The sequence below is a fragment of the Lactuca virosa genome, chromosome 6 (genome assembly GCF_052849685.1).
Source record: "Lactuca virosa cultivar CGN04683 chromosome 6, Lactuca_virosa_CGN04683_v6, whole genome shotgun sequence".
Lineage (NCBI taxonomy): Eukaryota > Viridiplantae > Streptophyta > Magnoliopsida > Asterales > Asteraceae > Lactuca > Lactuca virosa.
Window position 1 is genome coordinate 227378398 of NC_136431.1, and position 72089 is coordinate 227450486.

Sequence of the window (72089 nt, forward strand, 5' to 3'; positions counted from 1 at the left end):
GAAATTGGCGGGTACTACCAATACGAGGGTTATGATAATTTGAAATTATGAACTTCCATGAAATGATCCTTACTAGGTCTCTCTATAATCGCTTGGTGTATACAAGTCATGTATAATTAAGATTGGTAAGACCTTTGAATGAGCAACCCTGCCCTAAATCCACAACCAAACAAGGAACAGGAAATAAGGCGGGATTACTCACTCTAAGTCTACAAATCTTAATTATAAATGACCCTTATGTATACACTAAGCCATCATAGCTTACCTGTTAGGGTTTCAAATTTTATATGAATGTTGTGATTTAATTTGAACGGGAGAGTAATCATAATTATAGATAATTATTGGGGTTTGGAAGCGTACCAAAAATATAGCAGGGTTCTTTGATGCCTTCCCATGCATTGGGGTCAAACTCCTCCTGCTGCCCCGTCGTTCTTCTCTGTTGGACAGCCCCTCTTGTAATGTCCTATTTCACCACAAAGGTGACATATTGGAATGGTTCCAACATTGGTATTTGAAGTGATGAACTCAACCGGAGTTCCACAGATGCGGGCGGTATGCCCCTTCATGTTGCATCTATTGCAATGCAACTCTCGGCAAACTCCATGATGATGGTAGTTACACTTCCTGCAGTGTGGGAGGTTTCTTAAGTACGGCATGGTCGGTGCTGGAATAACAAGGCTGATGGGGGTATTGATTGCCCCAGTTCGTTGCCCTCTGTTATGTTCTTGAGTTGAGCAACTCCCTTTCTCGTTCTCAAACTTTCATTTCAGGATATTAGATTTGAGGTTCGAAGTGTTCTCCCAAATAGGTACTCGTTGCTATACTTGGTTATCACCTTTATCAGGATTGCCGATAGCATTACCACTAACATTTGCGTTGTTAGCATTAAGGTGTGCCATGACAGCTGCTACAATTGTTGTGACTGCAGCTTGAAACGTAGCCGAATCTATTTGAAGAATTGGTGTTTTGCCGGTGGGTTGGTTTTGTTTCTAAGAAAGCATGATCCTGTTACACGATAAGAAAATGAGCTCGTGAGCGACTATCGTTGGCTCTAGATGTATTCTAATCATTTGTATCTACATATAAATCTTTCGTTTTGTTATACTGTTCTCAATGATTCGACCTGCATCCCTATGATGCAGTCCTGGTAAGGAGCAGAAATAAGTTTCTAGAATGGTTATGAACCGAGTGTCATCCGAACTAAGTTACCTTCGATTGGTGGATATCGTTTTCCAACTTTCGAAATGATTTGAAAACAATTCATAATAAAGTCTACATAAAATAGACTTATGAATTTGAGAAGTAATCACTATCAATTGAGATTTCGTGATCCGAAATTTCCGTTATTAATCATGACGGGAAAAGATGATCAACTTAATACCTAATGTGAGTAATGTAAACACTAACTCACTAGGTTGTATTATTTATTAGTTATTACTTAGATGAAAAGGCGCTCAAACACTTCACATGAATCATGCATGGTTTTCCTCTGTTCTCAGTTGTATTCTGGGCGGTAATGATTTGTTCTCTCCTTATATCTATAGGGTGTCCTTCTCCTCCGTAGGTATATTGAATTCCTGAGCTGTCTTACTTCTGATTCTGACACTGATCCCTATTACTTCGTAATGAAGATTTTGAATCTCAGAAGTTCATGTGAATCTCCCATTGCTTTCCTTATTAGGGTAAGGGCACTAAATGATTTCTATAGTTTCTTTATTTCTCATCAGTTTCTTTCTCATAATTTTCCTAATGAAATTCTGTTGGATCCTCCTTGACTCTTATATTGATTGCTGGAGTGACTACATATATCTAAGGGGCTTATACGAGAATGGGAATGTCTAAAGAATCTAGAAGAAAATTTAAATTTTTACGAAGGTGATCCTTTCTGGTCCTTCTATAATCACATAGTATGTACCGTTTATATATAATCCAGATCAAATAAACCTTCGAAAAAGTAATCCTACCCTAAAACCACATCCAAACAAGGAAAAGGAAGTAGAGTGAAAATCACATATTCTAAGTCCATAAAATCTCAACTATATATAACCTTAACGTATCCACTTAGTAATTATAGACTTATCAGAAAAGATCTTTTTAACATTTCCCCAAAGTTATTTATGGTATCTAAACTACTTCCATGGTATTTTAATTATAAGTTTGATTCTTGGACTTCTAGATATAAGAAGTCGATAAGTTTTCAGTTTCCTTGTTATAGCATCCTAAAATACTCCTATAGTATTTTAACCTTTATGTTTGGTTCTAGAATTCTTCTGGTACCTAGGTAAGTTTTAGACTTGTTGCAACACTACAATCACTCCCAAACAGATGTTGGTCATATCTCAAATGAATATAGTTGATCAGGCTATATTGATCCCAAATATGATTACATAACTATCCAGGTTTAACTGTAATGTCCAATATCCAAATACTTTTGTCTTGTTCTTCTTGTGATACTCATTCTAGTATATATATTATGCATGTACTTATACTTTTATAAAATATTGTTATATTTTTTAAGTATAACTCTTGGTCGGAGTGTTTTTATCCCAATGGGTTTATAGTTGTATATCTTTTATGACTGATATACTGAGTTCACTATAAACAATGCTCTGATACCAATCTCTCACACCCCCAAACCAGAACGGCGGAAACGTTCGGGGGCGGAGGACTTCATGTAAGTATCACAACACATGCAATATAGTAATAAAAGTACAAGAAAACATTGCATTAATAAGTATAAGTTTTACATAAGTGTTTAAACATTACATATTCAAACATCAAAGTAGATACAGTAGAAGACAAGAGTCACAGTACGGTACTAGGTAGTCTTCTCAAAAGCTTCGGGAGTGTACATGTCTACTGGATTCCTGAGAATACAAGTTATTTTGAAAGAGTAGACCAGCATTTAAGCTGGTGAGTTCATAAGTATTTTAGTTCTATAAAATATACTCTAAGTTCTTTGGAAAAGTTCGCTGGTTCCTCCAGAAAATCCTATATGTCCTGATGTGATAAAATGATAACCTCAATAGTTCCCTCTGCAATTAGTTAGTTGATACTAGTTATACATAAGCTAATATCGAATAGACAGTTAAATGGGTGAATCTGCCCTTAGCCCACAACGAAACAAGGAACAGGAAGTAAGGCGGAAGTCACACATTTCACTATCAATCTGGTATTACTTATATATAACTCTGATGTATAAACTAAGGAATTATAGAATTAGCCACTAAAGGTCCTTTATGTTATATTAGTTTAAAGAGAGTGAATGACTAAGTTCAATCTGATAAGTAGTTTTAAATCCCCATAAAACCGTTTCTTAATAGTAGTTTTAAATCCCCATAAAACCGTTTCTGAATAGTAGTTTTAAATCCCCATAAAAGCGATCCATTTGTAAAAGTAGTTTAATCCCATAAACCGTTTCATTTGTAAAAGTATTCTTAGTTATATCCGTTCTACAATAAAACATTGACATTAATCCGGGAAAATATTATATTATCCATAATACTGATTTGTGGTTTTAAACGTTCCAAAACCAAAAGTACAAGTATATTTGCCATACTTGATTTCATGATACGTAGTTTTTACTATAAGTAAAACTAACAAAAGCTATATTTGGTTAGTAAAATAGATAGGATGTAATTATCTTTTCTTACTGTTTTAAAAGAAGTCTATTACTAAGTAATTTAATCATTGTTTTCTCCATGTGAGTTCTATTAACCATAATAATATGACTGATATGCCTGATGCGACGTTCTTCAGGTGTCAGAACGATATGACATTTGTCACCCCAGGCCTGCCGTCCAAACTGTAGCGAACAGTTAAGGTGAGTGATTGTCAGTCCCATATAGATCTATACACAAATTCACGCTCTCCCTCCAGGAGATTCTGGTTAATAAGTCAGGACTTAAGGTCGTACTTAGATAAGTACACCATGAAGTGTCTCACAAATTTATTGTTTCAACGAGATTACGAGTAATACAGTGGGAAAAGCCTTTTAACAGTAATGATGAAACTTTTCCATATATAAGTTTAAAATGATTGATATTGAGAATTGACCCATAAATTATACCTATTATAATTTATATGTTCTATCTGATTAGCATGATTTCTCATGGATGAACACATTTGTTCAGCATGATACAAAGGTAACGATACCGAATGAAGTAACCTTTTATATTCATATATGTATTATATATATATATATATATATATATATATATATATATATATATATATATATATATATATATATATTAAGAACGAAACGACCTTCAGACAAATAACACCACCTTAATTCCACATCCAAAAAAGGAAAAGGAAATAAGATAATTCATTAGTCCTAAGCCCTTCAAATCTTATTTATACATTTCTACATATATAAACATGATTTTGGCAATTATAAGTTTAAAGAGTTATAAAAACATTTAAAAGAGTTTAACGTTATTCTAGAATAATTCTTATATGACTTTAATTTATTCTGGAAACAATTGGTAATCCTTTATTTTAAAGTCCATATTTAAAAGCATAAGAAGAACCTTTTATGTGATTGATATCACATGAATTATTAACACAATATGATTGTGTTCAACTTGTATCCCCCCCCCCCTATAAAGCATTTAAAACCATTTAAAAAGGTATATTATAAGGGTATGAGCTCACCTGATAAGTGGTGATTTGGGCAACGTTTCGTTTCTATAAATGATCTTTCTCGAAGAAACCGCGAGTTTTTGATTAAAAATCGAGCTTTACGCGGGCAGCACTTCGACTGGAAAGAGGTTAGCTTCTCATGAATTCTGGGGCTTCGGGGCTTTCTTCGGGTTTTAGATATGATATCGGGGCTTTGGGGGTTGTAAGAAAGTTTAAAGGGGTGAAATATATGAAAAAGCGTCAAATTTGGGGTAAAAATGGTGAAAGAACCGGAGAGTCTTGCACCCTTTATATAGGTGCGAGGGTTCGGCCGAAGGGATGAGTCACCGGACACGCGGCAACAGCAGCAAAGGCCACGAGCTGAAGCTCGAATATGAGACAGGGAGGCGAGGAGCGTCGGACGCGCACTGGATCGCGACTTCGGTCGAATCAGAAGGCGACACGGGGCGGACACGAGGAAGCCTCGCATGCGAGGTCACGTGGCCGAATGGTGACCATGCGAAATTTCCCGATTTTCAATATTTTTCGATTTTTGAGCCCGAAACTTGCAAAATTCATAACTTTCGCATACGAGCTCCATTTTCGACGTTCTTTATATGCACGCGTAGGTACAATTATAATCTACGACTTTCGTTTAGACTTCGTCAGCTAGTTTTGAATTTATTTTTAATATTATTATTTTTAACAGACCGGGACAGGAAAATCCGTTAAAAATTCATAACTTCTTCATCTGATGTTCGTTTTCGTCTGTCTTTTTACCGTTGTACTACTTTTGACGAGACCTTCGAGTCTCGTTTAAGTTGTGTCGGCTAAATATCGATCGATTTTTATTTCGAATTCGTAGCTGTCTACTGCTAAACCGAAACTTAGAAAAATCATAACTTCCTCATACGAAGTCAGATTTTGACGTTCTTTTTAAGAAAGTGCTCGGTTTAATATATTCTACAACTTTCATTTAGATTGTAATGGCAAAAAATCCTTTTATTGAAAATTCACTTTTTACACTGAACAGTGTTTTGCCGGTTTTGTCGTGGATCTTCGATTGGTGATAACTTCTTCGTTATAAATCGGATTTCAGTGTTCTTTATATTTTTGGAAACCTTGTTACAATCTCTACCACTTTGTTCATCCCAATTACAATTATTGATCAATTTATTTTTGACCTAAATTTGACTGGTGTTACATGTACCTTGAGTAACAAATTCTAAGAAGGTTTATAACACCTCATGAAATGTGGAGTAGAAAAGTTTTGTAACTCTTGCGCATTTAAAATTGGTAGTTGTGATGTTTTGGATAAAACAAAGACCAACTAAGACCAATCATATGAAGTGTTGTTCTTTATAAGAATCGTCACTAACTCTTGAATGTTTGTTTTGTCAAGTAATGTTCCTTGAAAAGAGAATCTTATATGTCAAGAGGTCAGTGGGAGTCTTAAAGATCTTGAATAGTTTCAAGAACTAATCAAGAATAAACCTTTAATTAATCACTAGCACACGACCCGAGGTTGATAACCTATCTGTTGAAATATTCTTGTTTCTGTGCCCGTTCCATTTAAGTTGACTATGCATGTGAGTTCTATGAGTTCTCATTTGATTGCATAAGGCAAAGCACCCAGATCAGTGAAAGTTCTTTAATTAGCATGGGTGAGATGCTCCACAACTTGGAAGCACTGGTAGGCCCTTGTGCTGCCAGATGACGAGAAATTAAGATTAAGCAAGTTCAGTCCATATAAGTTTGAATTGTCATAAACCTTGTCTTTTGATAGTGGTTGGAATGACAAATTCACATTAATTGGAACACATACATCACAAAATCTAAGTGGCAAGAGGTTTCTATCCATCATAAAAATGATTGTGAGGAAACGTTTTCACTGGTAGATTTTAAAGAGTTAGCGGTTGTTTTAATTTCATTCTCAAATTAGAGTATGATTACGGCATCCCTTTTCATAGTTCGAATTGTGAGAATTGGCAGATAGTTTGAACACTCGGGACTTATTACTATAAGTTCTGGATGAGTTTAGACACACACGTGAGCTATCTAATAAGAGGTGTATGACCTTGAGAAGTCTAGATAAAGATTTATCAAAGCACCACGTATCACAAATTTGAACTTTGGTAAGAAATTCAATAAGTATTTACTTCTAGAAGTCCTGCTGATTTTTTGGATACATGTTAAAGCTAGTTGGACCATAATCGTTATGCTGGTAAGAAGATAATTATTATGATAGTGGGAGCATAATCAATATAATAAGTGTTGCAAGGTAGCAATGTTATTTATAGGAAACAAAGTTTTAAAATTTGCAAAGTTGCATTATTTGGAAATCTTTTCGCTATAGTAAGGGAGAGGGTACTAATACTTCATTTCTAATCTAAAAGTATAGATTGAAATTTTAATGGAACTTAGTCATAAATATATATGGATATCATGTTGATATGATTCAACATAGGAAATTCCATATATGGAAATATTATAGCAAGAGACTGGTCAAGTATCATGTCTTTATGTGAGACGTTATGAATTGTATCCCATATTCTTCGGGTATAGGATCGATTGCATATGCTATACTATTCACTCGTTCTAATTTTCCAAATGCCGAAGGCATTAAGAGCGAAAAAGGACTAGAACAAGGTGTTACTAAAAGTTGTTAAACACTGTAAAGGACAATCTGAACTTCGCTAAAGATTGGTTGCTTATGGACAGTTGGAAGTATAATATAATTAATGGACCATATTGACGTGATTATGAATAGACAGGATTCTGTTAAGAATGGGTAGTCATATGGAAATATGGAAATGTTTCCATTATGGGAGTTCAAAGGAATTGTTTTAGTGACAATCTCCAGTAGAATGCTTGGTAATATCATTGGCAAAGTCTTTGTGACTTCGGTGCCTTGACATTACAAAAGGATCATTGTATGAAAGTTTAGACTCTAACACATTCTAAGTGACAAGAATTTTGTATTCTTACACTTGAAGTAAGGATTTGGAATTACAAAATGAGCATCATTGGAAATGTTTCCAATTGATCTGTTTCACAAAGAAAGGACCATAGGTAAACAAAGTGTGCATCCTTGGAGGATGGGATAACAAAGTGCGCATGCTTGTGTTTCACTTCGCATGTTTTACTTCCCGAATAACTAGGTTATTCAAACATCCACAGTCGATCATACTTTGGAAGTAAGTAATGAGGAAAGATTGCCATGAATCTGACTATAGATTGTCTAAAAGCTTAGGCATAGCACAAGTTTGTTGTAGTGTTCATGAGTACTCCTGAAATAAGATTTGAGTATTGGATTAATCCCACGCTCATTTGAATTACTTCATTGATATTATCACGAGTGACTGTGAGACGATAATATGTTATACTCTTGAAACAGAGACATATAGTTGTTGTTTACGAGTCGGTTGCACATTGATAATGCATAAACGCATCAGCAGCTTGATGTTATAAAACGTATTGTTGTTTGTGATTTAATAAATAAATAGTACAAACATTGATAATGCGTAAACGCATCAGCAGGTTGATGTTATACAATCTCTACCACTTTGTTCATCCCAATTACAATTATTGATCAGTTTATTTTTGACCTAAATTTGACTAGTGTTACATGTACCTTGAGTAACAAGTTCTAAGAAGGTTTATAACACCTCATGAAATATGGAGTAGAAAAGTTTTGTAACTCTTGCGTATTTAAAATTGGTAGTTGTGATGTTTTGGATAAATCAAAGACCAACTAAGACCAATCATATGAAGTGTTGTTCTTGATAAGAATCGTCACTAACTCTTGAATATTTGTTTTGTCAAGTAATGTTCCTTGAAATGAGAATCTTATATGTCAAGAGGTCAGTGGGAGTCTTGAAGATCTTGAATAGTTTCAAGAACTAATCAAGAATAAACCTTTAATTAATCACTAGCACACGACCCGAGGTTGATAACCTATCGTGTTGAAATATTCTTGTTTCTGTGCCCGTTCCATTTAAGTTGACTATGCATGTGAGTTCTATGAGTTCTCATTTGATTGCATAAGGCAAAGCACCCAGATCAGTGAAAGTTCTTTAATCAGCATGGGTGAGATGCTCAGCAACTTGGAAGCACTGGTAGGCCCTTGTGCTGCCAGATGATGAGAAATTAAGATTAAGCAAGTTCAGTCCATATAAGTTTGAATTTGTCATAAACCTTGTCTTTTGATAGTGGTTGGAATGACAAATTCACATGAATTGGAACACATACATCACAAAATCTAAGTGGCAAGAGGTTTCTATCCATAATAAAAATGATTGTGAGGAAACGTTTTCACTGGTAGATTTTAAAGAGTTAGCGGTTGTGTTAATTTCATTCTCAAATTAGAGTATGATTACGGCATCCCTTTTCATAGTTCGAATTGTGAGAATTGGCAGAGAGTTTGAACACTCGGGACTTATTACTATAAGTTCTGGAAGAGTTTAGACACACACGTGAGCTATCTAATAAGAGGTGTATGACCTTGAGAAGTCTAGATAAAGACTTATCAAAGCACCACGTATCACAAATTTGAACTTTGGTAAGAAATTCAATAAGTATTTACTTCTAGAAGTCCTGCTGATTTTTTGGATACATGTCAAAGCTAGTTGGACCACAATCGTTATGCTGGTAAGAAGATAATTATTATGATAGTGGGAGCATAATCATTATAATAAGTGTTGCAAGGTAGCAATGTTATTTATAGGAAACAAAGTTTTAAAATTTGCAAAGTTGCATAATTTGGAAATCTTTTCGCTATAGTAAGGGAGAGGGTACTAATACTTCATTTCTAATCTAAAAGTATAGATTGAAATTTTAATGGAACTTAGTCATAAACATATATGGATATCATGTTGATATCCATATACATAGGAAATTCCATATATGGAAATATTATAGCAAGAGACTGGTCAAGTATCATGTCTTTATGTGAGACGTTATGAATTGTATCCCATATTCTTCGGGTATAGGATCGATTGTATATGCTATAATATTCACTCGTTCTAATTTTCCAAATGTCGAAGGCATTAAGAGGGAAAAAGGACTAGAACAAGGTGTTACTAAAAGTTGTTAAACACTGTAAAGGACAATCTGAACTTCGCTAAAGATTGGTTGCTTATAGACAGTTGGAAGTATAATATAATTAATGGACCATATTGACGTGATTATGAATAGACAGGATTCTGTTAAGAATGGGTAGTCATATGGAAATATGGAAATGTTTCCATTATGGGAGTTCAAAGGAATTGTTTTAGTGACAATCTCCAGTAGAATGCTTGGTAATATCATTGGCAAAGTCTTTGTGACTTTGGTGCCTTGACATTACAAAAGGATCATTGCATGAAAGTTTAGACTCTAACACATTCTAAGTGACAAGAATTTTGTATTCTTACACTTGAAGTAATGATTTGGAATTGCGAAATGAACATCATTGGAAATGTTTCCAATTGATCTGTTTCACAAAGAAAGGACCATAGGTAAACAAAGTGTGCATGCTTGGAGCATGGGATAACAAAGTCTGCATGCTTGTGTTTCACTTCGCAAGTTTTTACTTCCCGAATAACTAGGTTATTCAAACATCCACAGTCGATCATACTTTGGAAGTAAGTAATGAGGAAAGATTGCCATGAATCTGACTATAGATTGTCTAAAAGCTTAGGCATAGCACAAGTTTGTTGTAGTGTTCATGAGTACTCCTGAAATAAGATTTGAGTATTGGATTAAACCCACGCTCATTTGAACCACTTAATGGATTTTATCACGAGTGACTGTGAGACGATAATATCTTATACTCTTGAAACAGAGACATATAGTTGTTGTTTACGAGTCGGTTGCACATTGATAATGCGTAAACGCATCAGCAGCTTGATGTTATAAAACGTATTGTTGTTTGTGATTTAATAAATAAATAGTACAAGCATATGAGTTGAAGTTTATCCGTTCCTTTTACCCTTAATGGGATAAAATCAATATATGTAGGCCCCTCGATGATTTAGTGATGACACCCTAAGCGCTTGGCCAAGCCTGGACTGATTTGATTTGTTCAATTAGTCAGTCGTCATAAATCGGAAACGGGAAACAGAGAGAATGATTATAATCCATATCACATGTCCATAGGATATCTTGTAGAACGGAGGAATATTTGATCCCTTATCTAAAGGACGCGTTACTGATAAGATCAGAGTTCGACAACTGCTTTTGAGAAATACGAGTGTTGATCCGATTCTGAAGTCATACTTGCAATAATATTATTAGACTTATCCAAGTGGGAGACTGTTGAATTTGGTGTCTAAGCCCATAACTATATTTGGTATGTACTTTATTTGATTATGAGCATGGTCCTTTTGGGTTGCCTTCACCGTAGCAATTTGATTGGATGAATTATGGAGAAAGAGGTTAATCATAATTTATTAAAATATTATAAAAATAATATATTAATTGTGAAATAATATTATTTAATTAGTATTGATCAGAAATTAATTTGGAATTAATTTAATGATCAAAAGAGACTGATTAAATTTACGGAGACTGATTTTTTAAATCAGTAATAGTTGTAGTTTGGGCTAATGGACCCTATTGGAATAGGGTGGACGAAAACTATATGAAAGTCCATATAGATTTCCTCCATAGGCTTACCATAAGGGATCTATGTGTTGCTTAAGGCCTAAGCAAGGGAATTAGGGTTTCCAAGTGGAAATACCCTAGAAGCCTCAACTATAAAAGGAAACCATTGGCTCCCAAAATCGGCCCCCTATGCATGAAAAAGAAACCCTAGCCAATTTTGAGCCTCTCTAACCTCTCTCTCTCATAATTGTCCATTTCTACTTGGTGTTTGTGTTTCATTAGAGGTGCAACAATTGAGGCACTAAGCTCTTGAAGGTCAATATCAACTAGCTACAAGGAAAAGGTATTCATCTAACTTGGTTTTAGTTATCAATTTAGATATTATGTATGATAGAATTAGGGTTTATGCTTTGGATGATTTCTTGCATGTATAACTTGAGAAAAACCTAGATCCAAAGTATTAGGGTTGCATGTACACTATAGGAATGATGTAGTGCTCAAAACCCATCAGTTCGTGTGGTGGACCGTGTTGTTAAGAGTAGTGAGTTTGCACTTGGGATTTGTCGCATGAAGGCCGCGTGTGTGGTTGCTGGTGTAGAGAAGGGAAAGCAGGCGGCACGCACGTGGTCAGCTGGTAATAGCCATGGCTCGTTTGATCCGGGCGCTGTGGCACAAGCTTTTGATAAAATGCATGCTGCCATTAGGGCTTTTGCCGAGACGGACTTCACGTCCTACCTTCTTTTGGGTGAGGTCGGCCTTGCTGATCTTCTCTAGTTCTGCCCTGAGGAGGAGGAACATGTGTCAGAAGGTGGCATTGGGGCAATGGTTCAACTCAACCTCTCCGGGGTTAATTCTCATTTTTGTTTGTATGTTTGTTGTTTTATTTCTCATTTTTTGTACTATGTAGAATGTTGCTGGTTCTTCATCACTAATGTTCGGCCTTTCTTACGAGCTTCTTCTTTCATTTTCTTATATATATATATATATATATATATATATATATATATATATATATATGTGTGTGTGTGTGTGTGTGTGTGTGTGTTTGTATGTGTGTGTGTGTTTGGGGAGTGGTCTCCCCACATAGTATTTTGTAGGCCTTGCTTTTGGCTCTTAACTCAGCGGCCAATTGCCTCTCTTTTGTGGTCGCTTAAGGTGAGCCGAGGTCGTCACCTCGAGGCTCCGTGGACTAATATGTGCTAAATTCTCAGGGGAAGGTTATGACCCTTCGGACCCCTTGGGCATGTTTGGTTTAAAAGCTTGGAGGCTTTATTGCTTGTCTAAACCGATGTATGCGTAGGGGGTCATATCTTTCTGAGATTTGTGGTTGCATGTTGGTTGGTCATTTTGCTCAGACAATGTGAGTGATCAGCCCGTGTTTTTGTTTGGCAAGTACGTGCCCCCCCCCCCCTTTGTTCATTGCGTTCGTATTTATGCTTTACATACACGTGTGTATATATTGACTAGTGAGGTTAGTCTACTATCTCGTGAAACTTTATTAATCGGAAAGTTATAAGGACAACATAAACTTATTCATGTAAACCGTTTGACCAAAGTGTGGCTTTTAGGCCGGAGGTCCGAGCGTCATTACCCTGTGACAACCGTCAATTTTGGTCAATAAAAGTCAACTAGGTCAACTCGAGTCATATTTGAATTTTAGGAGAAATATCATATTCTGTAATGCTTCTAATGTACCATTGACAAGTTATAATACAAAGTACCTCTCTGGTTGCCATTTATCAAATATAAACCCTAAATAAGGTTAGTATCGTAATAATTCGGTAACTCAATTTTATATTATTTTAGTATAAATAATATTCATAACTCAATGTGGTGGAGTTCATAAACCTTATACTACGTCGCAAATTCATAACAAATGCTACAAACACAATTTTTTGGTGAATTCGTTACCAAATGTGACAAATCCTATATCCGGTTAAAACATCCAATTTTTTAAGGCAAGAACATGAGAATTCAACCTAACTTTCATATAACGTATTACTATTTTAAATAATAATGATTTTTATAATAATTTAAATTTATATAATTCAAAATTAATATTTATACATTCATTTATACCATAATTCTTTATAAAATACCACTATTGTTATAAAAGAAGCCAAGATTTTATAAATGCTTGACTTTTTTTTTATAAAAATCACTAGTTACTAGGATGTCCCCCCCCCCCCAATTAAGCTTACATCTCATGTATAAAAACACTAACCACAAGGTACTACTCAACTAGTCAAGTCCATGTCCCCCCTAACCCCTACCCACCCCACGACCACCTTCCCCCTCCCCCTTAAGAGTTGCGCCCCCCCCCCCCCCCCCCTTCACCCTCTCACTTCATCTTCTTCAACACTTTTCCTCCATAAGTTGGTTCGTAAGTTTTTGGTAAGCTTTTTCACATAAATCTAATGATTCTACACATAAAAATACTAGTTTTGTTACATTTACACACATTTATATGTGTTATTGTCCATAGGGTAATTCGACATTCAAGTGTTCTTCAAGAATCTTCAAGTGTTCTAAACTTGAAAACTTTCATCTTCATCTCTTTATCCACTAAGAAATCCACTGAAGGTGAGCTCATACCTATTCATTTTCGATTTTTCCAAGTTTAGGGGGAATACAAGTAAACTTGTATAATAACACAAGTTGTTATGCATGCTTCTCTTTATGTTGTTTAAAAGTATTATATGCATGAAAAGATGTTACTTCCTAGTTACTTAAACATTTCTATGTGGTTTGTTGTCAAAAATAAAAAACTATGAAAATGAGTATAAATACGCTACATAAAAAGGGTCATAAAAGAAAACAAAACTACAAATATTGTGGTTTTTATGAACACTATATGGTTTTTTCTAACAAAAATGGTCATGACTAGGTTATGTCACCATTTTTGTGAGATTTGACCTAGAATATGTTATTTTAAACATATAAGGTTAGTTTGAATTAATGTCCACAAAAAGGTAAAAATAAATCTTACAAGGTTTACAACCAAATTTTTAGTGGTTAATGTCGTTAAAAAGGCCAAAAACTAGAAAAATGGCCTTATCATACTAAATGTTCTTATACTTGTGCTAGTTGTAAATTATATGATATAATCTCTTTAAAACATCTAACATGTTAACTTATGTATATATATATATATATATATATATATATATATATATATATATATATATATATATATATATATATATATATATACGGACACAACAAAACATATAAAAAACTATAATGGGTGTTGTTTATGGGTTATTAACACTACTTTATCATTTTGGAACGAAAAAATAATTATTTAAAGGTATAATTATTTTATACTATGAAATTACTATGGAAAGGTAATATTTCCACTCACAAAAGGGTTTTCATTACACTATACGTAAACCTATTGATATAATTTTGTGAGACATAGTCTTCACCGTACCTACCAGAGTACACACTAAAGTCCTGAATTATAACCAGAATCTCGGTAAGAGAGCATGACACTTGTGTATAGATCTATACGGGGCTGGCAATCTCACACCTAAGATGTTAGCTACAGCTAGACCGGCAGGTCTGGGGTGACAATTGTCTAACATTTCCGACGCCTGAAGAACGTCGCAGCAGTCCAACTACCGTTTTAGCATGGTTGTAATAACTCACATGGGGTATTAACAATACATTTGGTTTACGGGGCTAACATACGTTCAAATGGTTTTATATAATAATAAAACTACATAATATTATTTTCAAGTACAAATATAGTCATACATTTTTTGTCTTAGGGTTTTAAGACTACAACTCATTTTTAAGAAAATATTGGATTTTCTGGAAACGTACGCTATCATTTTACAAGGAAAAGTTACAGATTTTTCGCATACAAAACTCTTATGAACTCACCTATTTAATTGTTGACACTTTTTCAAAACTACTTGTATTCTCAGGGAATCGTTAAGCAGGGTAATTACAAGGTTGTGAGGATGGACGTTACAGCGTGACACAATTCATTTTTGTCGAAATGTAATTGGAATTGAAACAAACAATATTTGGATACAACGTAATTTTCCCAATAATAATTATGATGGTTGTGTTGCTTTGATCACTATTATTGAATTTGTTGTGATACTATTCACGAAGTCATCCACCCTCAAACGTTTCCGCCTTTCTGGTTTGGGGGTGTGACAGATTGGTATCAGAGCATTGTTTATAGTGAACTAAGTATATCAAACAATGTAAGATATACAACTATAAATACAATGGGGCTAAAACACTCTGATTAAAAAGTATACTTTTAAAATATAATGATATTTTAGTAAAGTATAAGCACATACATACATTCTAGAACGATGTCATAACAAGAAGAATTCAAAAGTAAAAAGATAAGTCGAACACTACGATTAAGCCTAGTTAGTTATGTAATCATATATGGGATAAATATAGTATGATCAACTATATTTGTGCGAGATATGATTAACATGTGTTTGGGAATAGTCGTGGTGAACCACAAGTCTAAAACTTACCAACACACTATACAAATAAATCCTAGAACCAAACATAAAGTTTAAGATACTATAGGAGTATTTTATGATACTATAGAACCATACATCTAGATTCATTATGTGCCTCTTATACTTCTATCATTGCATAGTCGACATGGCAGGATTTCACCTTCCCGGAGACCCTTACTTTCCCAATCAGGGGAACGGAGGTTGGATCGAGGAGGACCCTGAGGAGCTAATCGAGGAGGACCCCGAGGAGGACCCGGAGGAGGATCCGGAGGACGAGGAGGACGAGGAGCAGATGGAGGAGGACTCCGACGCGGAGTCCGAGGTCATCAACCCACCCTACGCCATACGTGACCAATACGATCCAGCACCTGGATCGGGTTTTCATGGAATGGCGCCTCTTTGAGCGGAGGACCTACGTAGATGGAGTCGCGACCAGGGCCAACGGTTTCCTTACAGCATGATCCGGGATTTTTACGACCTCCGCAATGGAAGGTCAGCCGACAGGGCTCTCCCTGTCATGATTCGTCACATCGCACGCCTCGACGACTGGGCTAGGGCGTCTACTAGTCAGATCATGGATGTGGGGGCCACTGTCGAGGTCACAGTCACTCGACTTCATCGTCTAGACGGGGATCATGATCAGACCAGCGATCACGTCGATGCTCTTCAGGAGGAGGTCACCACTACTCTAGAAGAGATTAGATAATTCAAGGAGCGACATGCCGAAATGGAGAGGCGAGTGATCGAGGCAGCGCGCCAAGCATCGGAAGCCAGGGAGGAGACCAGAGCGATGCAGGCACATATGGCCACTCTACGAGGACGGGAGGATGCCACACGCCATGAGTAGTATTGATACTACTCCACTTTTATAGATTAGGTATTTCAAGTAAGCATTGGTGCTACTCTTTCTTGTATGTAGGTTCGACCCTACGAATAAGTGATTACACTATTCAAGGGGTCGTTATGCTGTCGAAATTTTTCATTATTTTGGATCTATTGTAGACCTTCATAAAGGTCAATTTTTCTAAAACCATGTACTGTTATATGTTATCAATGAAATTGGCATGAATTTTATTTCATTAGGTATTGCTATTAAATTCATAAATTGTTATGCATTTGTTTACTTATTATAGTAGATTTCTATTTATGAATTGCTTACAAGTTACAATAAAGGCGAGACATAATACACACATAACTGAGGCATTCCATTTCGATAATACCCGACTTATAATCATTATCGAGGACTTACCATCATTCCATCTTTAAACTTTATGGCAGAAGAATGCCACCATGCAGGAGTATCAGACGTGTCTGCAACACACCAACAACTCCACCGCCACCAACTCCATAGGTGGACTCCGCTGCCTTCCAAGTCGCGGTGGCAGTCTTTGTGACAACTACCATAGCACAACTCAATAATAATGGTACAAACGGGAATGGAAACGATACCAATTGTTCTAATCATGGAAAAAGCCATGGACACCGAAGAGGATGCTCCTACAAGGACTTCTCGAATTGCAAGCCCAAGCCTTTTTAGGGCAACAGAGGTGTTATTGGCTTGACCAGATGGTTTGAGAAGACGGAATCGGTGTTCGAAATCTGGTCGTGCCCGGAAGAAAGCAAGGTCAAGTTTGAGGCTTGCACATTCGCTGACGGGGCCCTCTCTTGGTGGAATGGCCACGTCAAATCACTAACTCTCCCCGTGGCCAACTCTATGAGTTGGGAGGATTTAAAAATCATGATGCTGGAAGAATACTGCTCTAGGGGCGAAGTTTAGAAGCTGGAGCAAGAACTCTGGAACCTCACGATGACGGGCTCCGATGTAAGAGCCTATACTTCCAGGTTCAACGACTTGGCGGTGCTATCCCCCCAGATTCAAGGAATGGTGATAGCTGCGAACCCATCCACATTTGACAGTGCCAAACACTTGGCACAAAGGCTCGTTGATCATGGAGTCCTCCAGGGCACTATGACACCCACCCTCGAACAAACAAAAGGGGGATACAACAAAAGGAAATTCTGGAACAATAAGAAGGGCCAACCGACGCAAGAGCCCGCAAAGAGACAACAAACTGTTGCGGTTCATGCCGCCACTGTCCCTGCCTCCCCAGCACCAACGAAAAAATATCTTGGGAGCTTACCCAAATGCGACAAGTGCAACTTCCGCCACAATGGAGCTTGCCGAGAAATGCATTGCAACAACTACAACAAAAAGGGGCATACCGCCCGTTTCTGAAGGGCGCCAACTTAACAGGCCACCCAAGCCACAAATGTCGGGATGAGCCAAGCATGCTGTGGATGCGGGGAAATGGGGCATTTCAAGAGAGAGTGCCCAAAAGCCAATAACTGAAATGTTGGAGGCATGGGAAGAGTCCTAGAAATGGGACACGAAGAGGCAATGAAAGACCCCACGTTGGTTACTGGTATGTTTCTCGTCAATAACACATATGCCTGCATACTCTTCGATAACGGTGCGGAGAGGAGTTTCGTGAGTCATAAGTTTGAACATTTCCTCAAACAAAAACCTCAAACACTTAACAAAATTTTTACCAAAGAAATGGCTAACGGGAAGACTGAAACCACAAAGGACATATACATAGGATGCACCCTAAATCTAAACAACCATTCGTTCCAAATCGACCTAATGACGGTTACAATAAGGACCTTTGACGTTATCATTGGCATGGATTCGTTAAGTCCTCGCCATGCCGATATCATGTGTTGCAAAAAGGTCGTTCGCCTTAACCTACCGAGTAACGAAACCCTTGTCATCTACGGTGACAAACCTGGCACAAACCTCCGAAGCGTCTCTTGCATCAAGGCTCAAAAATACCTGCACAAGAGATACCACGCATTCCTAGCTCACATTGTTGATGAGAAGAGGGAAGTGAAGGACGTGAAGGATATTATAGAAGTCTGCAATTTTCCCGATGTATTCCCAGAAGACCTTCCGGGAGTACCACCCGTGCGAAAAGTCGAGTTCAGAATCGACTTGATTTCTAGAGCCACCCCCAAAGCCAAAGCACCATACCGTTTAGCCCCGACAGAAATGCAGTCAATTGAACGAACTACTGAGTAAATGATTCATCAGACGAAGCTTCACACCTTGGGGAGTACCAGTCTTGTTCGTAAAGAATAAAGATGGATCATTCCTTATGTGCATTGACTATAGGGAGTTGAACAAAGTCACCATCAAAAACCAATATCCCCTACCCCGAATCGACGACCTTTTCGACCAATTGCAAGGATCGAGCTACTTCTTAAAAATTGATCTAAGGTCGGGCACGTACCATCAGCTGCGAGTCCAAAAGGAAGATATCCCTAAAACAGCATTTAGAAATCACTACGGTCACTATGAGTTTGTGGTGATGCCCTTTGGATTTACTAATGTGCCCGTAGTGTTCATGGACCTAATGAACCGTGTATGTCGACCTTACTTAGATAAATTTGTGATAGTATTCATCGATGACATACTAATTTATTCACGAAGTAAGGAAGATTATAGTCAGCACCTACGACAAGTCTTGGGGACATTAAGGATGGAGAAGTTGTATGCAAAGTTTTCGAAATGCGAATTCTGGATTCGAAAGGTGGACTTCTTGGGACACGTGGTCAGCGAGGAGGGATACATGTGGATCCCTCTAAAATCAAAGCAATTGAAAACTAGGAAGCACCAGGGACATCGACAGAAATCCGCCAGTTCTTAGGCCTTGCTGGCTACTACAGTAGGTTCATACAAAATTTTTCCAAGATCGCAAAGCCACTCACTACCTTGACTCAGAAAGGAGTGATCTTCAACTGGGAGGATAAATGTCACACCCCAAAACCGGAACGGCGGAAACATTCAGGGGTGGAGGACGTCATGTTTAGTATCACAAGACATGCATCATAGTAATCAAAGTAGTAAACAACCATTTCATTAGAAAGAAAGTGTTTACAAAGTATGTGGTTCACATAACATAGACTACAAAGTAAATAACAAAACAAGACATGAAGTTATTTTTCTCCATCTTCTGAATCCCAGTGCGCATACCTGTCTACTGGTTTCTGGAGAATACAAGTTATTTTGAAAGCGTAGATCAGCATTTAAGCTGGTGAGTTCATAAGATTTTAGTGATGTAAGTAAGTTGTAAGAAAGTTGTAGTAAGTTGTAAGACAATTGTAGTAAGTTGTAATAAAGTTGTAGTAAGTTGTAAGAAAGTTGTAGTAAGCTGTAATAAAGTTGTAGTAAGTTGTAAGTTCTTTTTAGAAAAGTTCGCATGTTCCTCTAGAAAATCCTATATTTCCTGCTTTGATGAAAGATAAGTAAATATGACTCTACAATCCTTTCTATGATCACTAAATGGATACAAGTTATATAAAACCCAGAGTAAACAAACAATCAGTTGTGTGCATCTGCCCTAAGCCACAACCAAACAAGGAACAGGAAATGAGGCGGAAGGCACACATCCCATTGTTTGTTAGATCATCGTTGTATATAACCTTGGTGTATTCACTTGGTACTCACGGAGTTAACTGTAATAGTTCCTTTATATTTGATGAAAAGATTCTTTAAGAAAACCCTTATTTCTTTTAGTAAAAATGGTAACCACAATGGTTCCTTCTATAATCACTTAGTTTATACTAGCTATATATAATCTAATATCAAACAGATAGTCAATTGTGTGAATCTACCCTAAGCCCACAACAAAACAAGGAACATGAAATGAGGCAGAAAGAACACATTCAACTACCTATCGGGTATTAATTATATATAACCCTGATGTATAAACTAAGGTATTATAGAATTAACCACCTAAGGTCCTTTAAGTTATACTAGTTTAATAAAAGGGATTAAACCCTTACTGGTAAGTTTCTAGTTTTGTATACCAAAAGTTCTATTTGAGAAGTATGTTTTGTACTAGAAAACGGTGCATTGAATTAGTGTCCTATGACCTGACCCATACATGGTACTCCTTATGATTACTTGGTGTATACGGAATATATATATAGCTAAGATCGAATAGATAGTAGGCTGGGTGAATCTGCTCTAAGCTCACAACCAAACAAGGAACGGGAAATGAAGCGGAAAGCACACATCCTACTACCTGTCGGATCCGATTAATATATATCCCTGATGTATACACTAAGGAATCATAAAGTTAGTATTACAGGCCCCTTTCTACTGAATGTACTAGACTCGACTATTCGGTTTGTCGTTTGAAAAGATGTAGGTTTTCCCTAGTTTATAACTATCTTAACTCGAAAATAGTTTGCATTAACTTTCAAGTGGAACTGTCACAATATGAAAGTAATGGGAAAATGTAAGTACACAGTTGTCTTTTAAATTGACATCCTGAGGTACTGATTACCTTAAAACAAGTATGTTTTATTAAGGTCATAATGTGATGAGTAGTACCCATATTATACGCTCTCCCTACAAGAGATTCTGGTTACCAAACGCGACTTCCGCAAACATATTGCTAAGCTGTGTAAATTCACATTAAAGTTATCTGATCATGTATACCCAATTTAATATCACTTTTTGTTTAGAACAATGAGTTAGTGATTATCGGTATAATTAGATCCTAGTTTGTTCTTCTGCTATAGCATCTTAGTATGTTCTTTCTGTTATAGTATCTTAGTATGTTCTTTCTGTTATCGTGTATTGTATCTTCCTCCTTGTTTCTCTTTATAGTATGTTCTAGTCTCTAGTATGAACTGAACCCCTAAACTATATCTATTATAGTTTACTAGTATGTTTACTTGAACTGCTACTGAAAACACTCATTTATCTACTAAGTTATGATTGTACTTTAAAAATGGAGTTTTATAAACTATAAAGTAACATAACTTAAAAAGAGTTTTTGAAATGTTTTGATCACTTATAAAAACATAAGCAATCCTTTGAAAGATGTTTATAACAAACATTTACACAATTATCATTGTGTTCAACTTGTATTCCCCTCCTTAAAAGCATTTAAAACAGTTTAAAAGATTGATTACAGGGGTATGAACTCACCTTATGTGGGTGATTCAAATGAATGTGTGCGTAAGGATGAGAAGTTCCAAGAATGAAGTCCCGAGACACAAACAAGTCCTAAATAACATATATGGCAGGTATTGGCATGAATATAGTGTTTATAAGCGACTAACATGCAAGGAAACACCCTCAGGGACTAAGAAACACTTGGACCAAGTGTTAGAATCACATGTGATTCATCAAAGAGGAGTTTACGGCCACACATAGGTGTTTACGGCCATGATGTTTACGGTCTAGGGTGTTTACGACCAAGGGGTTTACGGTCTAGGGTGTTTACGGCCAAGGGAGTTTACGGCCGTAAACTTCTGGAGATCATCCTCAAATCGTTTGTTCCAGGCATTTAGCCTAATGATTCTACTAGGTAGCAAGTGTGTGAAAAGAATACTCACGATTTTGAAGCCTTAAAAGGGGTTTTCGGCCACCAAGAACAAGTGTGTGTTCTTGGTGTTCTTGGTGAAAGATGAAGATCTTGAAGATCTACCCAAAAAGACGATTTTCATGGATGGAGTCAAAGGGTGATTCATGATTAAGAAGAATAACAACAACTAGATGGAAGAATCACTTACGTTTTTGAAGATCGGGGATGAAGAACTCGATGATACTTGAGAGAGAATGGAAGTTTGCGGCTAGGACTTGAAGAAATGAATAAAAAATGTAGTAAAATCTCATATATGGAGAATAGTTTACGGCCACCAAGAGTTTACGGCCGTAAACTCCTAGTTTGCGGCCGTAAACTCCTTGTTATGGAGTTTCCGGCTCGCTTTCAACTCGATGAACTAACGCAACTCAATCCTATACCCAATGCTTGAATGTACTGAGCTTTGAACCTTTAAACAGATTTTAAACAATGCTAACTGATAGCAGAAACGGGTCGGACACTCGGTTGGATTGAATGGCTGGACTTACGAAGCAAAAAACTTCGGGTTGTCACAATAAACAAGAAACTGCATTCCAAATGCTAAAACAAGCCCTATGTAGTGCTCCGATCTTGTCTCTTCCAGAAGGGACGGAAGACTTTATGGTCTACTGTGATGCGTCCACGCAGGGTCTATGTTGTGTTCTCATGCAACAAGGTAAGGTCATTTCCTCGAGACAACTCAAGACTCACGCAGGGTCTATGCCTCGAGACAACTCAAGACTCACGAGGTCAACTACACCACACACGACCTGGAATTAGGAGCAGGGGTATTTGCCTTAAAGATCTGGAGAAACTACCTTATGGCACAAAGTGCATAATCTTCACTGAACCTAAGAGTCTCCAACACATTCTCAATCAAAAAGAACTGAATATGAGACTACGGCGATGGGTGAAACTGCTAAATGATTACAAATGCAAAATTCGTTATCATCCAGGAAAGGCCAACGTAGTAGCAGATGCTCTAAGTCGAAAGGAGTACTCGGACCGCCGAGTGAAATCATTAACAATGATTATCCATTCACATCTGTCCAACCAGATCAAGGAGGAGCAACTTGAAGCCTTGAAACCAGAGAATGTCGCAAGTGAAGCCTTGCGGGGAATGGATAAAAACCTTCAGGTCAAGGTTGACGGAGCTCGTTACCTCATGGACCAAATCTGGACACCGAGATTTGGCGGGTACAGAGACATTATCATGAACGAGGCTCAGAAGACCAAATAATTTGTTCATCCCGGTTCAGACAAGATGTATATGGACCTCAAGAAACTATACTGGTGGCCAAACATGAAGGCAGAAATCGCTACCTATGTAGGCAAGTGCTTGACTTGCGCAAAGGTTAAGGTAGAATACCAAAAGCCCTCTGGGTTGCTACAGCAACCGGATATACCCGAGTGCAAGTGGGAGCGGCTAACTATGGACTTCATAACTAAATTGCCCAATACAACTGGTGGACTCGACACCATATGGGTGATTGTCGACAGGTTAACCAAATCCGCACACTTCCTACCAATCAAGGAGACAGACAAAATGGAGAAACTAACAAGGACGTATATCCAGGAGATTGTTGTTGGATTAATGTCTAAGTCCATAACTATAATTGGTAAGACTTGACCCGACCCGGCATGGTCCATTTAGGTTGCATGGCATCATGCATTTGGATAGACTATAATGAGAGAAATAACACTTCAGGTTGGTTAATATATTATAAGTTCTAATATATTAATAAGGTTATTTAATTAGTATTGATCAAGAATTAATTTGGAATTAATTAAGTGATCAAAAGGAGACTAATTAAATATATGGGTTGATTGTGTAAATCATTCATTCTTATATATGTGGGCTTGTGATCCAAGATTCCTTATGTTGGACTAAGTCCATGGGGTGACCCATGGATACTCCATGGAGGTTAAAATCCATGGAGCATAAGGAATGGGTAAAGTTATGAGTTACATGGTGTAACCCTAATAGCCACCATATAAAAGAATCCCATGCCTCAAGAAATCGTGCACTAATGTGTGAATATGAGGGCTAGACAATTTCAAGGAGTGTTCCATTTCTCTCAAGTCATTCCATGTGCATTTGGTGTTGTGTGAACCATTTGAGGTGTCACACTTGGGGCACTAGGCACTCAAGCTTCATGGAGACAAGCTACATCAAACAAAGGTATGTATTCTATCTATTTGATTACCCAAGTATCAAGTATTGTATGCTAGATAGGGTAATACCTTGGAAAGTTCATAATTGCATGTATAATAGAGAAAACATAGATCCAATGTATTTAGGGTTTCATGTACACTTAGGAGTGTTAGAATGCTCATAACCCAACAGTGGTATCAGAGCCTAGGCTTGTTTTCTTGTTATACTTGCAAAAGTAGCTGAAAAATCGAGTTGGATGCATATATTCAATTGTTTTGGCTGGAATTGGACTAGGAACATTACCCTAAGATGTTTTTGGACTTATAAACTTGTTTTTGATGTGGTAATGTTCATGCTAATCCAATTTCTAAGATAATTGTCATAATTTCAAGATTTGTATTAGTTTGTATGTTCATGCTAATTTCTTGAAGATTGATGATTTGAATTATCTTGTTCTTATGAGGTTCTTAGATTAATAGAAAAGTTGTGTGAAATAGTTGTTTTCAATCCATTTTAATCTAAGAGTTGATTCCAAAGTGTGTTTTTGTAACTTGTCCTCAAGTTATATCAAAAGTCACATTTAAGAATCATAAAACTCATAAAAGTTGGCAAAGGTTACAAAATGAAGAGTCTAGTTCTAATTAAATGGTTTTATGACTCCACAACTTGTCCTCAAGTTATGGAGGTTCAAGAGTCTCTTCATTAAATTAAAAAAAAAGTGTAACCTTAATTAGTTCCATAAGTTACAATAAAAAAAAGTTATTTTTTTTATTAATTAGTTTAAAGTCTTCCATAACTTGTCCTCAAGTTATGGAACTTGAAGAGTTTTTTTTTTCTTTAATTAAAACTACTTTAAACTCATAAGTTATGGAATTAATTAGTTTTGAATAGTTTCAAAACTTGCCCTCAAGTTTTGGAATTTGAAAAGTTTTCACTTATGAATACTTTAATTCCAAGTTAGCCCTTAGAATTTTAAAAGTTAAAATTCAACCCTTATACTTTATAATATTATAAGTTAATAATATTTATATATATGTATAAGAGTAAAGTCAGTCTTACCGTTAGTAGGCCTCATTCACGAAGCCGGTCTATAAGGGGGGTATAAGGTTACTGCCTATAAAATGGCAGTTTAATGGGTGTCCACTCTCACCCACCGCTTCCTTGACTGGTGGAGGGTCGTTAGCCGAACGGGTAGGACAAGGACTATAATTCTCCTTTCATTAAAAGTATTAATGATAAATACTAAGTAACTAAACTCTTATTAATACCCAATCTTAGTTACTTAGGAAAATGTGAATAAGGTGCTAATCCATGAAATTACACTTTGCAATTTGTTTAAACCGTTAGTGGAGCGTGTGTGGTTAACCGGCACACTAACCTGGATTTAACAAAGTAGGCAAAGGATAACTTAATATTTATCATAGTATCGGTGGAGCTCGTGTGGTTAACCGGCACATCGATTGAGGGGTAAATATTAAGGGTACCAAGTATATTTGCATGGTTACTTCACACCTTGTTTTGTGATCCTCGGCATCCCAGTCACAAAACCTGAAGGGCACACTCGAGATTGAAACATGCCATTGAAAAGTTCAATAAATCTCAAAAGATCTAGGAGTTTCAAATCCAATTAAAAACCTAATTACATTATTTCGTTTTTCATGGTGGAAATTGGTAAATCGTCATTTACCTACCTTAAACTATTTTATAACTCGGATTACGGCATCCCTCTTCCAGTTATAAATAGGTTGTTGGATCCTAGCCTTAATATTTCATATTGGGTGTTATATTAAGGACTTTAGATCAACTATCTTGAATATCTCCCAAAAGATGTCTAGTTTAGACATCTATGATCTTTCCAAATCTCTTGGAACTTTACTTCCTCCACCTCCTCCAATTATTCTCCCTAACCCACAAGTTCAAGGTCACTCAAGCCCTAATGGCAAGCAAGGTCTATGTGTGATCACATCTTAGAGATGAAGTCACATATTGACAAGCTAGGAGATTTGGGTGTCAAAGTCTTGAGAAAGTTGGATGTTCAATCACTTTCTAAGTCACATAGTGAGTTCCTTTGGGACTATTATGAAACAGACTAAGACAAGACCCTTAATGATCTTATCTATTTGCTAAGATCAACTTCCTAAAACGCTATGGACATTGACAATGATGACATTGGATATCCAGTAAAGCATTCTCTTCCCAATGGAAAGGGATCGGCCATAGTCAACTCGGTTGACCCAATGGTAAAGAGAGAGGCGAAGTCTGAGATAGTCCCATTATCAAGGGTCCATAGGTAACTATTGCCAAAGGAAGGGGCATTGGTTACGAAGCTGCCAAATTTACCTAAGGATGTTAAAGTCAATAAGTTTGGCTCTACTTCAGGTAAAGTCCATTGTCTAACTCTATTAAGTACATGCTGATTCTGATCGCGAAGATGGATTTCAATCGCATGGTTCGGTGATCAGAATTTTGGGCTATTACTTAAGAGTTATGATATTTATATTGCTTAGGAATAGATAAAAACAAGGTTTTCATATGGATTGTAAGGATAAGTTTTTCCGCAAAGTTTTAAAATAAAAGAAAAAGGTTTTGATTTTATTTATTTTAAGTATCCTTACAATGGCATTTGTGAAAAGTTGTTGCTTATAAGATTCCATTGATAGAAATATTGGAAAAATGGATTTGATTCTTTCGATTGTGGTAGTGTCTAATATTACCAAATAAGGAAAGATTCTCATCACTCAAGGTTCAATTGGACCGAAACTTGGAATCATGCAAGTTGTATAGTATGATGAATGAGAACTTTCAGCTTGGAAAATTAAGACTAATTCCTTATGTGAATAAGGAAAGGACTAAGGGATCGAGTACACATTCTTGTGCACTGGTCAAGTCCACCACAAAAGATCAAGAAGACTATTCGTCATGATTTACTTAAGTTCAGTAAATATGGTTATACTTATAAGTTTAAGTATAAGTCTGTTGCATTGGAGAAGTTTCAATGTGAGACAGAACGAATAAGAAGAATCAAAGTATGGCAGAAAGATAAAAGTTTCTCAAATCTGAAAAGATGGGAGAGTACTTTAGTATCATGTTTATGATCATCTTAATGATTAAGATACCATATCACAATTGGTCCTCTAAAGTCATCTTAGTGCATTCTTATGACTAATAAGAGGAGTCATGTATTGTTGAAATGGTTAAATCAAAAAGATGAGTCATACTTCGTTCCAAAACAATTCTTAGAGTCATACTCCAAGATTGTAACTTGAGTGACATATCTTAAAGAGGGTTTGTTAACACTAGTCAAATGTAAGAGTAAAAGGTTATCTACTCTTGTACATTTGAAATTGGTAAGTTGTGATGTTTTGGATAAAACAGAGACCAACTTAGGCCAATTGTGTAAAGTGTTAGTCTTGATAAAGAATCCGCACTATCTCTTGAATATTTGACAAGGGAGTCTTATATGTCAAGAGGACAGTGGGAGTCTTAAAGCTCTTGAAAGTTTCAAGACTTAATCAAGAATAAAACCTAAAGTCCTTCACTAGCACACGACTTGAGGTTTATAACCTATCGTGTTGAAATTTTTGTGCCTATTCAAGTTGGCTTTGCATAGGAGTTCTGAGAGTTCTCAATTGGTTGCACAACTACTTGGAAGCAATGGCAGGCACCTGAGCTGCCAAATGGCAAGAATTTAAGATTGCACAAGTTTAATCAATATGAGTTTGGATTTGTCACTAACCTTGTCTTGTGATTATGGTTTTGACAAATTCACATGGATAAGAACACATACACTATTAAATCTAAGTGTCATAAGGTTTCTCTCCGATTCATGAAAATGATGGTGAGGAAACACTTTCACTAAGTAGATTTTAGCTAGATAGCAATTGTGATATTTGCATTCTTAAAGTTGTTAGTGGAGCGTGTGTGGTTTACCGGCACACTAACATGGACTTGTGAGAAGTGGCAAAGGTCTAAACAATTGAGACTATGATTACGGCATCCCTTTTCATAGTTCTAAAATTGTTTAGACACACATGTGAGCTATCTAAGGGAGGTGTATGATTTTGATAAAGTTTTATCAAAACAATCTAGTATCAGAAATCTGAACTTTGGTAAGAAAGTCAGCTGATTTCTGAGTACATGTCAAAGCTAGTGGGAGCATAAGTGTTATGCTAATAATCATCGTGTTTGTGGGAGCATGATAATTATGACAAAGGTTACAAGTTAGCAATGTTAATTATAGAAAACAAAAGTTTCAATTTGTGAGGTTGCAGGGGTTGAAAAAGTTGTTTTGTTATAATTAAGGGAGAGGATATACTTCATTTCAGTTTTAAAGGCTTAGATTGAGACCTTAATCATCTTTAGTCAAGAATATATATATGAATTTCATGTTGGATTGGTTCAACTTAAGGAAATTCTATATATTGCGTTCTCAAAATTCAATTATGATTACGGCATCCCTCTTCATAGTCAAATTTTGAAAACATGGCAAATAAAAATATTGTAGCAAAAGACTGGTCTAGAATCATGTCTTTATGTGAGACATCATGAATCGTGTACCATTTGCTTTGGGTACAGGATCGATTGCATGTGCTATAATATTTGTCATTTCTAATTTTTTCCAAATGCCCAGAGGCATTAAGAAGGGAAAAGGTCTAGAATTGGATATGACTAAAATGATTAAGCAATTGTCGAGGACAATCTGAGGTTTACCAAAGATTGGTTGCTCAGGGACAGTTGGAAGTATAGTGCTAATTTTGGAAGGACCATATTGACATATTCTGAAAAGAGGCATCTCTTATTCAGAAGTGATAGTCAAAATGAGAATATGGAGTTGTCTCCATAGGTGGAAGTTATCTGTGTAAGATTAGAAAACTTAATGCAAGAAGCATGTCCAAAGCAATGTACTTTGGATATGAGACTTAGTTTCCATGGAGTTGATCTCCATTGGAATACCTTATAATGACTGTTGACAAGTCTTTCTGACTTTGTACATATTCATTACAGGAGGGTCAGTGCATATAAGTTTAAAATCTAAACAGATTTCGATAAATGATAGGAATTTGAAATTCTCACATTTTTCGATAAGGATTTGGGAGTGTGAAATTAGAATCATTGAAATTATGTTCAATTGGTTTATTTTACAAAGTAAGGATCATAGACAAACATAGAGTGCATACTTGGTGTATGGCAAAGCTATTGTTTAAGAAAAACATAGTGTACATGCTTGGAGCAATCATAGACAAACATAGAGTGCATACTTGGTGTATGGCAAAGCTATTGTTTAAGAAAAACATAGTGTACATGCTTGGAGCATGGGACAACTAGTGTTTTTAATTCAAGTATAAAGTTGATAAAACCGAAACAATGAATAATGAGTAATCAGTATGGTGATAAATGAAAGTGTTTATTTATATTCATAGGGTTTGATACCATATTTGATTCATTTATTCTTGTGTTTCACTTTGCATGTTTTGACTTCCAGAATAACTAAGTCGCTCTTCCTGAATGATTAAGTTATTCAAACCATCCACAGTCGGTCATATGTTGGAAGTAGATATGAATCAAGACTGTCATGGGTTGGTTTGTAGAGGTCCAAGTTGGTGGACAAAGTGGTGCTACAACACTCATGAGTGCTCATAAGTTCTGAGTATTGGATTCAACCCGCGCTCATTTGAATCACTTCATGGATTTTATCACGAGTGATCATGAGACGATAATATCTTATATTCTTCAAACCTAGAGATATGAGTTGTTACTATGAGTTGGTTGTACATTGATTGCACGAAAACGCATTCGGTAACTCGATGTTATAAAACGTGCATTTGTGTATGATTCAACAAGTAGTAGAACAAGCCATATGAGTCGAAGTTTATCCATTCCTTTTACCTTCGGGATAAAAGCGATATATGTGGGCCCCTCGATGATTTAAAGATGATACATGTGAGTGCTTGGCCAAGCCAGAACTGATTTGATTTGTTCAATCAGTTAGTCATCATGAATCGGAAATCGGGAAACAACAAATGGACAGAGAGAATGATTGATAATCCATGTCTCAGTCCATATGATATCTAGAATAGAGGAATATATGATCCCTTATCTAATGGACAAGTCATTGACAAAGGTCAGAGTTCATCGACAAGGTCAGAGTTCGACAGAAGCTTTTGAGAGCTACGATTGTTGACCGGTTCCTGAAGTCATACGCAATAATAGTTTTAGACTTATCCAAGTGGGAGACTGTTGGATTAATGTCTAAGTCCATAACTATAATTGGTAAGACTTGACCCGACCCGGCATGGTCCATTTGGGTTGCATGGCATCATGTATTTGGATAGACTATAATGAGAGAAATAACACTTAAGGTTGGTTAATATATTATAAGTTCTAATATATTAATAAGGTTATTTAATTAGTATTGATCAAGAATTAATTTGGAATTAATTAAGTGATCAAAAGGAGACTAATTAAATATATGGGTTGATTGTGTAAATCATTCATTCTTATATATGTGGGATTGTGATCCAAGATTCCTTATGTTGGACTAAGTCCATGGGGTGACCCATGGATACTCCATGGAGGTTAAAATCCATGGAGCATAAGGAATGGGTAAAGTTATGAGTTACATGGTGTAACCCTAATAGCCACCATATAAAAGAATCCCATGCCTCAAGAAATCGTGCACTAATGTGTGAATATGAGGGCTAGACGATTTCAAGGAGTGTTCCATTTCTCTCAAGTCATTCCATGTGCATTTGGTGTTGTGTGAACCATTTGAGGTGTCACACTTGGGGCACTAGGCACTCAAGCTTCCTGGAGACAAGCTACATCAAACAAAGGTATGTATTCTATCCATTTGATTACCCAAGTATCAAGTATTGTATGCTAGATAGGGTAATACCTTGGAAAGTTCATAATTGCATGTATAATAGAGAAAACATAGATCCAAGGTATTTAGGGTTGCATGTACACTTAGGAGTGTTAGAATGCGCAAAACTCATCAATTGTACGATTACATTGGATGCCAATATCCATTATCTTTGACTAAGATAGCAGGTTCACCTCACGGTTTTGGCAATTACTACAAAAGTCCTTGGGAACCAGACTCGACATAAGTACAACTTATCACCTTCAAACCGACGGGCAAAGAGAGAGAACCATTCAGACGCTGGAAGACATGTTAAGAGGTTGTGTGATAGACTTCGGTAAAGCCTGGGATACCCATTTAGTGCTCATCGAATTCTCATATAATAATACCTATCACACCAGCATTAAGGTTTCTCCATTCGAAGCCCTCTACGGGCGTAAGTGCAGATCACCCGTGTGTTGGGCCGAGGTAGGCGATACACGGCTAGCAAGGGGAAAAGTGCCAAATATCACACTCACCAGCCATGAGATCATATGGGAAATGACAGGGAAGATCGTTCAGATCCGTGAACGACTAAAGGCATATCGAAACCGACAAAAAAGTTATGCGGATAAAAGACGCAAACCCTTGGAATTCCAGGTTGGTGATCGCATGTTGTTGAAGGTCTCCCCCTGGAAGGGAATGATGCATTTTGGAAAACATGGAAAACTAAATCCAAGGTACATAGGGCCATTCGAGATCCTTTCCATGATCGACCCGATAACTTACAAACATCAATAACCACGGGAACTCAGCCGTGCATCCCACTTTTCATGTGTCCAACTCAAAGAAGTCCCTATCTGATAAGACCTTTGTCATTCCAATTGACGATATCGAAGTAAACGAGAGTCTCCACCTAGTCGTGGAACCTGTGGAAATCATGGACAGGGAAGTCAAGAGAACAAAGCAAAGTCGTGTACCAATAGTAAAGGTCCGTTGGAACGCCAAGCGAGGACCAGAATTTACTTGGGAACATGAGGACCAAATGAAACAGAAATACCCACATCTTTTCCCCAACCCTTGAGGACCCACTCAGAATGCTAATTTCGGGACGAAATTCCTTCTAACGAGGGGATGATGCGACAACCGTCAATTTTGGTCAAATAAGGTCAATAAAAGTCAACCAGGTCAACTCCAGTCATATTGGAATTTTAGCAGAAATGTAATATTCTCTAATGTTTCTAATGTACCATTGACAAATTATAATACAAAATACCTCTTTGGTTGCCATTTATTGAATATAAACCCTAAATAAGGTTATTATCGTAACAATTCGGTAATACAATTTTATATTATTTTAGGATAAATAATATTCATAACTCAATGTGGTGGAGTTCATAAACCTTATACTACGTGGCAAATTCATAACAAAGCCTACAAACACAAATTTTTGGTGAATTCGTCAACAAATGCGGCAAATCCTATACCCGGTTAAAACATCCAATTTTTAACAGCAAGAACATGGGAATTCAACCTAACTTTCATATAACGTATTATTACTTTAAATAATAATGATTTTTATAATAATTTAAATTTTTATAATTCAAAATGAATATTTATACCATAATCCTTTATAACATACCACTATTGTTATAAAAGAAACAAAGATTTTATAAATGTTTGACATTTTTATGAAAATCACTAGTAACTAGGATGTTCCCGCCCCCCATTAAGCTTACATCTCATGTAAAAAAACACTGAACCACAATCTAATACTCAACTAGTCAAGTCCATGTCCCCCCCCCCTTACCCCCTACCCACCCCCTTCATCCTCTCACTTCATCTTCTTCAACACTTTTCCTCCATAATCCTCTTTAGAAACTCTTCAATTCTCTCAAGACTTCTCATCCATAAGTTGGTTCTTAAGTTTTCCGTAAGTTTTTTCTCATAAATATTGTGATTCTACACATAAAAATACTAGTTTTGTTACATTTACACACATTTATATGTGTTATTATCCATAGGGTAATTCGACATTGAATTGTTCTTCAAGCATCTTCATGTGTTCTAAGCTTGAAAACCTTCATCTTCATCTCTTTATCCACTAAGAAATCCACTCAAGGTGAGTTCAGACCCCTTCATTTTCGATTTTTCCAAGTTTTAGGGGGGGGGGATATAAGTAAACTTGTATAATAACACAAGTTGTTATGCATGCTTCTGTTTATGTTGTTTAAAAGTATTATTTGCATGAAAAGAAGTTACTTCCTAGTTAGTTAAACATTGCTATGTGGTGAGCTGTTTAAAATGCAAAACTATGAAAAATAAGACTATACGTAAACCTTGTTGATACAATTTTGTGAGACATAGTCTTCACCTTACCTATCAGAGTACACACTAAAGTCCTGAATTATAACCAGAATCTCGGTAAGAGAGCGTGACACTTGTGTATATATCTATATGGGACTAACAATCTCATGCCTACGCTGTTAGCTACAGCTAGACCGGCAAGTCTGGGGTGACAATTGTCTAAGATTCCCAACGCCTGAAGAATGTCGCAGCAGGCCAACTACAGTTTTAGCATGGTTGTAATAACTCACATGGGTTATTAACAATACATTTAGTTTACGGGGCTAACATACGTTCAAATGGTTTTATATAATAATAAAACTACATAATACTATTTTGAATTACAGCAATACTCATACATTTTTGGTCTTAGGGTTTTAAGACTACAACTCATTTTTAAGAAAATATTGGATTTTCTGGAAACATACACTATCATTTTACAAGGAAAAGTAACATATTTTTCGCATACAAAACTCTTATGAACTCACCAACTTAATTGTTCACATTTTTTCAAAACTACTTGTATTCTTAGGGAATCGTTAAGCAGGGTAATTACAAGGTTGTGAGGATGGATGTTACAGCATCACAGTATTCATTTTTGTCGTAATGTAATTGGAATGGAAAAAAAACAATATTTCGATACAATGTAATTTTCCCAATTATAATTATGATGGTTGTGTTGCTTTGAAAACTATTATTCAATTTGTTTTGATACTGTTCATGAAGTCATCCACCATCAAACGCTTCCGCCTTTCTGGTTTGGGGGTATGACATACCCCGTCCTTTGGTTATGCCCTTTTCCGGCTGTTTCTACGAGTAAAAGTGGCGCAGTTTGCGTGTGTTCCATGTTCGGGGTATCGGTCTCCCATTTTGTGCTTCCAGTGTATATGCTCCGTCCAGATGCGCTCTCACTATTTTGTAGGGTCCTTCCCAGGTTACACTTAGCTTCCCCAGTGGCTCCGAGTGGCTAGCCTTATTCTTCCTCAGCACCCATTCTCCTATCTTGAAGTTCTTTACACGTACCCGTTTGTTGTAAAAGTTTTATGTATGGGCCTTGTAGGTTGCTTGTCGCAGTCGAGCAGCTTGGTGTTGCTCGTCAAACATGTCCAGGTCTTGTCGTCGTTCGTCCTCATTCAGGCCTTCATCGAATATGGTTACCCGCAATGATTCACTCAGAATCTCGTGTAGGAGCACCGCTTCCGTTCCGTATGTTAGGCTGAAGGGCGTCTTTCCTGTCCCTACCCTTGTGGTGGTGCGGTATGACCACAGTACTATTGGTAACTCTTCGATCCAGGCCCCTTTTGTTTTCATCAGGCGTTTATTGAGTCCATTCACGATGGTCTTGTTTGATACTTATGTCTGGCCTTTTGCCTGGGGGGTGTACGACCGTGGTAATGCGACGGTGGCTCCGCTTTTCCTCGCACCATTCTTTGAAGGGGCTTCCCTCGAACTATGTGTCATTATCTCCTATTAGGACCTTGGGTGTGCCAAACTGAGTTATGATGTTTTTCCACATTAATCAGATCATCTGCCTGCCTTTAACCGTGGGTAGGGGTTCCGCCTCGATCCACTTTGTGAAGTAGTCAACCGCGACCAGCAGGAACTTCAATCCCCCTGGAGTCGTCGGGAATGGTCCTATGATATCGATGCCCCATTGGTGGAAGGGCCATGGGCTACTGATGTTGGTCATGGTTGTTGCATGATGGTTCTGGAATGGGGGGAACACCTGGCAGTCCGGGAATTTCCTTATAACCCTTGCTGCGTCTTTGTACACGTTGGGCCAATATACCCCTAAACGCAGTATCTTTCCCGTGAGTGCCCGTGCTCCCTCATGTGCTCCGACTTCGCCTGAATGGATTTCCTCTAGGAGAACTTGGCCTTCCTCGTGTGAGATGCATCTGAGCCAAGGCACTAGGTAGCCTCTTTTGTATAGTTGCATGCCTTTTTTGGCAAATTGGGGTGCCTTGATTTTTATCTGCTTGGCCTCTTCCGCATCATCCGGAAGGACCCCATGGTGCAGATATTCTATGTATGGCTTGGTCCAGTTCAGCGATTCTGCGATAGCAGCGACTCGTTTGTTGTCGATGCTCGTTTCTCCCAGCACCTCTACTAGTACCTTCTTGGTTAGGTGGTCAAAGGACGTCGAGGCCTGAACGTTGGCCCTTGTGTTGTCCTCCCTGGGTATTTGTTTGATTTCGAAGCTATTAAACGAATGTGCTAACTTCCATGTCTTTTCCAGGTATTTTTGCATTCTTCGATCTTTGGCTTCGTAAGTGCCATTAACCTGGTTGGTTATCAGTAGCGAGTCACTGAAAACCCGGAGATGTTTTGCGCCTTCTTGTGCCAATCGGAGGCCTACAAGAAGTGCTTCGTACTCCGCCTCATTGTTAAAAACTGGAAGTCGAATCTCAAGGTGTATGTTATTTCGTCTCCCTTGGGGTTTTTGAGGATAAGGCCTGCACCCGAGCACTTCTTACTTGCTGCGTCGTGGGTGTGTAGTTCTCATATCTCTTTGCTTGTGTCGGGCTCTAGCGGATCTGCTGGTAAGGCCTTTGGTATTCCTCTAAGTGCGTCTGGTATTTCTACCAAAAATTCTGCTAGTCATTGCACCTTGATACTATGCCAGGAGCGGTGGTCAATGTCGTCCTTGCCCATCACTATCGCCTATTTTGCTAGTCGTCTAGACTTTCCGGGCCTTAGCAGGACCTGTGGTCAACACTTCGATTTTATGTGCTTGAAAATCGCACCGCATGCATCTGGCCGTGTAGATTATGGCCAGCACTAGTTTTTCCAGGACTGGGTAGTTGATTTCGGGGCCTTGTAATTCCCTGATTACGAAATGTATTGCTAACTGCTTCTTGTTTCTTTCTACTGTTAGTACTGACTAAATGGCTTCATCAACTGATACGAGGTATATTTGTAAGGTTTCTCCTGGGAGGGGGCTAGCCATTGTTTATAGCTAGCAAAGGACTTCCTTTAGGCATTGGAAAGTTGCATCTGCTCCTTTCGTCCATTTGAAGTGACTCTTGTCGACACACCTTTTCAGGGTGTGGTAGAGTGGTAGAGCTTGCTCTGCCGATTTGGCGATGAACCTGCCTAGCACGGTCAGCCTCTCGTTGATTTCCTGGACCCCTTTTATGCTGTGTGGGGTTTTGGAATAGATAAATTCTTGAATCTTGACTTGGTTTGGTTTATCCCTTCTTTAGTTATCCGATATCCCAAGAACTGACATTCTTCTACTCCGAAAGTTCATTTTCCCGGGTTGAGTTTCATCTGTGCTCGCGCCAGGGTCTGGAGGGTCTCATCGACGTCTTGGAGCAACGTTGCTTCGCTGCGACTTTTAATGATCATGTCGTCGACATATACTTCCACATTATTTCAGATCTGCTCTACAAAGACTTTGTCCATCAGGTGCTGGTATGTCGCACCGACGTTTTTAATGGCAAATGGCATTTTCTGGTAGCAGAACGTGCCCCGGTCGGTGTGGAAAGTCATTTTTTCCTCGTCTTCCCGATGCATCTGGACTTGGTGATAGCCTTTGTAGGCGTCAAGAAAACATTTGAGTTGGAAGACCTCTAGGGATTCGACTTTTTGGTTCATTTCCGGGAGGGGATAGTGGTCTTTTGGGCATTCATTATTGTCACACCCCCAAACCGTAACGGCGGAAACGTTCGAGGGTAGAGGAGGTCATGTGTAGTATCACAACAATTGCATCATAGTAATCAAAGTAAAAACAACCTGTCACACCCCCAAATCGGAACGGCGGAAATGTTCGGGGGTGGTTGACGTCATGTGTAATATCACAACAATTGTATCATAGCAAGCATAGTAAACACAACCAAACATTGAATACATATATGAAAAATGTTTACATTTGTCTTAATACATAATTTCGTTCATATCAAAAGTAAAATAAAAAGGCGTGACTCTAACGCTCCGATTCCTCCAACTCTTGGAAGTACCTGTCTACTAATTCCCTGAGAATACAAGCAGTTTTGAAAGAATATCAGCATAAAGCTGGTGAGTTCATAAGCATTTAGTTTTAGTGGAAAATGTTCTTTGATTTTTTTGAAAAGTGTTCCTCAAGAAAATCATATATTTTCTTATGAAAGCATGTTCGAAAACCCATTCATTTCATGTCTTCCCGGTTCGTACTAAATGTGCACAATCCAAGGAGTCATGGAATGAATACGAGCGTCCATTAGTATAAAATAAATCATCAGTTTTAGAAATGCCAGTGTTATCCTGGGAAAATCCTATATTTTCCTTAAAAGCAGGTTATCTGTTCTAGAGGTAGAGATGTAAGTTTAGAAATCTCTGATTACTATCAGTGTATATATGAAGGTAGTTATATTACTAAAAATAAAACAAATGAAGGGTAGAGTCCGTAAACCAAAATTAGTTTATACTTATTTGTGATTCGTATAACCATTCTTGATATGACCTACAGACCTTTATAACGTTCTTCAGGCGTTAAGTTAAATGACGTTTGTCCACCACAGGCATGCCTGCCTAACTGTAGCTAGTAGTTCTGGTGTGGGATTGTCAGCCCCGAATAAATCTATTCACAAATCTCACGCTCTCCCTCCAGGAGACTTTGGTTATACTATGATAGGATTTAGTTCCGTACACTAAAGGGTACAGTTTTGAAGTAGAGCCTCACAATTCTGTATAATCGAGTTTACTAGCGAGAAACAGTATAAAACAGTAATTATTCTTGAATAAATGTACTTTACACTTCTGAGAAAACATATAACATAAACTAAATCGGCCATAGTTTATATATATTCATCCATGAAATCTGATTTGGTAGAAACTGCCTAGAGGGTTATCCCAAACTATACCCATTATAGTTTACTAGTGTTGTTATGGAAAATGTTTTGTAAAACCTTTCTGAAAGCTATGAAGTGGGATTTCCAAAATAACAATTTCCCTTATGCTCAACATATTACAAAAGGGATAAAATATTCGAGTAAGTTATTAAACATGGAAATCGTTGAGTTGTATTAATAAGTTTAAAACTTAATAAAATACTTTGAGTTTGGCTTGTATTCCCCCCTGAAAACATTAAAAACACGGAAAATGTAGGGGTATGAACTCACTTGTAGTGAGTGGTTCTGACGTGTGGTTGGAAGAGGAGTGCAGAGTGTCAGGTGTAACCTTGAGCACACAATGATCCTAATAGACACATATAGACATGTATGTGTATGAATTTAGTGTACAGACGACTAAATAAGAAGGGTAACACCCTTTTTGTCTAGGAAACTCTAAGATTTATGGGATACAATCACATATGATTGCATAACTAGGGTATATGGCCACCCTATAGAGTTTACGGTCAAAGTGGTATGACCATTGGAGTTCACGGTCCAAGTGTTCACGGTCTTAGTATTTACGGTCCAATGACCTTACGGTCATGGAGTTCACGGCCTAATGACCTTACGGTCATAAGGTTTACGGTCCATGGGTTCACGGTCCATGGGTTTACGGTTCATGGGTTTACGGTTCATGGGTTTACGGCCCATGAATATACGGTCATTGAAGGGTGTACGGTCTAAGGAGATACAACCGTAAACTCACCAATCTTGCACAAATGATGGTTTTCAAGGGCTTCATTCAATGGCATCGGATTCTAGGGACCATGCTAAGCCTTAGGAAGGGTAAAGGCTATAAGAACACCCTTTATAAGGGTTTACGGTCTATGAAGATTCATAGGACCGTAAACTCTTTTGTTCATGCAAAGAGTGATGATCTTAAGTCCAAATGAAGGATTGTAGCTAGATAGATGTAAAGGAGGATGGTACTTACGATTTGGAGGCAAATGGGGGTGTTTTCGGCCCAAAAACACTTAAGTGTTCTTGATGTTCTTGAGGATCTTGATGATCTAGACTCAAAAGATGATATTTGTGGATGAATTCAAAATTGAATCAAGAAGAAGAGATGTATTCACTCAAAAAGGGAAGGAAACACTTACATTTTTGGGGATTTGCAAGAAGATCCTATGATACTTGAGAGAGTTTTCGAGATTCTAGGCTTGAAATGGAAGAAATGATCAAAAATGATCATGAAATATATATATAGGAGGGAGTTTACGGTCACCCTGACCGTAAACTCAAGGGTCCTGACCGTAAACGGGTTTACGGTCTACACGAGTTTACGGTCGTAAACTCGTCCTGACCGTGAACTCGGTGTTTTTCGAAGAAGTTTTAAGTTTTTTGCGTGATTCCCGGTTCATTCCGACTCGTATAAAATAAATATTATTTATTTAAAACGTAAAGTCTTTCTTAAACTAAGAAATTTGACGGAATTAAATAAAACCCAAATTTTATTAACGGAAACTGGGTAAGGATAACGGGAAAAGTTTCGGGTTGTCACACAACCATTACATTGAATATATAAAAGGTATTTACATCTGCTTGATTCATATTTATATACAACAAAAGTAGCAGAAATATAAAGACATGACTCTCTATACGCTCCGTCTTCTCAAAAGTTGCGGGAGTACCTGTCTACTGATTTCTTGAGAATACAAGTTATTTTTAAAGAGTAGATCAGCATTTAAGCTGGTGAGTTCATAAGCGTTTTGATTTAGAAAACAGGTTCAGTGTTCTTTGACAAGTGTGTTATGTTTCTCCAGAAAAACCTTATATTTTCTGATATAATGAATGTTAAGATAAGTATGATAATACCAGTTCCTTCTATAATCTCTTAACTGATATTAGCTATGTGTAAACCAATATCGAACAGACAGTTAATTGTATGGATCTACCCTAAGCCCACAACCAAACAAGGAACAGGAAATGGGGCGGAAACCACACATTCCACAGTCTATCGGATATTCTTCATACGTAACCCGAATGTATAAACTAAGGGATTATAGAATTAACAATGAATATTCGATGGTTGAATGATAATCCGATTGTTTGTAAAATACTAATGTTTGTCCGGGAAAATCCTATATTTTCCCCCTGAATGTGAGTTGTTGCTTTGATTGTTCCAAAACTGAAAAGTACAAGTATTTTCCATACTTATGTTATTAAAGCATTGTTCATGAAAAGTATATTACTACGTAAATATATCGTTCATATCTACTTGCGAGTTTTATGACCATACTAACTGATACGACGTGAATCGGACGCGAATATCCTTTATGACTTTGTCACGCGTACACCTGTCGGTCCTACTGTAGCTAACAGCAAGGTGCGGGAGTGTCAATCCCGTATAGATATATACACAAACTCATGCTCTCCCTCAAGGAGACTCTGGATCATAAGGGTAGTCTTCCACTAGTACATATGTAAGTACTCAAAGACGTGTCTCTCAAACTAGATTAATGACTTTACAAGTAATAATATGAAAACCCCTTTTATAATTAACCGATAAGTTTATAAACAGATACTTTCATTCCCTAAACTATATACTTATTATAGTTTATAGATTTGTAAGATGTACGGTCTTGAACTTGTAAAACAATGTATTGAATCCCAAACTATACCAATTATAGTTTGCATGTGTGTTAAAATACTCGGTTTGTGTATTGTTCTAAAAACTATGCAATTATAATTGTGAGTTGAAAACTTCCCTTATGCTCAGCATATATATTAGAAAAGGGATAAGATATCTAATCATTTTTATAAAATGTGGTGATCCTTTGGTTGTATCAATTGTATAAGTTTTAGTCCTGTTGAAATTCTGTGCATAAAGTTCATAAAAACCATTTGTGTTTGACTTGTATTCTCCCCCTAAAACGTGACAATAATAAAAGCGTAGGGGTATGAACTCACAGTTGGTTGCATGAACGTGCCGGACAACGAGACTGGAAACGAAGACCCTCGAGTTGCTATACGTGGCACTTAACGGGATCCTAATAAGAATTAAATACATATACGCAAATTATTAGCGAAACCATTAATTATAGTGTTGGAAAAACACTTTCTTTTGGTTTAGGAATGTTACCGGGACTCGATTGAATAGGAAAAAGCGGGTTTTCAGCCAAGTTCACGACTTGGGAAGGTTTGCGGCCGTGAAGGGTTTCCAGCCGTGAGCTGTTCTCGGCCGTGAATGGTTCTCGACCGTGAACAGTTTACTGCCTTTGAAGAGTTTACGGTCTTTGAAGGTTTGAAGGGTTCACGACCTGTTCTTGGTGAAATATGAAGATTTGAAGGGTTCACGGCCGTGAACTCAAGAACAGCAATGCTTGATTTGATGAAAAACGGATGTTTTGATACTCCAAAATGAGTTCCAAGGCGGATAGAGTGATAGATGAAGAGAAATCTTGTGTTTTCGAGTGATGGTTTTTAGAGAGAGAAAGGGTGTTCGCGACCAGAAAAGTATAAATGAGGGTAGCACACACACATATATATATATAGGGGGTGTATGGTCGGTGGTGGGGTCCACCAACCGTGAACAGGTTTACGGCTGTGATCGGGTTCACGGCCATAAACACCAATCAGACCGATTTTTGTTGATTTTCGAAGTAGCTCGGGTTTTCGCGCGATTTTGGTTCCGACTCATAAAAGAAAATTCAATTATATAACTTAAATGATTTTCCAAACCATATGAATTTGACGAAACTAAATAAAATTAAAATTTTATTTAACAGAATCGGGCTAACGTTAACGGAAAAAGGTTCGGGTTGTCACATCATCCCCCGATAGAGGGAATTTCGTCCCGAAATTCAAACGTAGAATACAATCATGGATTCGGAAAAAGGTGTGGGTACTTCGGTTTCATCTGATCTTTGCGTTCCCATGTGAATTCAGGTCCCGGCTTGGCATTCCAGCGGACCTTTACTATCGGTATGCGACTTTGCTTTGTTCGGTTGACTTCCCGATCCATGATTTCGACTGGTTCTTCCATGAAATTAAGGTTCTCGTTGATTTCGATCTCATCAAGAGGGATCACAAGGGTTTCGTCGGATAAACACTTTTTAAGGTTCGACACGTGGAAGACAGGATGAATGTTGCTAAGCTCTTAGGTAAACGAAGTTTGTAAGCTACGGGACCGATCCTAGTGAGGATCTCGAATGGTCCTATGTATCTCGGATTCAACTTCCCACGCTTTCCAAAGCGTATCATGCCTTTCCAGGGTGAGACCTTCAATAGAAGACGGTCACCAACCTGGAACTCCAAAGGTTTTCGTCTCTTATCAGCGTAGCTCTTTTGTCTATCTCTTGAAGCTTTTAATCGATCTCAAATTTGTACGATCTTTTCTATGGTTTCACGGATGATTTCTGGGCCAGTGAGAAAGCTATCAGGGACTTGAACTCTAGTTAGCTGCGGGTCACCCACCTCAGCACAGTACATAGGGGATCTACACTTACGGCCATAGAGAGCTTCAAACGGCGCAGCCTTGATACTGGTATGATAGTTGTTGTTGTAAGAGAGCTCGACCAATGGCAAATGGGTGTCCCACTACTTGCCAAAGTCTATAACATATGCTCTCAACATGTATTCCAAGGTCTGAATGGTCCTCTCACTCTGCCCATCGGTTTGTGGATGGTAAGTTGTGCTCATATCCAGCTTAGTTCCAAGAGCCTTCTGCAGTGACTGCCAAAATCTCGAGGTGAATCTGCTATCCCAATCGGAGATAATGGACACAGGCACACCATGCAGACGGACTACCTCTTGAATGTAGATTCGTTAGTCTTTATGCTTGAACTGGACCTGTTGAACGAGTGATGGTTTTGGAAGATCTGATGGATATATGTCGGCAAGGTTTTGGAAGTCATAGTACTCCTCTCATGATTACTTCGGTGTTTAGAATACAAAAGACAATTCTGAGGTCTGGGTTGGGTTGTCGTTATGAGTGACGAGGGTTTCGTTCATTAGTCGGTTAAGGCGGTGGGTTTTCTTAACACATGAACTTGGTATGGTGAGGACCACGCCAATTCACGTCGAATGACGACACAAGACTCTCTCTATAGAAACAAATGTTGAGTCGATTTGAAAGAGACGTCTATTATAATGATGGTGTATCCCTAGTGTGCTCGACAGTGCATTATGTGTAGGCTTTCTAGTGCTTTCACGATAATACCACTGCCACAAATCGTACCGCAAAAAGCGAATACTAGCAATGAAAGTGCTTCGATAACTAGTGACGATACTTTATATTATGATCCTTCTCGGTACCTCTATGATCGCTTGGCATATACAAGTTATGTATAATTAAGAGGAATCAGACGGTCGACTGAGTGACTCTGCCCTAAATCCACAACCAGACAACGAACAAGAATTAAGGCGGAATCACTCACACTAATTCTGCAAAATCTTAGCTATGCTTAACCTTGATGTACGTACTAAGCCATCATAGCTCACCTGCGATGATCTTTAGTTCTCTTATGAATGTCGTGACTTGTTCGGACGAGTGAGTTATTTATAATTACTTTTTAATTTGCCCGAATTTTAATACTAATATAAATTAAATCTTTAAAGTAATTTTTATTTAGAAGACGTACCAAAATCTCAAGGGGGGGGGGGGTTCCTCGTTGCTCTTTTATGTCATGCCGTTAAATTCCTCCTTCTCCTCCATCATTTCTCTCTGTCGGACTGTCTGTCTTGAAATGCCCCATTTCACTACATGCATGGCATACTTGAATTATACTAGCATCGGTAGTTGAAGTGATGTGTTGAGTCGGAGTCCTACAGAAGCGAGCTTCTTCGCCATTTCTAGTCTTTGGGCAATCTCTTTTGAAATTTCCAGATTCGCCGCACCTATAACAGACCTGACTTAAGCCAACGTCAAGGACTTGGGTGGTTGGTTGTGCCTATATTCTGCAGAAACGAGTGGTGTGTCCTTGTCAGTTGTAGTTCTTACAATGCATTTTGCGGCATTTTCCTAAGTGATGGAAATTTCATTTCTTGCAATCCGGTAGGTTTCCAGCATACTGTCGTACTAGCATTGGTACTGGAGTGGCAGATGTTGTGGCTGTAGGAGTTGCCACAGGTTGTTGTCTTTTGGAAAGACTTTGAGATAACTTGCGCTCCTTTTTGCTACAAAACTTTCGTTTGTGGTTCTTAGGTTTATGAGCTGAAATATCATTATGGCTAGGCCCTTGTTGGTTTCCTTGTGTGATACTACGGTTTGAATTGTCGAAATTGTTTCCATTCTCGTTTGGGTTGTTAGCATTGAATTGCGCCATGACAGCTGTCACGACGGCTGTGACCGCGGCCTGAAATGTAGCGGAGTCTATCTGCAGAATTGGTGTCTTGCCAGTTGGTTGGTTACTTCCTTGTGAAGACATGGTTATGTGGTATGACGAGAAACGATCTTGTGAGTAACGATGGTCATTGGTAGTTGTATTTCACCAATATATATACTTATAAATTCCACGCCGTGATAGACTATCCTGAATGTTTCTGACAACATTCCTGAAGTGTATTCTATGGAAGTGGGTATTGCACGAGTGTTATTTAAGCTAAGTTATACCGGTTTCCGAGAGTGTCATGATCCGACTTCTATAGTGTTCTGATAACCATCCATAAAGGAAGTCTATACGAAATACACTTTTGAATTTGAAGTTACTACTCTTCAATGAATTTTTGTGACCTGGTTTACTGTTACTAGTTGCAAGAAAAGAGGCGATAAGCCTAACACATAGTGTGAGCAGTGTAATCACTAACTCACTAAGTTATATTATTTTATTAGGTATTAGTGTGACATATAAGGTGTTCGGTTTCTTCGCATGATTCGAGAGTGGTTTCCTCTGTCTTCTTAACATAACATTTTTATCTTACGGGGTGATCCTTGCTGGGTCCTTCTATGGTCCCGGAACGAAGCTCTGACGACCAAGTCAGATGATTTCATAGAGAGAAAGGGAAGGTTTTTTTTAATGGACTTGAAGATTTTTTTGTTCATCAGTCCCTTCTCTTGGAGGAGAAGGGACCTTTTTATGCCTGTGGTCAGGGGGACAAACCCCCGACAGAATCTTTTACCTTTTCAGAAGTGGCAGGGAAAGACAGTCCTTGATTGGTAGAGCATGCTTCGCGCGTAGTTGCCTTCCATTGGTGCAGGGCTGGCAGGGGCGACGTTCTAAGTGGTACACCTGTCACTTAGGGGGCGGCTAGTATTATTTTGTCGCGACACCGGATTTGACGCTTGGGCGCCAAGGAATGAGTTTAGGATCGCAAGGACGAGGGCAAAAGCGGGAGCCCGACGTTGGGCGTACCCCAACCTTTGCTCTAACCGTCTGACAGTTCCGTTATTGACATATTCTTGGTAGGATACGTTAACACAGACCCTCTCCACTCTCCCCTCCCCCCCCCCCCCCATCAGATTCTACCCAAGGAAAAAGGAAAACGGAACAGCAACACCTCGTCGTCTCCCGACTTTCTATTGCCGTCGAAGATCATCACCACCACCATCTGTTGTGCTGTTGTGCTACTGCTTAGCCTTCTACACCTTCCCCTCTCTCCCTCTCGTCGGTTTATTGCCAGAAAAACATAGAAGAGACGAGGCAACAAACCACGTCACTTCCCTGTCCACACGGGAGTTCCTCTTGCCAGCCCTCTCCACCGCCGATCACCACCATTATCAACCTTCATCATCACCACCTTAAGACTTTCGTACCCCTCCTTCGTTGTTTCCTTCGGTTATGGAAGCTAAAATGGGACCTGTTTTTTTTGTTGGAGTTATGCATGAACGACAACCAATAGGAGGATAACCCCTCCTGTTCCCAAACATCATTTTAAAATATCTATAATACTCGCTCCCCTCGAAAAATTCTGCAAACAAGTCCCCAATTCCCCTAAACTTCCTTTTCGTAAGTCCAAATTCCACCATCCTTTCAAAATCCTTACAAACCTGGTCCAAACCTCCCAAACTTTGATTCAAATGTTAAAGTTCCTACCCCATCTTAAAAATCTCTTTATAAACTAGACCCAAAACCTTCAAACATCAATTAAATTATTCAAAACCCACCCGTATGTAGAAAACACATTTCAAAATAAATCCTAAACTAAACTAAATTTAATAATTTATTTTGTCTCATTTTTGAGAATTATTAATTTATTTGAGTTTAATGAAACTAATAAATGGGTCCTATGTTTTAGTTAGATTACCAAATAACCCTGCAAATATTAATTTATGTTAAAATTTCCTAGGAATCTAAATTAATCTCGGAGTTTCGTGTTCACGGTAACACATCCTAGTTTCTCGCATCAAATACAGAAAATGACCCGACAACCGCACTTTAAGGTGAGTGTTACGACCCCTCTTTTATATATTTTCGGAGGAGAATACATGTACTACTTGTGCTAGATAATACAAAAATACACGTAAAATATTATTATTTTATATAAAAAAACTATAACTAGTTTATAAAATATTGGTTTAACTTTTATATGTTACAAACACATGAACTAGTTTTAAACCCCAATATCTATATATGTTATATTGTCAAAACGATACAGCTTATAGAAATAACATATGGCATTTTTACTACAAAACCCTATGATTTTTACGTGACATTGTTTGTCATAAAATGCATGTCATAAAACTTTGTACTATTTCTAAGGATTTGAACTACACATGCATATGTACAAACTTTATACAAGAAACATGCTTAGTTTATAAACGCTAGTGCCTTATACTTCACATGAATACCAATTATTCTCGGCATTTTATAAACTCTATACGATTCATTTTGCAGAGAACTTATCCACTTTTAAGTTAGGGTGAGTGCTATTCATACCTTAGTTAAGGGCTTTATAGTGAGACACTATTCATTAGCTAAAGACTAAACATTTAGAGTACCCACGCTACTATAACCGTTAATCTTTGGAGCGAGATACATATGTATAGATCTATAAGGGTTGACATGCCCACATGTGGTTGCTAGCTATAACCTCGACCAATCAATCGAAGCGGGTGATAAGTGTCTACAATCGTTACTACGACGTCCAATGAAGCGTTGTAGCATGGTACATTCAGTCGCATAGAATTAATCGAAGTGGGTGATAAGTGTCTACAATCGTTACTACGACGTCCAATGAAGCATTGTAGCATGGTACATTCAGTTGCATAGCTCGGTTATAGAACTCACTATAAACATTAACTCGAATTTCTATCTCTCTTACTACAACTTAATTGTACACTTGATTCTTCCAAAACGGTTTTAAGCCTGAATTTAGTTATACCGAGACACCTTTTGGTTTTTCAAAGTTTTTTTGAATATGGTTTACTTATAAAGAAAATATTTTTTGAACGCTTTTAAAAGTATCATTATTGCTGTCGGCAGAAAACTTGTAACTCTCACCAACCTTGTGTTGACCCTCAAAACGACATGTATACTTAGGGAATCAGTAATCAAGCAAAATCAGACGACGAATAGTCATCGATTTCAGGCAATCTAGTTTACTACTTTTTGTTATGTCCGCCTACCTGTTTAAGGCAATTCATATATTATACGATTATCTGTAAGAACCATGTATTCAAATATCAAGATGGAATACAGATGCTATTTTGTTTACTGTTGTACTTGTGTTATATATTCAGTTTACCTGTAATCCATTAATTTAGTCGCACAGTTCGGCATGTTCCGCTGCCTCGACCGGGAGTGTGACATTCTCCTCTTTATAAGTATTTCGTTTCATTTTTTTTAGAATCCTGATTTAGAGTTGTTTTTTTTCTTTGTGTTCTTATTGGTGTATTTTGTCATTCAATCCGATCGTCTGGACATCATTTGGAATCAGAGAAAACAAATGAATTGTTGAACAAATTGTTCGTTGGCGTGGAGCAGCTTGTGGTCGTTGCAGTGGTGGACACATTCCACGGAATGACGGGGCTGATTTACAAGATCCATGTGACATACAGATGGAATGCTTGCAACGAAGGATCCAAAAACTCGAGTTGTTGCATAGAGACTCGTTTATATTTGGACTTAAAAGTAAATGCTAAGAATGACTTTATACTTTTCTTTTCCTTTCTTTGGGGTTATAATAATAAAAAAAAAACAAGTATAGTTTATATTTGGTTTCGCCATGCTTGTTCTTTTTTTGGTATATTTAGCTGTGTAAAAAATCAGATAAATTCAAGGAAAAAGAATTGTGGTGTTATGGAATTTAACCCTTTGCTGAAAAGTAGTAAATAATCTACCTTTATATATCTTCATTATTTCAAGTTTTGGAAACTTATATATTGAGAAACTACTCGTTTGCACACACATACGTAGCACACACATGCACACAATCTACGAGTACACACATATATAGAGCATACATGCTTTGTTGAAAAGTTAATAAAACATTTTTACCTTTTTTGCCTCACCCTTTCATAGGCCTGCACCTAGCAAACATCTTTTTTTTTATACGGCATACATACAACTATTTATAGGTTGTTATATTTTTTCCAAATTCTAATTAAAATTTATTTTATACTCGATCATGTCTAAATTTAAGTAAATTCAACATGAAACCAATAGTAAGATATTAAATGCATTTAACTAACGGGTAAACATTACCATTTAATTAACTATGAATCAAAATCAACATACTGCAAATAGGAATAATGAACGGATAAATGTGAGTAACTGTTTTAAATGTTTTCATTATCATCAACCACCTAGAAATGGGGTAAATGAAAACAGAAACATGACAAACAACTATTTATTAAATACATAAACGAAATACAAGCACTTGTGGATCAACTTCGAAGATCATTACTCTTTCCTCAGGGTATAATAATATTCGTCCTCTTGAAGGTCCAAATATAACTATACTTTGTTTATTTCTATTACCCTGAAGGAATTGAAAGACATGTGAAAATGCAGTGAATTAGTATAAACAGAATTCTAAAAAGATTATGTCCACTTAAATAATATTGAAGCAAAAAAATGATTACCATAAACACGGTGGTAGTTGCTTAAAAATGAGGGGGAGGTGGTGAACTGTAGATATAATGTGGTGGTGGAGACTTGTACCCAGACGGTTTTTTAGGTGGAGGTGGTGATGGGGACTTGTACACAGGAGAGGGAGGAGGAGACTTGTGTACATAGTGTTTCTTTGGTGGAGGAGGCGGTGGTGACTTGTATACATAAGGTTTCTTTGGTGGTGGTGGTGGTGACTTCGGAATTGGAGGTGGAGGAGATGGTGACTTGTATACATGATGCTTCTTTGGTGGAGGAGGCGGTGGTGACTTGTATACATATGGTTCCTTTGGTGGAGGAGGTGGTGGAGACTTGTGAACCGGATGAGGAGGAGGCGGTGACTTGTAAACATGATGTTTCTTCGGTGGTGGAGGCGGTGGGGACTTGTATATGTATGGTTTCTTTGGTGGTGGTGGTGGTGGAGACTTGTGAACCGGAGGAGGAGGTGGTGGTGACTTGTATACATGATGTTTCTTTGGTGGAGGAGGTGGTGGTGACTTATATACATAAGGTTTTTTTGGTGGAGGTGGAGGTGAAGACTTGTGAACCGGAGGAGGAGGTGGTGGTGACTTGTATACATGATGTTTCTTTGGTGGAGGAGGTGGTGGTGACTTATATACATAAGGTTTTTTTGGTGGAGGTGGAGGTGGAGACTTGTGAACCGGAGGAGGAGGTGGTGGTGACTTGTGTACATGATGTTTCTTTGGTGGAGGAGGTGGTGGTGACTTATATACATAAGGTTTTTTTGGTGGAGGTGGAGGTGGAGACTTGTCAACCCAAGGAGGAGGTGGTGGTGACTTGTGTACATGATGTTTCTTTGGTGGAGATGAATGTGGAGACTTGTAAACCTGAGGAGGAGGAGGAGGTGGTGGTGACTTGTATACATAATGTCCCTTTGGTGGTGGAGGTGGTGGAGAATTGTGAACCGGAGGAGGAGGTGGTGGTGACTTATAAGGTTCGTTTGGGGGTCGTGGTGGTGGTGAGTTGTAAGCATATTCCTGCTTAGGAGGTGGTGGAGATGAGTAGGGATAGGTGGCTGTGCTAAACGATGGCAGGTATGATGAAATAATAACCACCGCAAGACTAACTAGAAGGCTGCTCATTTGAGACATCTTCACTTTCGTTCCCATTTCTACTAAAGAATTGGGATCCAAGTTGTGAATTTTTGAGCCTGCATCTCCATCATTTATATAGCTGAAAATCATCCATCCTTGCAGTTAAAATAATAATAATTTTACTACAGTAGTATCACCCCGTGCAAAAATACTTGTAGGCAAACATAATGCATGCCATAAGATGCCATACTTTTGCTAATGTTGTTCACGGGGCAGTTTGGCTCGGATATTGATAAAATTTTGAACCGTGACCACGGGGGCGGATATTTGACGTGCATTAACCGAAACCGAACCAAATCGTGCAAAAACCAAACCAAACCGAACCGTTTGAAAGCGGGTAACCACGGTTCGATTCACGGGTATCCGTTAAATATAAAAATTCGGAACCATAATAAAAAATACAAACTACCAATATGTCATCTTAGTAATAAGATCTCTTGTTGATGTTCAAATTATAAAGTATAATTTATATAATAACTATACAATTTCAGCAATAACAATGCACACACAGAAAACATATATCATCCAGTTTATAGAGAAATACCTAGACACACAATTTATGAAGCTGATACAAGGGATAATTATCTAGAGTTCTAATAGACAAATGCCAGAGACATATATCGAGCGCGTGAGATGAGAAAACATATATCATACAGTTAATTATTTTATTAAGTATATCTAGTTACTTTTATATATATATATATATATATATATATATATATATATATATATATATATATATATATATATATATACTAGTAGGGTACCCGCGCGATGCGGCGACGTAAAATAGTTCTTTTCGGCAGATATTTTCATGCGGCTATTAGTTTCTTTTTAGTACGTGTCAGATACTTCAATTCAATCTTTTTGATGATTGTTTTGTGGCAGATAGTTCATTTGGACAAATAGTTTCTAGCTAAGTACGTAAATACAACGATGACAAATAGTTTTATTTGACGATGAGTTTTGTATCGGTAAACTCTTTGAGAATATAAGTAAACAGATGTTGCTATTATGGATAAAAAAAATTAATATTATGTTAGAAATCAAAAGCAGGTTATTTCTTGTTTCAAACAAAAATATTTGAATATTTTATATTATATATGAAAGTTCATTGTTCTTTTAAAACATTTTGTTCTTTTAAGTTTAAAAATATACCTACTCCTTTATTGTTAAATCATAATATACAAAATATATTGGATTATGCATTTTTAAAAAGAACAAATATGATGATTAAATATAATAAATGATTTTTTTATAGTTTATTTCAATAAATGGTTTTTTCTTTCAACGATTAGTTCAATATGAAAACATCGTATTAAAAAAACTACTTAATTTTATCAGCTAAAGATAGCAAAGTGATTCATTTAGCGAATTGTTTATGGTGGTGATTAGTTTCTTTCAAGAAAAGTATGTTGTTGATTTGTATTAAAAAAATAAATTATATTGCAGTTTTAGGTTAAAAAGTAAATTATGTCTGTTTTTTGTTACAAATAAAAATATAATAATGTTTTTAAGAGAAAAAACTTTTAGGTTAAAAAAAGATTTTTTACTAAGATGACGTAACATAATCAGGATAAATCTTTTAGTTATTACAGTATCTCATCCTTATTTTATGTGGAATATAAATTTCTCATACAGATTATATTTGTTTCCATCAATTTCATAATGCTTATGACAAATCGCTAAACACTAAATCAAAGTCCTATTTACTAAAAACTCATGATAAACCAATCACATTATTCTTCAACTGTCATTTTACAGGGTAAAAACCACATGAAGCTCTCCACATATGTCTACATTATTGTGCCATTTAATCATTATGAGATAGCTTTAAAAGCAGAATACATTGCATAGAAAAAGCAGTCGATACAATCCAAAGACTATTCAGATGAAAGTAAACCACAAAAATAGGCAAAACAACGCAAAATGAATAGTGCCACCGTCCTATAGCAACGTTAAATATTACAAAATCATTATAAAACCATTTAATTTAAAAATACCCTTTGAAGCAACAATGATCATATTTGTTGAATCCTCCAGAACTCAGCCCATGGCAGCCTGTGTTAAAACCAAAAATTAAACATGCTCTTCTGCAATTTGAATGTCCTATTCACCTTCAAAACCAAACAAAAATTTATATAGGCCATGAATTATGGGAAAAGTCAAGTTTAACCTCTAAATATTTACCTAAATATTTTATCCTTTGTTTATTGATCAACATCAAAACCTCTTTAACTTACAAATTAGATACGAAATTTAAATAAATTTTCAGAACTTAAACATGTTAGAAAATGTCTAACTCACCAAACTCATCTTATGCAAATTTGATATTCTTGTGAAAAAGCTAATGCATATTTGAAAAACAATGCACGGGTAAGCCAAAAATAGTAGGTCGCAACTTGGTCCTACAATTAGTATAAGGCATATGCCCTTTTGCAAAAATTACAAACTTATAAAAAGAAATCTAAATTAAACTTGAGCCTTACAAAATGTTCTTACCATGATATGAAATTACCCTTTATTCCAACAATTTTAAAATCGCTCAAAGTTCCAATCAGTGGTGGTAAATTTAATGGTTAGCTCAATTTTGAATTTACCCTTCCAACAATATCCTCTTTCAAGAATCATTCACTGAAAAAAGAGATCATATGAATATATTCAATTCTATTATTTCCTTAAAACTTGAAAGAACAGATGTTAAGGAAACAAACTTGTGAACGTGGTTTGTATAAAACTTAAGTTTGAATGAAAAAAATTCCTACTCTGATTATCTGGTACTTATTATCTTTGTTCTTTTCACCATCTGCTTCTTCATCCGATCCTGAAATGCATGAACCACACATAAGTCTTGACATTTAAACAAATGCACTAATTTAGGTCAAAGGGGACTAAAATCACAGATCAAAAAAATAGTGTACCAGGTCAAAAAGATTAAAAGCTCACATCTATGTATGTGTTTATGTCAACAGAGAGATAAACCGAGAAAAAAGAAGAGAGAACACATATCTGCTTCCCTTCTTCCCCTCTTCATATTTCGAGTCTATTACCTCTCCGCTAGATCATGTTGTGCATCTGGATGTGTTTAAATCTATCTTCTTAACCTCCATCAAGATCTATATTTATCTTCATAACCTTCATCCGAATCCAAAGTCTGTCGAATGACCTAAATCGTTTATCAGAACAAAATCAGAATACAAAGAAATTTGAAATAGGAAATACAAATGAAAATATGGATGATATAACAAAATTTCATACAAACCCAAGATCTCCCATCGTAACATTCATCCATGCCATAACAAACGAAGAAGAATATAATAGATCTTACCATGCCTTTTATGATTTGGTGATGTGGGAGAGAGAGAGAGAGAGAGAGAGAGAGAGAGAGAGAGAGAGAGAGAGAGAGGATACAAGATCTTACACCACCATCACAGAATCACACAATGGGGTGACGATGTAGCAGTAATCTCCGTAGAGTCGGATAAGGGGAAGGAGTGGAGGTTGTCTGAACTCGCAAAAAATGTTACCTGTAAAAAAGAAACGAAGTTGTTAGATCTCAAAGAAAGAAAAAATAGTGTTTTATTTTAATCTTGGTTTGTACAGATAGAGAGGAAAGAAGAACAGGTGCAGGGAAGTTTTCATCGTATTACTTCTACAAAAGCAAATAAAAAACTCCATTAGTTGAACAAGGTTTGAAGCACAGGCTGACTGATGACCAAAAGAAAAGAAGGAGCAATTTAGATAGGAAAGTTTTAAGGTTTCTTGGGATATTGAATGTAGAGAAGGATTTGAATGGACCTGTGGTAGACCAAGCGAGGTAATCAAGATTTCAAAAAAAATCAAAACGAATTTGAAAGACTGCTTTTGGAGCCTAACTGATCAAGCATTGGTAATTTGTACACAATGCTCTACAAGTTGTCTTTAAGACATTTTTTTAAGAGATGTTGAATTTCATTGTACATTAGGCTTTATAATTTGTAATTAAGACTTTGAAGATATATGCTTTATAATATAGTATATATATATATATATATATATATATATAACGGTTCGGTTCGGGTATCCGTGGATATCGAAACATCCAAATCGAAACCGACCCGTGGATGGTCGGTTTTTTCGATTTCGTTTTTTTTTTCGGTTTATTTCGGTTCCAGTTTTTATCGGTTTCGGATTGGCCGAATCGACTCGGTTTTTCAGTTTTGTGGTCTTTTTGCATACCCCTAGCTTTTGCCCATGAAATTTTCCATGTTTCGGTTTATGCATTTATGGTATATCTATCATAGGGTTCTCATTCTTCCCTTATTTCAAAATTGATTTGAATGTTTCATTTTATTTTATTTTTTACTACAAAATTAAAGACAAATTTCCTTTTGGTTAGAGATCACCAAAATTAATGCTGTAGTCTTTTGAACAAATTAATGTCACTCAACGGTCATTTATTGTGCAAATAATTTTGTTAAATTATTTAATTTTCAGAAAATTATGTTGTTGCAATATCACATCATTTCATGGAAAAAGCATACCACGATTATTTTAAAGATATTTTATTGTTATTATAACATCTCCAATGAGAGGTTGATGGAGATGTTAGATATTTAAAATTGATTTAAGAAATAATGGTTTTACCATTAGAGACGATGTATTTTTTGTTTGGATAATTCAACAATTCGTGATGAAATAAATGGGTTTTTGAGTTTTGCTTTAATACAAGTGTACAACTAATCCTCTCTTTAATCATTAATAAGTTAAACATTATATTTTTGTTATTTATTAACTAGTTAATTTCTTTTAAAAGATACTAATTAATATTTCATTTTATTGGTTTTATATTAACTTTATTGGTTTATATTAACCAAAATTCTAAATAACATAATGCGTGACTTGACGGCAATGTCAAGTTTTAAACTTTTCCGAACCTTAGCGAGCCAGTCTTTTATAAGGTGTGACTTAAGACGGAAATTTTGTATATAATTAATATTTTTATATGTATTTTCAACTAATATTTAATTTTATACACATATACGAGTTAATGCAGCAGATATAAGCTTTGGAGCCATTGCACGTCATGACGGAGCAGGACGAGCTTTTTAGAATATTGATATTAACTATTAATTTCTTAATAATAACATAATATTTTTTGTATTTTTATAACTGTATACATACAAATTTATTATCTTTCTTAAAAGAAGCTTTTACTCTAATGAATTATTATATTATAATGAATGTTCAAAAGGATATCATTTTACATAGGATGTTTCCTATTTTTCTCATTTTAGTGATTAAATATTTTTATTATTGTAACAGTTTAATTATACATAGTTTTGTTGGATGAATGATATGCATAATTACACAGAAAATCAAATTTCATGTATATGAAGTGATTACCAAGTTTGAACCTAAATCGGATGAAAGGATATTGATCCAGTAATTTTCCATTTCCAAATTCATTAGATTTACAATAGTAACGTCAAAGTTATTGCAGAGTCCATTCATATCAATTTGATGAGTCCTTCTCAACATTAAACCTATTTATTACTAAACCAAGTGAGCAAAAATCTATCACTAAACCAAGTGAGAAAATCATTATTGTAGAACTCATCCAACCAAGTTATTCAATTGAACACGCTAATTATTTATCTATGAACTGCCCACCGGTTTTGCACGCCTAACCTCAGCTGAAAATCGGTTGTCATCTGATCAACCCGTCCTAACAACTTCACCTAAATCTACATCAACAAATTAGGTTGACATCCTCGCCGACGAGTTTCTAGATACAACTCATGATAATTTTATTATTGACAACCTCAATTATGAATCTCAAACAACAAATCAAGCTTCTACAATCAATACACTATGAGACCATCACATCAGTCAACTTATTGGTAACATTAATGCCAATTTACAAACTAGAAATGAAGAATCTAGTAACTTGGACCTTTATATGTTTTATCTCTATGGTGGAGCCAAATAAGATCATAGAAGCTTTCATAGACTCACTAGTTTGAGGCAATATAATATGAGGTTAGTGAGTTCAAACGACACATGGTATGCATACTAGTACCTAAGCTATTAAACAAAAAAAATGTTGGCAAAACTTGTGTGCATGGAAACGAACCGAATGAACATGGTGTGGTTATAAAAATAAGCCAAGATAGGTAGCTTAAGGATTCAGTCAACTTGGAGGTATTGATTACGATGAAACAATTTTCTAGTAGCAAAACTAGAAGGTACTATTTTCTTCACAAAATATGCATCCTTCAAAAGCTATAAGTATATCATATGGATATGAAGACTCTCTACATGGTGATCTGAAACAGGAATATTTTCTGAAGCAACACATACATTGAAGATCTAGAGAATCAAAAACATGTGTATAGACTAAATGAAGATGTTTATGATTTGAAATAAGCTCTAAGAGCCTTGTATGATATATTGTCATCCTACCACTTAGAAATAAGCTACGGGAGAAGAAAAATAAACAATGATGTTCTACAAGAAAACAAAAATACACCTCATATTCTCAAAAGTATATATAGATGGCATCGTCTTTTATCTACAAATGATAATCTATGCTCATAATTAGGCTATGTTTGGCGTAATATCTGAAAAGCTAGCTGTTAGCTGAAAAGCTAGCTGATAGCTGAAAAGCTAGTTGTTAAATCAAAAGCTAGCTAATAGCTGAAAAGCTATCTGATAAAAAATGATGTTTGGTAAAACTAGCTGAAAAATGTGAAATGACATAAAAGGACATTTAAAATAATGTGTTTTTATAATAAATTAAGGGGTATATTTGAATTTTTTTTAAAAAGCTCCTAAAAATCTAGTTTAAGTAGCTTTTTAAAAAGCTAGCTTTTAGGCTACTTTTTGGCTTGGCAAACACGACAACTTAAAAAAGCTCGAAAAATAAGCTAGCTTTTCAGCTAGCTGTTGCGCGCCAAATATAGCCTTAGTAAATATCACAGTAGAGAAGTTTGAAATTAGAATGATTGGCGAGATAAATTTCTTATGTGGTTTACATGTCTAAAACTGTCCTACAAGTATTTTTATAAATCATAGTTAGTATTGTTGGAAAATATTCCAACTGACACAACAAGTTATCCACATTACTAAGGATGCATGCGCCTATTAGGTGACACACAAAGTACAAATCTGACTAATTAGATAAGTTATTCATAGAGCCAAGTTGTCTGGTTAGACATGTTACCATCTACTTGATTAATTCTAGACACAATCTTTGTATATTATTTTACCTTTATTTAATTCACATCATAGTTACCTGTTAACCATCAAATCAGAAAAACAAAAAATAATATTTTAATTGCAATGGCCACTTGGCCTAAAGCGATTTGGTTGGTATCCATTATGTACTTCTCAACTCCTTTAATCCCTCCTATTCTTTCTCTCTCTCTCTCTCTATCTCTCTCTCTCTCTCTATTTATCTATCTATCTATCTATCTATCTATCTATCTATCTATCTATCTATCTCACTTTATCTATCTATCTCTCTTCTTTTACTTCCATCTTTCGTTGAAATTATATGTGACATCCCCAATTTTATGTTATGCTTATTTAAAACGGAGCATTATTTTATTAGTGTGGAATTTGTCCCAAAACATTATTAATATGAAATGATATCAATATTAAAAACATTTCCGAAGAAACGTTTTTCGTTAATATTTGAAAGCTTGGGATGTCATTACTGATATGAAAACATATGCATAAACTAGTATTTGCAGGCCTTAAATCAATCTATTTAATCGCCTACAACTTCTTAAGTCTCTCGACATATTCAAATGTCACTATCCTTGTACCTTCGTATTACTACCCATGATACAAAGAAACTGATTGGGTCATGCTTGGAAGCCTGGTGAGCACATAGGGTTTTCAACCCATAATATTATAATCAATTAATTAGATATTTCACTGCAATCAAATAACCCAGTTACCCATTACCGTTATCCTCAGTTTTTAATCCTAAAATGATGATCTTGAGAGTCCTATCCTAAAGGATTTTGTACATAGCGAGTAGACAACATTGCTTCAGGGATTCCGTTAGAAATAAGTGTTAATGAGGCAGGATGGAGCACAACGAATGAACACATAGTTCCTCAACACCTACAAGTAATGAACATGTCATTGTTCCACTTGACTTTCTTGAATAGTCAGTGGTCTTCATTTATATTCTTCCAGATGACTAGGCACAGGCGCACAACAATACGGTAGTACTATAGTCACATTTTATTATTTCGCACAACCCTTCACTAACCAATATTTTCCTTTCACAACCTCTCATTTATTATTTCACACAGCCCTTCATTACCCAACATATTATAGGTATGAAAATACATATATTGTTAAATCAAAATCATCATATATTACTTCATCTAACACAAAATATCTTAATCACTAGATAATAAGCAAATATAACATTTAATTATCTAGATACTTTATATATATATATATATATATATATATATATATATATATATATATATATATACATATATATATATATATATATAATATGAATGTAACTATGCACTCACATGTTAAAGTGGATGACTTATAATTTTGGTAGCGCTTCGCCTAACACCTTAGGTTTTCTTTTGGAAAGACCTAGATATAGTTATCACTAAGTCTTAGTATTTATATTCTTTGCGATTATAATAATGATAGTCTAGAATCCTCAATAATCCCAATGAATACTTATCTATGCCTGATAAGGAAAAACTAGGTAAGATCATATCGGAGGTAGGGTATGTTTAGTATACAAAGTATACTGTTTGGAAATCTCTCTTTCAACACCTCACTAAATCTATCATGGACATCATTCACGTAAGTAGATCAATTAGTATTTTGACTAGGAATCACAGGTAAATCTTATTTATAGACTCATAATAGCGACTATGAATATAAATATAAGTTACACATGAAGCATAGAAAGTGCAGCTTAACTTACAAGAATTTTTTAGCGAAAATCGGGAAATTGCACGGACAGAACTCCGGCCCGAGGACTTCTTTTCGTCGGGCTCCTAGATACTCCAGAGCCCCGCTAAAACTCCTAAATACTAAAGAAATTTCAGACCAAAGAAGTAGGGATTCTAGAGGGTATTGCTCTCAATATATGAGGAGAAATGACTGAATTTCGAGGAGTATTTACAGGATGAGCAAGGGCACGCCATGCACCATATGTGAGGTGTGTCGCGCCTACGAAGGATGTGTCTGGCGTTGTTAGTTTCCACGTGTCGTTGTTGTAACGTCCCAAAAATAAAGACCAAAAATTTCAATTTTTAGAATAATAAAACCATCATTCAAAATGTTTTCATAAATGATAAAACCATAATAGAATCACAGTATGATCAAAACATCCAAATACACCATAGTCAAATAAAATTCGGAATGATATGGTGTGTGCGATGCGATCACCTTGAGCTCTTCCCCTTTGATCCGGAAGTACCTGAAATATAAACTGAAAATTGTAAGAACGAAATGAACAAGAAAGAATCGACCAAATTGTATGAGAGGTTGTGACGTTCAGAATAAGGCAAGTATAAAATGTTGATCAAAGTGACACAAGTTGTTTACAAGGAAAGCCCTTGATCCTTGCAAGGATCTCAGGAATAAAACCTTGGGAGGTGATAATGATCACCTGCCTTGATAATTTTATTGCTTGAAAAGGTCGATTACAGAGAAACTGTAAGGAATACAAGTACAAGTGTTGTTGTTCTGCTATCTGTCATGTGTAGTGTGATTAATATAGGTGTTTTTAATAGTCTAAAGCTAATAAAAAGAACTCCTATAATTCTGGGATCCTTCGAGATCAACTTATAGACATTACTTGACTTGGTCTTCCGAGTCTTTCTCATGGTCGCAATGATTATTCGTTGAGAGTAAGTCTTTGGCTGATTATTTCTGCACATGTGAGAAAAATAACAAATCATATTACTGGCTTAAACATTAGGAGAATAAATGATAATAGTCAGGATCCATAAGTATCCTTGAAGATCCTAAATGTAATTCCAGGATCCTCGCCCTAACAATTGCCCCCAAATTATTCCTGCGAAATATTTTGGAGTTAGTTTGCCAAAATTTATAGGGATAATTTTAAAAAATAAGAAAAAAGAAATAAAAATGATAAAGGATTTTAAATTTTAAACCCTAACGGACATAATTTATTCGTTCAAAAATCATCATGAACTGGTCAAGTTGACTCTTCTCTCTCTTCCGTCATCGGCATAAATTGAAGCAATCGATCATTGTTATTCCTCCCTGCGTCTTTTAGCTTTCTTCTGAGGGTTTATCAGTCATCTTTGAAGGTATTCTTCTGACTTCTTCTTCTTAGTTTTCTTTTTACTGATCATGGGCAATAAAATAACCATCTCTCATAAGAACACTCTCGCCCCTCCTGGGGATGATCTTATCGATCACAAGATCATGTCGTACGATGAGATCTGTTCTTTCGATGATGTGATATCGAATCATTGAAATCGGTCGGTTCTATCATCGATGATGTTGTTTTCAAACCCTTCAACCCTAAGGATCAACCCGATTTTGTTTCCTCTTTTTGGGTCTGCTTTCCCGAATACCCTTTTTCAATGGGTTTGAAGTATCCCTTTTCTGGAATCATCTCCAAGTTCTTCGAGGTCACTAAGATTTCCTTCATTCAAGGCATACCTATTGTTTGGATGATCTTGTTCTGGATTGATAAGTTGAAAGTCCCCTATCTTGGCTAAGTTGGCTCATGTGTATGATCTAATTACCTTTGGAAGTTCCCGTTTTCTTCTCAGTCGCAAATCTTAAAAGTCCCATATCGTCCTGAAAACAAAAACATAATGACGGAGCATGGAAAGAAAAATACTTCTTTGTCAGGCGTGATTCGATCCTTGGTGGGGATTCCCTACCGATGACCTGGGTTAAAAAGGGTAGGAATAATTCATTCTTGTATCAAGGATCCTGGAATTCACTTTTCATTATTTCGTTTGTTGTTTTGCACCTTTCAGGTTTGAAGAGTTGATTCCCGTTGGTGAGGATACCGAGGATAAAATAGAGAAGCTCATTGTTGTTTCTGTAGCTGATAGGTCTTTCAAGTTTGATTGTTCTAGTCTCCAATAAGGTTCCTCCACCATTGTGCCCATGGCTACTGGTAAGAGTTCTTATTTTGCGTACAATAGTTTAGAACCAGCAAGAATCCTAGACTATTAACGATCCTAAACTAATGAGGATCTTGTAAGATATGTATGATCCAAGGTCACTCGTTCTAATGCCCGATTTGTTCTATCTGATCTCGAGGACGATATGTCCAATGGTCTGATCGTAGTCAAGAAGGAGAAAACCACCTATCCTCTGCCTCTTAAGAAATCTCACATCGACCTCACTGTGAAGACCTCGGGTTCTCGAAAGAGGGAGACCTCAGAAGCCACAGATCTGAACCTAGACAATCTCGGGGCCGATTAGGCTCTTCAAAAGTTGTTTTCCTTCTCCCAAGACGTAAGTGTTCGTGTGACATTAGTTTCTAATTCCTATTTGTTTTTACTGACGCCATACTTGTTTCTGGTTTCTGGTCAGGTTTCCCAGTCTGTAGTTGATCTAAGGATCCGAGTTGAGGCGGCTGAGCGAGTCTTGAAGGAGCGAGAGAAGGAGTGGAAGGTGAACAATGAAGATCTCCTCAAGAGGGGCGAGCTGTTGAGCATAGAAAAGGCTGAGAAAAAGGAAGAGCATGTTGCTGAGATGGAGGAGGTGATTGTGGAGGAAAAGTCCAGTGCTGACATAGTTGTTTGGGAAACCAAGATCGGGTTAGCTGAGGATGTCGCCAATACAGGATCCTGGGAACTGATGGGGTGGCGTGAAGCTTTGGAAAAGTTAACTGGTAAGCTTGTGAATACCAGTCAGGATCCCCAAGGTCAGCCATCAAAGGCGGACGAGGTGGAGAAGGTCATAGGCGATGATAACCAATTAACGGTTTAGGCCTACAAAAAATTGGTTTTAAGTAGTTTATGGTTTTTCTTGATGATGTAAGACAATATTACTGTTTTTTTTTCTTGTGGGGTTGGTGGACAAACCTTAATGTTATTATTGTTTTAGTATTTCTTTGCATGCTTGATTGTGTGGTTGTAGTAGTAGGATTTTCAAGGATTTTTAAAATTAGGATCCTAAGTAGTCCAATGTTTACAAGAATTCTTAGGATCCTTATAATCTGAAAATAGCTAGTAGCCCATTTAGGATCCCAAAATAGTTGAGATCTATTTTGGATAAATCTTCGATAAGAAATACTAATAAGAATAAAGATAGATAGAACCTGATTATCTTTGGACTTTGTAACCTTTAGGACCTACTTTCAGGAGAAGTGTAGAGTTACAATTTTTTTCGCTCCACAGGATCTTATGGTTCGTACATAGAACGATCCTTAGCCATCAAGGAGGATCATTGATTTAATTTAGTGAACTCTAAGGAGTCGACTGGTAATGATTCTAACTTAGAAAATAACTGACAGGACTTTTTTAACATTATAATGCTACAAATTTTTCATATTTTCCGGGGAGTATCCCATCTCCAAGTAATATGTTGGTATCGTAACTCTTGAAAAACCTTGGGAAAATTCCAAACTTAGTAAATTTGTGGGGAGGATCCCAAATCATATGATAACATAAAAATGTTATAGATTTTATTTATTTTTTGGGAAGATCCCAACTTGAGATAACATGAAAACTTTATAAACCTTGTGTATTATCTGGGGAGGATCCCAACTTGAGATAACATGAAAATGTTACAAACCTTGTGTATTATCTACGCAGGATACCAACTTGAGATAACATGAAAATGTTATAAACCTTGGATTTTAACTTTAGGATCTTAACTTATGTTCAGAAATAAGAGGGTTGCCAAGTCACTGCAGCGTGAAATGATCCCCTTATTCATATCCCATAGTTAGATAACATGCGTCCAAGCGAGGTGTAAAAATCTTAACTCATATGAAAGATGTAATTAACTCTTTAAACCTTAAAGGGGATTACGTACCCTTACTCATAGGAGAGATGATCCGTCTCTATTCTTCATAAATTCATATTGTGAATCATAGGATGTTTGCAGTCATGGAAATCTTTTATGCCAGTGGCCATTTGCACGTCAGGATCCCTGTTTATCAAGATCCTTGAATATTCATCTATCAAGATCCTTATAGGTCAGGATCCTTAAATGCCAGGATCCTTGAGTCCCTACGCGTAGCAAACATTAGCTAGGGGTGGGCGTACCTTGAGTGTATTGGAAACTGGCTAGTCTTACTTATATGAAATAATTTTTAAGATGTATGGCATTCTAGGATCTTGGCAGGACATTTCCATCGAGGGTAGCCAACCAATATGCCCCCTTTCCTGCTTCGGTATCTATGAGATATGGTCCTTCCCATTTAGGTACCAGTTTACCTCAATTAGGATCCTTGGTATTTTGGAAAGTTTTCCTTAGTACCAAGTCTCCTATTTGGAACCCTCTAACTCAAATTTTTTTTTGATGCCTTGGTGATCCTCTATTGATGAGCAGCGATGCAGATCTTAAAAGAGATCCCTGAGTTCGTCTATAGTATCGAGATCCTGGGCCAGGATCCTGTCGTTGTTCTCTTAGTTTAGAAGTAGGTATATTTCTATTGGGTCACCACTTCAGTGGAATCATTGCTTATGTTCCAAATACCAAGGAGTATGGGGTTTAGCCTGTAGCTACCTTGGAAGTGGTCCTATCTGCCCACAATACGAAAGGAAGTTCTTTTACCCATCTTCATCTCTTCTCATCCAGCCTTTTCTTCAAGTTTTTGACTATGATTTTGTTGTTGGACTCTGCTTGACCGTTTGCTTGAGGGTGGACAGGATTGAACATTACTATAACGCCCGTAGATCCGGGCTAGTCAATTTAGAGACGATAAGCATCAAAAATGACTTTTTGATGGAAGATTATTTAGAAGGATTAATCTTAACCAATTTGTAGTATATGTCTCAAGGTTTCCGAAAATATAAAGAACGCCGAAATCCGAGTTATAACGAAGAAGTTATGACCTGTCGAAGTTTCGCGACAAACCGGCACGGTGCCGAATGTCGTAAAAAGTGAGTTTTTGATAAACTACTTTTTAGCCTTAGTGATCTAAACGAAAGTCGTAGTGCTCGTTAAACCGAGAGTAGGTATAAAAAGAATGCCCAAATCTGACTTCGTATGAGGAAGTTATGATTTTTCTAAGTTTCGGCTTAGCAGTAGACACCTAAAAACTCGAATTTTAGATCGAGTAATTTTTAGCCGACACAACCTAAACGAGAATCGAAGGTCTCATAAATAGTAGCACAATGGTAAAAAGACAGACGAAAACGAACGTCGGATGAAGAAGTTATGAATTTTTAACGGATTTCCTGTCCCGGTCTGTTAAAAATAATAATATGAAAATTAAGTTCAAAACTAGCCGACGAAGTCTAAACGAAAGTTGTAGAGCGTAATTTTACCTACGCGTGCATATAAAGAACGTCAAAAACGGAGCTCGTATGTGAAAGTTATGGATTTTAGAAGTTTTGGCGTGAAAATCGAGAAAAAATCCCCAAAACCGAGGAATCTCGCATACATGGACTTCGGCCACGTCACCTCACTCAAATCGTGCCACATGTCCGAATCGATGATGTGTCCGATGCTCTGGAAGCTTGCATGCGCGCCCCGTGTCGCTTCTGATCCATCCGAGCCTCGCATGAGCCACGAGCCCCCCCACCTCGGACCCGGACTTCGGTCCAATCAGAGCCCTCCAGCGAGGCCCTCGCATGCACAACCCACATGCGAGTAGGTGCTGCCTCCTTCGGATCTGCTGCCGCGTGGCATCTCTCCTGACCGTCCGATCAGCAGCTCGCACACTATAAATAGGAGGGTGCGAACCCTCCCGGCTAGAATAAAAAAATTGGCAATTTTGGCCCCTTTTTCAATATTTTGGCTATTTTCACGTCCCCCGAAGCCCTGGTATCGATTATAACCCCCAGAATACGCCCCGAAGTGCCCGAAGACCCGGAAAATTTATCTTTTCGGTTTCGAAGCCCGACCTTCGCAGAGCCCGGTTTCTCAATAAAACTCCCGGTTTTATTAGAAACGATCGTTTTAGGAAACGAATTGCTGCCCGATTTTCATTAAATCAGGTGAGTGTGTAGTCACTTTTATCTTACACATAGATATGAAGTATTTTATATAAAATACGTTATATGTGTATATATGTTGTTTGTTTATTTGAGATGGATGTTGAATGAATGTTTTATACATGTTTAAAATGATTTAAAATGTATATATATTTTATCTTCAAATATGTTGGGTAAAACATGGGTAGATAAAGTATGAGGGATAGAAGTACAGTATAGATGTACGTTGGTAGCTATGAATTTAGTACAATATAGATGTATGTTGGTAGCTATGGATTTAGTATGTTGGTAGCTATGGACTTAGTGCCTGTTGTATAAACCTTGGCGACGATGTGACTTCGTGCCTATTAGATAAACCATGGCGACGATGTGACTTCGTGCCTATTAGATAAACCCTGGAGACTATGAGACGTAGTGCCTATTATATAAACCCTGGCGACTATGTGACGTAGTGCCTGTTGTATAAACCTTGGCGACGATGTGACTTCGTGCCTATTTGACATAAATTGCTGAGGGAAAGCAATGTTGTCACCCCGATGTTTGTTTTATTTGACATAAATTGCTGAGGGAAAGCAATGTTGTCATCTAGGTGTTTGTTTTATTTGACATAAATTGCTAAGGGAAAGCAATGTTGTCACCCCGGTGATCGTTTTATTTAACATAAATTGCAGAGGAAAGCAATGTTGTCACCATATTGGTTGTCTTATTTGACATAAATTGCTGAGGAAAACAATGTTGTCACCTTATTGGTTGTTTTATGTTAGGATGTCTGGTTTGACATAAATTGCTGAGGAAAGCAATGTTGTCACCCCGTTGGTTGCCTTTTTTGACATAAATTGCTGAGGAACCCCCGAAGCAATGTTGTCACCCCTAGTGAAAATCCTTAGGCTAGGTCCCTTGTGATAGTTGTTTTAGGGACGTAAAGTGAGGATAATGGGAATGGGTAATTAGGGTTATTTTTGGTTGATGGAATTAATAAATTTATTATTGACTGAGAACTTAATAAGTTTATTATTTATTGTGGGTTGAAAACCCTATATGCTCACCAGGCTTCCAAGCCTGACCCACTCAGCTTTTTATATTACAGTAGTGGACCCCGAGCATAGTCGGATGATGACAATGAGTGATTTTTGGATTATAGGCCAGTAGTTATAAATAACTGATGTAAGGCTTATAATTTCTTGTTTATGCTTTTGATCTGTATCGGAACATGACATCCCGAGGTTTTAATATAAAATGAGAATATATATTTCTTAAAGAAAGGTTTTGATAAATTTTTATCATGCCTTGTTTTGGGAATAAATTCTGCAACATCTTTTAAAAAGATTTCTCTGATTTTATTTTAAAAAGCATAAACGAAATCGGTCTTTTCTGGCCATGAAATTGGGGATGTCACAATTACCATCTTGATTCCCCAACTTGTGCAAAAGTCTCTTGTCCTTTTGCTTATGAACTGGGATCCATTGTTGCATATAATTTTGGCAGGGATCCCGAACCTGGTCAAAATATTATGTTTGATGAAGGAAACTACCTCTTTATCTCTTACCTAGATGAAAGCTTCGGCTTCTATCCATTTTAAGAAATAGTCTGTAATCACTAACATGGAGACCTTTCCCCAGGGGCTACTGGCAATTTACCCACTATATCCATTCTCCATTTCATGAATGGCCAAGGGAAAATGAGAGGATGTAGAGGTTTTGCTGGTTGATGCAGGATGTTGCTATTGATGGGTTTTTGAGCATTCTAACACTTCCTAAGTGTACATGCAACCCTAATAACCTTGAATCTATGTTTTCTCTATATACATGCAAATTTCTTTTTCAAGGTTATTTGCTAACTAGCATGGCATGGGGATTACATAAAACATAAAAACTAGTAGAAATACATACCTTGTTGTTGCTTGGATTCCTTCAAGACTTTGTGAGCCTAGCACCCCAAATGTTGTGCCTCAAATGCTTCACACAACACCACAAGACTTGGAATAACTTGAGAGAATACTTCTAGCACTCAAAATTGGTTATGCCCTCTCTAGTAACACTATGTCCACTAGTTCTACTTTTTGCTAGCTATAGGGTTCCTTTTATAGTGTTGTCATAATTAGGGTTTACACATGAATGCCCTTAATTGTCATGACTCTTGATTTCCCATGACCCATGGATTTGTAACTCCCATGGACTATCCATGGAGCTCCATATGGTTACATCCATAACCCATAAACCATGGATCATTAATCCACCATAAAAGAATTGATGATTGTCATAATCAACCCTATATATTTAATTAGTCTCACTTTGATCACCAAATTAATCCTAGATTAATACTTGATCAATACTAATTAAATAATACTATTATTAATATATTAGAACTTATAATATATTAATAATCATAAGTGCCTTATTCTCTCATATAGTCTATCCAAGTATTGCAATGCCATGCAATCCAAATGGACCATGCTGGGTCGGGTCAAGTACATACCAAATAAAGTTATGGACTTAGACACTATATCCAACAGTCTCCCACTTGGATAAGTCTACTAACTATATTTGCAAATATGACTTCAAAATCCGACTAGCAATCGTAGCTCTTTCAAAGTCTCTCTGAACTGAGATGATGATGATACGCCATTTAAGATAAGTGATCATATAATCCTCTGTTCTCATGATATCAGCCGGACAAACACATGGAACATGGTCTTACTTATTGTCCAGCATTTGTTTCTCGATCTCTGATTTGTTTCGACATAGAACTAAATTGAACACATCAATTAGGTTCTGACCGGGCCCGGTACATAGGTCAAAACCAAATCATCGAGGGGCCCAGATATCGCTTCTATTTCTAGAAGGAACAGATAAACTTCGACTGATATGCTTGTACTAACTACTTGTTGAATTACTCACAAAGGCACGTTTTATGACATCGAGTTACCAATGCGTTTTCGTGCAATCAATGAATAACCAACTCATAGTCAACAACTCATATCTCTAGGTTTGAAGATTTATATGATATTACCGTCTCACGATCACTCGAGATAAATTCCATGAAGTGATGCAAGTGAGCGTGGGTTGGATCCAATACTCAGCCCTTATGAGTACTCATGAATGTTGTAGCAACCATTGCATTGTCCAAAGCACTTTTAGACAAATCATACAAGCCAAATTCATGACAGTCTTAAATCAATACTTACTTCCAAAGTTTGACTGACTGTGGATGGTTTGAATAATAACATAATTATTCTGGAAGTAAAAACATGCAAAATTGAAACATAGTAAACAATCAACACAAGATAGTAACACCTTACTCATAAATAAATAACAACTTTTATTTATCATCAAATGTCAATTACATTTTACAAGTTTCAGGAATCTAATTATTGAAACTAATATCATCCTTCAGCCCAATGCGCCTCGCATGCTGTAAATGCTTAACCCTGCTCAGTCCCTTCGTGAGGGGATCTGTCGGGTTCTCATCTGATGATACCCTCTTAGCCACGAGGAGTCCTTCTTCTATTCGATGTCTTATGAAATGGTATTTTCTGTCAATGTGCCTAGATCTCCCGTGATCTCTTGGTTCCTTAGCCAAAGCAACCGCACTTTCGCTGTCACAGAAAATTTCCATTGGCTCTTTTATAGCTGGTACAACTCCAAGGTCTCCGATGAAGTTCTTTAGCCATATCGCCTCCTTAGCTGCTTCACTTGCTGCTATGTACTCTGATTCACAAGTAGAATCAGCTACTGTCTCCTGCTTGGAACTTTTCCAAGTAATTGCCCCTCCATTTAGGATAAAGACCCAGCCTGACTGAGAGCGGAAATTATCCCTATCAGTCTGAAAGCTAGCATCGCTATATCCTTCCACTCTCAAGTCATCGCTGCCTCCGAGGGTAAGGACCCAATCCTTAGTCCTCCGTAGATACTTGAGAATGTTCTTTACCGCTGTCCAGTGTGCCTTGCCAGGGTTCCCTTGATATCTACTGACCATGCTCAAAGCAAAGGCCACATCAGGGCGAGTACAAGTCATAGCATACATGATCGAGCCCACAGCGGAAGCATATGGTATATGACTCATTTCAGCTATCTCAGCCTCTGTACTCGGACTTTGAGTTTTACTCAGCTTGGCATTACTCTGGATTGGTAATTCTCCTTTCTTGGAATCTTGCATACTGAACCTCTTCAGCACCTTATCCAAGTAAGTACTTTGACTAAGTCCAATTAGTCTCTTACTCCTATCTCTCAATATCCTTATCCCTAGGATATAGGCAGCTTCCCCAAGGTCCTTCATAGCGAAACACTTCCCAAGCCAGGACTTAACCTCCTGCAAGGTTGGGACGTCGTTTCCTATGAGAAGTATGTCATCCACATACAACACCAAGAAGCTAACTATGCTCCCACTAGCCCTGACATACACACAAGACTCATCCTCACTCCTAGAAAAGCCAAACTCTTTGACTTTCTCATCAAAGCAAAGATTCCATCTGCTTGATGCTTGTTTCAATCCATAAATGGATTTATCAAGCTTACACACTCTATTAGGGTATCTTGTATCGACAAAACCCTCTGGTTGAGCCATGTAAACATCCTCAGCCAACTTTCCATTAAGGAAAGCGGTTTTGACATCCATTTGCCATATTTCATAATCATGAAATGCAGCTATGGCTAACAATACTCTAATAGACTTAATCTTCGCTACTGGTGAGAAGGTCTCATCATAGTCAACTCCCGGAGTTTGAGTAAAGCCCTTCGCAACCAGTCGCGCTTTATAAGTGTGTACATTCCCATCCATGTCGGTCTTCTTCTTGAAGATCCATTTGCACCCAACTGTCTTACGACCTGGTACGTTGTCAACCAAGTTCCAAACTTGATTGTCATACATGGACTGAATCTCGCTGTCCATAGCCTCCTTCCATTTAGCAGACTCAGGGCCTGCCATGGCTTCCCTGTAATTATTAGGTTCATCCAAATCTATTAGTGTACTATCACTAATAAATGTATCACCTTCAGTGGTGATGTGATAACCATAATAAAAGTCAGGTGTGTTCCTCACCCTAGTGGAACGTCTTGGAGGTACAGACTCATCTATCGGATCAACAGGAGTTTCCTCCTCAGTTTGGTCGATAGCATTAGAGGTTCCTTCACCACTTGACTCTTGAAGCTCTTCAAGGTCAATTTGCCTCCCACTGTCCCCTTGGCTTATGAATTCTCTCTCACGAAAGACTCCTCTTCTTGCTACAAAAACCACATTATCACTGGGTCTGTAGAAGAGGTAACCAAAGGATCTCTGTGGGTAGCCGATGAAAATACACCTCTCACTTCGAGGTTCAAGCTTATCATGAGTCTCACGCCTTACGAAAGCTTCACAACCCCAAATCTTGATGTGGTCCAAATTGGGAACTTTCCCAGTCCACATCTCGTGAGGTGTTTTGGCAACCTTTTTAGTAGGGACTAGATTAAGGATATGGGCGACAGTCTCTAAGGCATACCCCCAGAAAGAGATTGGTAACGAAGCTCGACTCATCATGGAACGAACCATATCCAACAAGGTTCGATTGCGCCTCTCAGCTACACCATTCAACTGTGGTGTTCTGGGAGGTGTCAATTGTGAGACAATCCCACATTCCTTAAGATAGTCAAGGAACTCAATGCTAAGATACTCTCCTCCTCGATCGGATCGGAGCATCTTGATGTTCCTGCCCAATTGATTCTCCACTTCCTGCTTAAACTCTTTGAACTTTTCAAAGGATTCTGACTTATGCTTGATTAAGTAAATATATCCATATCTACTGTAATCATCAGTAAAAGTCACATAATAGCGATTAGCATCCCTTGTAGCAACTCTGAAGGGCCCACACACATCCGTGTGTACAAGGTCCAACAAACCTTCACCCCTATCACAAGTACCTGTGAAGGGTGACTTTGTCATTTTTCCAAGTAAACAAGACTCGCAACTATCATCTGACTTGAGGTCAAATGATTCCAAGACTCCAGCCTTTTGGAGTTGGCCTATGCGCTTCTTGTTAACATGTCCAAGACGACAATGCCACAAGGATGCTTTATCCAAGCTATCTGAAGAATCAATATACAACACATTATTTCCTAGATTGTCTACAACATTCACGGCTTCATATACACCATCACAAGGTAATGCTTTAAAGTAAAATACATCATTGTAATAAACATTAATAGCACCATTTTTATTATCAAATGAAAATGAAAAACCTTGTTTGTACAAGCCATGAAAAGAAATAATATTTCTCGCCATTTCGGGCGAGTAACAACACTTATTCAAATCTAACATTAACCTATTATTAAGCAATAAAGAATAAACTCCTATCTTGGTAACAGGTGATGCTTTCCTGTTGCCCATGACTAAGTTTATCTTCCCGTGCTCCACTTGCTCACTTCTTCTTAGTGCCTGCAAATCAGTACAAATGTGAATACCACAACCTGTATCAAGCACCCAAGAATTAGCATTAGATGAGTTATTAGACAATATTGTGTAAATACCTGC

At 37.1% G+C, this 72089-nt stretch overlaps 2 protein-coding genes and 1 long non-coding RNA gene across 7 annotated transcripts; 1 reads left to right on the top strand and 2 right to left on the bottom strand.

Moving 5' to 3' along the window:
- Nucleotides 1-18087: 18087 nt before the first annotated feature.
- LOC145122350 (uncharacterized) lies at nt 18088-18786 on the top strand. The gene has a single exon (XM_079057964.1). The coding sequence runs from the start codon at nt 18088-18090 to the stop codon at nt 18784-18786; it is 699 nt and encodes a 232-aa protein (XP_078914090.1).
- Nucleotides 18787-48970: 30184 nt separating this feature from the next.
- On the bottom strand, nt 48971-50498 carry LOC145121237 (uncharacterized). Its single transcript, XM_079057020.1, has 2 exons — nt 49306-50498; nt 48971-49202 (listed from the first exon to the last, which is right to left on the bottom strand). Exon 1 carries the CDS (start codon nt 50458-50460, stop codon nt 49327-49329), a length of 1134 nt encoding a protein of 377 aa, XP_078913146.1. The 5' UTR covers nt 50461-50498; the 3' UTR covers nt 48971-49202; nt 49306-49326.
- A 1761-nt stretch (nt 50499-52259) lies between these two features.
- Nucleotides 52260-54245, bottom strand: LOC145120810 (uncharacterized). 5 transcript variants are annotated; one of them, XR_013714374.1, is made up of 6 exons: nt 54096-54245; nt 53867-53972; nt 53392-53611; nt 53211-53269; nt 52948-53079; nt 52260-52562 (listed from the first exon to the last, which is right to left on the bottom strand). It is a non-coding gene; the product is annotated as an uncharacterized LOC145120810 (long non-coding RNA). The 5 variants fall into 5 exon arrangements; XR_013714375.1 differs by having other exon boundaries at nt 52260-52506; nt 53867-54245; XR_013714371.1 differs by having other exon boundaries at nt 53867-54245.
- Between the last annotated feature and the right edge of the window lie 17844 nt (nt 54246-72089).

Excerpts from the sequence above, each read along its gene's own strand:
- LOC145122350 (XM_079057964.1), top strand. The coding sequence starts at position 18,088 with ATGGGACACGAAGAGGCAATGAAAGACCCCACGTTGGTTACTGGTATG.
- LOC145121237 (XM_079057020.1), bottom strand. The coding sequence starts at position 50,460 with ATGGGAACGAAAGTGAAGATGTCTCAAATGAGCAGCCTTCTAGTTAGT.